General features: G+C 39.6%; 2 protein-coding genes across 2 annotated transcripts; both read left to right on the top strand.

Annotated features, from left to right (window-relative positions):
- Window positions 1–11238: 11238 nt before the first annotated feature.
- Window positions 11239–15583, top strand: LOC145764970 (uncharacterized). Its single transcript, XM_082576687.1, has 3 exons — window positions 11239–11943; window positions 13122–13415; window positions 13577–15583. Exons 1-3 carry the CDS (start codon window positions 11896–11898, stop codon window positions 15011–15013), a joined length of 1779 nt encoding a protein of 592 aa, XP_082432813.1. The 5' UTR covers window positions 11239–11895; the 3' UTR covers window positions 15014–15583.
- A 25258-nt stretch (window positions 15584–40841) lies between these two features.
- Window positions 40842–49900, top strand: LOC145765237 (ubiquinone biosynthesis protein COQ4 homolog, mitochondrial-like). The gene is made up of 5 exons (XM_082577024.1): window positions 40842–41042; window positions 45474–45673; window positions 46974–47082; window positions 47934–48036; window positions 49313–49900. The coding sequence occupies exons 1-5, from the start codon at window positions 40940–40942 to the stop codon at window positions 49479–49481; spliced, it is 684 nt and encodes a 227-aa protein (XP_082433150.1). The 5' UTR covers window positions 40842–40939; the 3' UTR covers window positions 49482–49900.
- The last annotated feature ends 8918 nt before the right edge of the window (window positions 49901–58818 follow it).

Here is a 58818-nt window from a genome sequence, read left to right as displayed (position 1 = left end):
CTTGCTGGCGAAACGTGTCCTCTTTTTGGGCTATGAAAATATGGTAGGCTTAGTGTTACCACAATCTTAAAATTGTACATCCACCAAGCCAAGAAGAGAAATAGAAAAACGTTTTTTTTTTTTTAAATAGTCCCATTAACACTTCCAAGTGCAAGGGCGATTTAAACTTTATTACAAAAAAAAAAAATGTAAGACTTTACTACTTTCTCTTTACCTCAGTATCTTCCAACCCCAACCTTCACAGTTAGGTGAGGGTTTCGGTTGGGGATAGAAACTAGTAGGTTAAAGCAAAGGGGAAGTTTTCAAGGCACAAAACAACTACTTCACCCTGTCCCTATATTCTTTGTCAAATCCAATTTATGACGTATGAACACTTGCAACAAGGGCAATTTAAACTTTAATCCTCAAAAAAAAAAATAGTGACAAATTTTTAAAACTTTTCACTGTGAAAGTTTTATAGGGACCTGTGATGAATATCCTATTGTTTTCAACCTTGTGTAAACTGTTTTTCTCCTATAATATTTGCGTCCTTGTTGTGAACAAAAAGAATTGATAAATCGTTTTTCAACCAATAATAGCGATTGATGGCTTTCAATTTTCTCCGTTTTAGCAAAACGTTACATTATGACGTCAAATCGTTGATTTCATCAACAATAACTCATCGGTGATTTCAATCGGTGATCGATCAATCGATCAAATCGGTGATTTCATCAACAAGAAATAGGTCAGTTTCAAGTTGCTGTGAATAAGTAACAACTATGCAATACTCCGCAGTTCACTTCTATGACGAAATCTTACTATGAGTTTACCCGTGTTGTTTTACAATCGCAAACATATTGTTGAAATTTACAAATTTTTAATTACGCAATTACTTGCCTTTTTTATTTTGAAAGTGCTTCTTCTTTTTCTTCTTTCGTATGAGAGCTTATTTTTTTGGACTACATTTCATTGGGGTCAAATGTCCGGGCATTCTTCGAGTAGCCACTTGATTGTAGAGTCCTCCAGCATTGACAGGCCAACTGCCCTTGGAGGAGTAAACGTTGGGAAGTGGTAGAGGATGTGATCTGCTGTCTGTTCCTCTGCACCACAGTTGCATGCCGCAGATGTTGATAGGCCCCATTTGGGCATCAAGGAAGCGAAGCGCCCAACACCCGTGCGGAGGTGATTCAACCGTACCTCCACACAAATACGTTTTGCTGGATAACACTTCATTTTATTTTCAAATTCAAAATTTTAAATCAAATAAGTAAAAAACCAAAAACCCTGCAGTTTAAACAATATTGTGATGTCCCCCCCCCCCCCAAAAAAAAAACGATTCAACAAGATGAAAAGTTCAACAAACCGGCTAGAGTGACCACAGGAAGACAGGAAAAAAACAAGTAAGTCAAATGTGAGATACAATTAAATTTATAGGCTACATACGTAGGCCTATCATTTATTTTTTGGATAAGGTTTGATTAATCAAGTTCAGTTGAAAATTGTAGGCCTAAAAGTTTGACGAAAATCAAAACCAAAAAAACATTTGGCGGTTTAAATGCATTTAGGCTATAATTTCACTAAAAGTTAGGCTTAGTGAAAAAAGTTAAAAAAAAACTGTAATTGAAAATTAAGGAGAAATAACCTATTTTTAATCCAACAGTGCTTATGATAAATAAAAGCTACAAAATATAGCAATTTTGTGATAATTAATAGGCTACGGTACTAATTTTAGTAGATAGGATAGGATGTCATATGGTCTGACAGCATTGGGGTCCATGAACCCTCAAGGGATCCGAGAAGATGCATTAAGGGGTTCATGAAACCATATATAAGTATTCTGAAAATCCACGTATATTCATCTTTCCATGAGGTTTTGCTGTTGCCGAATTTTCATGTCCACCATTTTCCTGCTGTAAAAGGTTACATTAAGCAGGCAAGGTTAGTAAGTTAAAAAAATTAGCCGATCATAGAAGGAATGTCTATAAGAAGAGAAAGACTAGTATAATGAAAACTATGTTGCCTTTAGTTTCACCTTCATTACTGGTACTCATGCCATTGGCACCGAGAGACCGCAGTGTTTTCTGTGCGGCTAAGTAGGCCTACTTGCCAGCGCAAGTTTGAAGCCATCAGGTTGAAAGAGCACCTCATATCTGTTGGTTTGGTTTAGTTTTTCAATCTTTATCCTCGGACTGACAAAACAATTTTATCAGTATTGTTTTTATACTGCCAATTGCTAGGGTTATTGTGAGATCTCATGTGGGTTCAGTCTGGACAGCCCATGAATACAACAATATTTTACAAAATTTAGGTTGAGTTGAATTTCTCACATTAGTTCAAAATAGGCAGTGTTGTACGCGTCATTGAAATAATTTGACGGCGTCAGCGCGAATTACCTAAAAACTTTACGGCGTAAAGGACTGCGTAAGCTCTTATAGAAATTGACGGCGTCAGCGTCAGCGCTAATTTCTAGCGCTATTTTTGCCAGCGTCTCATAAAACGGAAATATTTCAACCAAGTTCAGGTTAACAATAGCTATGAATAAAGAGCAGATACTGTATTATGTTTTGAGACTGTAGCCTATTGTAATTAGCTGCTCAGCCTATTAGTTATTTCCTTGCAGAAAAACAAGCATTTCAAAACGTTTGTCTGACAATCTGCTGCGTTTGGGACGCATATTCAGGGGCGCCGGAGCGATTTTTGACTGGAGGAGCAAGAGTATGAAAAAAGGGCACTTTTGTTGCTGAAAGACCATTTTTTTTTAAAGTTTTAAGATAAGATATAGCGATAATGCTCATCTATCAGCTCATTATCGAGTAATGATACAAGTGTTCGCTATAGCCTACAAAGAACAATGACACGAAAGGGCATCATGCCATTTTATAACTTAATGATATAATATAACTTACTGTGATAGAGAATTTTGTGTCGTGAATATTATTTCGAGGCAAAAATAGAATATTATAATTAGGCTAAAAGCGAATAGTATAAATTGTTATATTGCAAAGTGTGCAGTAGCTTACATGACCTTAAAAGGGCACCATTGCCCCCTCTTCCCTCCCCAGTCCCCACCCACAGAAATTTGAGGGCAGGGGGACATCCCCTCCCCCTGCTCCCTCCCCCCCGCTTCCGGCGCCCCTGCGCATATTGTTCTTTCCAAGTGAAAACACGCGTTCCACAGCAGCGCTGGTTGATATTGGTGTGTTGTATTTCAAAAACAAGTTGAAAACGTTTAGTCGGAAAGGTATCGCTGTTCCAAGCGTGTTGTGATAGTTTAGCATGCATAAATCTTTCAACGAGGTCCACTGCACCAACATCGCTCTTTTCAGGGGCATAGAGCTCTTGAAATAAAGTATATTCAACGTCCGCGATGCCATTCATGGATTTTTTCGCTTTCTGTCTCTGATCCCTCGTTCTCAATACATGGGTGATCACCAGAGGTGGGCAATAGCGCGCTACTTTTGTAGCGCCGCTACTTTTTTGGTAAAAGTAGCGGTAGCGGAGCTACTTTTTAGTTTGAGTAACGTCTGCAGTAGCGGTGCTACTTTTTTTCCAAAGTAGCGGTAGCGGGAGTGGCACTACTTTTTTCCCACCTCTGGTGATCACCATTTGGCGACCTTCTTCCGCGTGTATTCCAGGGAGCCATTCCAACCAACGCAAAAGCCGGCAATTCGGATGAGCCGCGCTGGCCAGAATACATTGTGAAACCATAGGTAAAACTCTTATTGTGAAACGAGATTTACCATGAAAACAAAAATTGACGCTTAGCGCTTGACGCTTAAAATCGGCAAAATAGTTGACGGCGCTATCACTTCCGTCAACTGAAAAATAAATTGACGGCCCTAGCCTCAGCGTCAACAAAAAGTTGACGCCGTCAACGTACAACACTGAAAATAGGCTTTAGTAATTTAAATTAATGCACCATCTCTTATGGTGACATACCATTACCAAGTACTTTTGCGCATTTTCTTCTTTCACCTTCAACAAAAAAACTGCTTTCATAACCTCTAAAGCAGGGGTTCCCAACCTTTTTGTTGTCACGGACCCCTTTAGACAAATTATTAATTCTGCGGACCCCTACCGAAATTTTGCTTGAAACTCAATTAACATCATGGGCTGTATCCAAGGGGGGGGGGTGAGGGGGGTGATCACCCCCCCACTAATTGGAGTGGGGGGTGATCAATGCAAAATCACCCCCCCACTCATTTGGCTTTGAAAAGGTTTTGTGATATTTTATTGATCAAATTTTGAAAAAAATATTTTCGCTGTTAGCACATTTTGAATTTTTTTTCAATATGAATATATGCTTCCATTTGAAAGTCACAGTTACGACACTGAAAAATAATTCAAATGTCAAGTGAAAGTGTCAGTAACTCATACCCTGAACTACGAGCCAGGCGTTTACACTGTGTTTTAACTCAGTTTGCTTGGTAGCCACTTTAACAAGAAAAAATTGGCCATTGCAAATAACACCGCCAACCAATCAGAACATGTTATAAGAGGCTACCGTCCAATTGTGACCTTTCTCGCACTCAGCCAGAGAGTTAATCCTTGTTTGGAACTTTATTTGGTAATTACAGAAGAAAAAAGAGCAATAGTAGTTTTGAGAATCGAACCCACGTCAATGAAATTACTACTTTCTAGCATTACCCCCTAAGCCAGTGGTTCTCAACCTTTTTTCTTTCGTGGCCCATTTTTGTTTGCATAAAAGTTCTGTGGCCCATTCAGTTTTCATTTAAGAAAAAAATTACAAAAAGGTTTATAAACAAAAAGCAGCAGGACATTGCCTTAAGAATGTTTCTGGAATCCCCTTGTTGAATCCAGGCGCTGACGTTTCACACTATCTTCTTTTCGTTAAAAAAAAGTTCACATCTTCATCCTTGTAATTTGGATGAACTTTTTCCAGGTGAAGTTTCAGTTTTGATGGCCTCAATGAATGAAGAACTTTACAACATAATACACATTGTTCTTTTTCTTTTCTGCCATCAAAAATTGATGTAGCCTATACATACTGAATGTAACTTTCATCAAACTTAACGCTTAAGTATTGTCAATTCCTTTCCAACATAATCCACAAAATAAAATGCTGCACGGACTAAAAGGCGGATCTGCAGAAGTTCAACAAAGCTACCGCTTATAAAGATGGCCTAATCACAAACTATAGTCTATTACATCATAAAGTGTTGTAAAAATTGAGTTGATGTAAAACTGTATGTTGCAATAGTTAGAATGATGATTGCCACTTAGTAGCTAAAAACAGCAGCATCATTCATTGTAACTGAACAAACACACAAGTGTAAAATTGACTATAATGACAAAAATGAAACAAAATGTTTCAATAAATCTTTCAATTTTTTAAATATGTCTGTGGCCCACCTCAAATGCCTCTATGGCCCACCAGTGAGCCATGGCCCACTGGTTGAGAACCGCTGCCCTAAGCCAACAATCTGATAGAAAAACCAGCACTTCATTTGCTTTGTATCATCTTCTTTTCGCCCTTTTTCACATCAAGGAAAACGTAGTTTATGATTGGTTCGAGTTTTCATTTGTGGCAGAATTAATTCTTGTTAAGTGACTACACTGTGTTTTAAAGTCATACTAAAGGAAAAACCTGACTTGGCGATTTTCCACGTTCTTTGTGTTTAACATGCTACCATAAAACGATTTTGAAAAAAATTTGGCGCCATTGCGGTCTGACCACCATTGCGTGCATGCCTTTGTCAGAGGTTTCAAAACCGGAATGGGCTTGAGCAGCAAAGCGTGTGATTATACAGTCTACGTCACCAGCGACTAGCAATCAGCTGATCGGGCAACAGTTTTTACTGCGTGAGTTTCAAATGGCAGATCTTGTTCTTCAAACAGTAAATCAGCCTCTTTTACATAGATTCAACGTATTCAGGCCTTCAATCAATGTAAAATGAAAATGTAAAAAAACAAGTTTTTGAAGGCAAACTCCAACTCCACAAAGGCATGTGAAACGATTTCAGCTAGGCAATTCAGAAGGCGTGGAGTAATCAGCATTTTTTACATGGATTCAACGTGTCCAGGCCTTGAATCAATGTGAAAATTCTTGGAACGCAACACGTCTGAACTTTCCAACCCAACGCGGGAAAACACTTTTGCTAATGCTACTGCTAGTCGCTGGTGACGTAATTCTCGAGCAGTTTTTCCACTTCTTGGTCATTTTGCAAAAAATAAAAAATAAATGAAACACTGGACTTTGCGCCTTGCCAGCGACATTGAAAACAATTTTTTTTCAGTAATTTTTTATGAAATGTATTCTTGAGTGTTCAGTTTACGCGTTTTAATGCTTAGTTCCCGTTTGAAAATTTTATTTAGTAGGCCTTTAACTTAGCTTGCTTGGTAAACGCCTGGCTTCTAGTTCAGGGTCGCCAAACCATTTTGCTTAACCAAAAATGCCCTTTCCGAAACGACTTGGAACCCCTGTGGTTCAATCAAAAAGAAGGTAATGCTGCAATGGGGGGTCTGGGGGGCTGCGCCCCCCAGAAGTTGAAATGACTATGACGATTTTAGCCCACTGTCCAAAAGTCACCCCCCCCCCCGAATTCTAAAAGTGGATAGAGCCCCTGATTAACATACAGCTTCAGTAGAGAGTTTGGTTCGGTAGAAACTCAATTAACATACTATTGACTATTGTAATAATTATGCTTCTCAACCACTGTACTGTGTCATATTGCATTGCCGCTATGACTCCTGCGGCAAATATCGGGTTAAACAGTTGCTCAAATAAGAAAATGAATGAATTGTTCAAGAAATGTCAGCAGTATTTGAATATTAAGGTGACCCAAAGTGCCATGCCGAAACTTTTTTCAACGTAAGCAAATTTAATGAGAGGGCTGTTGTTGCCTTTCCTGAACTAAACGACTGAACTGTGCTTTAGTTTTTGACAATGCAACAGGCATGTCATCTTCAAGGTCCAGGCGATTTTGATGTTTAGTTTTTATTGTAACAAGAGCTGAGAATCCTGCCTCGCAAAGGTAAGTGGTTATGTATGATAACAAAACAATAATCGCTTGCTTTGCCAAGAATGGGTAGGTTTGCAGTTGTGAGCACCAAAATTCTTCCACAGTGTTTGAATGAAATTCAATGCGTAATAACTCTTTTGATCTCAAATCAATTAGGTCATTTTTACTGAGATCGTCATCGCTAATGTTGCTCAAGTCAAAAAGAAAAGGATTTCGAATCCATGTTTCAACTTTGTGCGGCAGGTGTTCTAAATTAAAATAACGTTGAAATAAGATTTGCAGGGGTTCCAAGTGTGCGCAAAATTTTTCTCTCATAGAGATCAAAATACTACATTCTCTTTGAGTTTCATCCATCAAGATAAGATCTTCTAACATTGGAAAGTTAGCGTAATTACCTGCTTCCAATCTGCGTTTCCAAACCGGCAACTTGGCTAAAAACGCTATCAGTTTTTCAGCTGCATCAAATTATTGTCACACCTGGTCCTTGAATGCCACAATTAACATTGTTAATATGACCGAAAATGTCGGCTAAGTAGGCCATGTCGTATAGAAAACTTTTACTCTCAAACAATTTTGACAGGTGACTTCCTTTTGCTTTCAAAGGAGTTGATACCTCATTTTTTTGCTGCTGCAGTCGTTTTTAAAACTTCTCCTCTAGATAACCAACGTTACCTCAGAATGATACAAAAGTACTTCGTAATCTGACCCTACTTCTTGACAGAGCGCTTTAAAAGTACGGTGGTTTACAGCTCTGCTTTTGATAAAATTAACAACTTTCACGCAATTCGTCAGAATTTCTTAGAGACTTGCTGGGAAAGTTTTTGCTGCTAAGGCGTAGGCTACCTGTGCAAGAATCGATAGGTAGGCTAACAACCACGCGAGGAGTTTCGTTTTTTACTGAAGCAGCGAATCCGGATTTGTTCCCAAGCGTAGCTGGTGCTATATCCGTGCATATAGAACAATTTTTTTTTCCAAAATTCATCAAGGTAATCACGGACCCCCAAATGCTTTCTCACGGGCCCCCAAGGGGTCCGCGAACCCCAGGTTGGGAACCACTGCTCTAAAGTGACCTGAACTCGGGGTTTATTTACGTGAAATTCAGTGACGCATCGCATTCGTCCGTGATCAATTGGCCAATTTTTTTTTTAAAGTTTTAAGATATAGCAATAATGTTCATCTATCAGCTCATTATCGAGTAATGATGTAAGTGTCCGCCGTACGGTATATAAAGAACAATGACACGGAAGGGCAGGGCCGGATTTAGCTGATGGGGGGGTCTGGGGCACTTTTAGATCGGGGGGGCCCCCGTGCAAAAAAATTTTTTCACGCCTACGTCGTGAAAAACCATCTCTACGTCTACAGTAGCATCAGTCCAGTACTGCACACCATTTTGCAGAAACTTTAAAGGCCAAAAGGGAAAAAATAACACAAAATCGCATTTTTTCCGCATAGGGAGGCCCTTCAAAAGTCGGGGGGCCCAGGGCAACTGCCTCCTCTGCCCCCCTAAATCCGGGCCTGCGGAAGGGCATCATGCTATGTTATAATGATGTAACCTACTGACTACTGTGATAGAGAATTTTGTGTCGTGAATATTATTTTGAGGCAAAATGAAAGATTATAATTAGGCTAAAATCAAATAGCAGAAATTGTTATACCTTACATGACCTCAAAAGGGCACCATTGCCCCTCTTGCCCCCCCATCCACAGAAAAATGGAGGACAGGGGGGGCACCTGCCATTTTGCAAATTATCATTGATTGATTGATTGAATTTTTATCCTCGGACTGGGAAAGCTTCTTGCAGAGCTTAATCCTGGCAGTTTTGCATACTTGTAGAGGCTTTGAATCACTGACGCAGGCCCGGTCGCGAAATATTTTTTCCCACGAGATTTCTGTCTCATTGATTTTAGTCACTTTAATAGTAAGATTTTCCGAAAGCGTTTGAGAGATTGGTTGATTCAGATTGCGAAATAACTATTTGCCAATAAAATTCTGCAATGATAATAAAATATAAGCTTTCCCTAACCCTACTTTTTTGAAAAGCTTTTGTGCACCGCAAAAATTAATTTAAAGAAAAAAAAATGTTTGACTTTGACGGGCGTCGAAGCCTCGTTCTCACGATTACTAGGCAGAGGATGATACCACTGAACCAACCGTGCCAACGAGAGAATGTTGCATTCACACGGTTTTAATACAAACTTTTACCAAAATATGTAAATGAGACAGAAATCTCGTGGGGAAAAATATTTCGCGGCCCGGTCACCGAGATTGTCAGAGTGAAGTTTCCGATTGTTGAAGTCTTGTTGCCGGGGAACTATTCCATCCATTAGATGCCGCTGAATGGAGAGCAGTCCTTAACGTGCGTTGCTCAAGCGCACACCCCTCATCTTCAATTCAATTCAAGTTATTTTTTATTTTTTCAGCTGATTAGCTGTCCAGCAATCAGCTTTGGTTGAAAATCGAGTTTCACAAATTCATGACTTGTTTCATCACAAATTGCGCTGATACAAATGTCTTCAATCGCCAGTTCTTTTGTCTTCGCACACGTGGGCGAGCACAGTGTCACGCACGATGCCATGCACTCTTGTCTAAGAATCACGCTTTGCCCGCGTGCACTCTGAGGTTTCGCTACTATTCTGAGGGTCGAATGCAGAAAGGTAGCTCAAAATAAGCCTAGCTTAACGCCAAGCTCTTCTCAGGCAAGCGGAGTTTTAGTCAAGCTCGGTTTAAAACTTGAGCGCGATGCAGAAACTAATTTGCAAGATCGCTTGGCCAAGCCACTCTTTGAGCTGCGCTTCATAATAAAACTGGTTTTAAGCCACGTTTTTGACGCAAAGTGTGACGTCACTCGACTTGCCATGGTGATTTTTGACAAAGCATGTTGACAGCAACTAGCAAGCATGTAGTGGTAGACAACAATTTGTAGGCTACAAGTAGCAGTTGTTTTTTAACAACATTGTAACTGAAAAATAGCAGTGAACCAAAACTATCTGGAGGTTTTTCAAGGGGCTAAATAGGGAGGGGTAGGCTATTAATAAAAATTAAAAGTATTATTGAAGTCTACAAAATGGCGAGAGAGAGATGATTCTTTATGAGAGCCAAAAAATCAACTAGCAAGTATGAACAAACAGCAACTTGTACAAGTACTGTAGAGTTTTTTCTTTTATATCTACAGAACTTCGTTGATAAAAAATGGTTGTAGAAAGGCAGAGCCTCATCTTACTGAATGTATAGCCATAAAATAGCTTACCTGCATGCTGTAGGCTACTACAGCCTCTGCAGGTATACTTCGGAAATAGTTTTTACAACAAAAACATAAAATTGCCGAAGTGATAAGCATTGGTTAATCATGCATCCAATATTTTGTTTGCTAGCAAGAGGAGGATAACAAACGTTTGTTTACTTTTTACCAGAAAACGGTTTACTTTTTAGCAATAACATACGGTACTTTATGGATACATTAGACTTGCTTGAAAGATTCATTGAAGATGAAGAACCAACGGTTAACTTATCACGCAGGATGATTAGGGATGCACAAAATCCATTTGATTATTACGATGATGACCAGCTTCATGCACGCTACAGATTTAGCAAAGCTGTTGTAGTAGAACTGTGCCAGCAACTATCCGATAGTTTCACAGAGCGAAGTCAATCCCTCTCACCAATGCTACAGTTGCTTGTTACCTTAAGATTCTATGCAACTGGACATTTTAAACTGAGTGATGGTGACTTGATTCAATGTCACCAAACGACTGTATGCCGTACAGTCAGGCCCGTAGCCAGCCGGGGGCCAGGAGGGCCTTGCCCCCCTGGCAAAATCCAAACATTCTCGAGCAACAGCTACAGATATAATGACTTTGCCCATTTAAATTTTTTCGCCCCCCCCCCCCCTAAAAAAATTTGGGCCCCCCTTGCTCTGCAGTCTGGCTACGGCCCTGCGTACAGTAAAAAAAGTTTCAGCGTATATTGTTGCAAGGAAAAACACATACATAAAGTTTCCATCATCGCCAGCAGAAATTCTAAATACCAAACAGAAGTTTTAGGGAACGTTCAAATATTACGTAACGCTTTTTTTCCGAATTTTTGACCCCCCCCTCCCCCATGTAACGCCAACGTAACGCTTTTTTCAATCTCCCCCCTCCCCCATGTAACGCTTTTTCACTACGAATTCAGCACAAAAAACTACCATTCCGTACTCGAAAGCGTTACGTAACGTTTTGCTTGAACTCCCTCCCCCCCGATGTGACGCTAACGTAACGCTTTGCATAAACCCCCCTCCCCCTCGAAGGCGTTACGTAATATTTGAACGTTCCCTTATGGTATTGCCTATTTTCCTTGTGTGATAGATGCAATTGGTGAAAACGCTGAAATTTTCTGGAACAGGAAAGGCTATTTCTCAATAAATACCCAGTGCATTGTTGATGCAGAATTACGCATTACAAATATTTTCGCATCATGGCCAGGAACTTCCACCGAACACACAACTTCACCGGAATCCTTTGAAATCCAGTTTGCAAAAATGCTTAAGTCAAGATCTGCCGCTGTTAAGTCGCCATTTTTGGCGACTTAAATTGGTGGCTCAAAACCTGAAATGAAACGAGTTTTAAGCTAAGCTTAAAGTAAGAATAGTTTCTGCAGCGCAAAACTCGGCTCAAGCCACTATTTAAGCCCGGCTTGCTTAAAACTAGTTTTGAGCTACCTTTCTGCATTCGACCCTGAACATCATGGTCTGTGATTGGTTGGCGAGATCTCCACCCAAACCACAATGTTGTTGTTCATCGCTGTTTACCTCTCTGGTCTCTGCACGATCATAATCAATTGAAAATTGACTACTCTGAAGAAAGGTTGAATAAATTTTTACAGTGCAGCAAATAAGCAAGAATTTTTGTGCCTAGAAAATCCTACGTTTTAGTGTTGGATTATATTTATCGCAAAATGAGATCGTTACCAAGTTCACCAACAAATTCCAATGACGGCTTTGAGGTAAGTTTTCTCATATCTAAAATAATGTCCGATAATGTTTCTGCTTCATAACATGGAGGTCTAAAACGCTAGTGATTTTTATTCGTTGTTGTTTGAGGTTTCGGTGTTAATCTGCGATACCTTGTCTTATTCAGTTTCATGTCGATTATTTCTCGTGTTCGAGGATTGATTGTGGGAATGTTAGGAGGACTGAGAAAGCATCTATTGATGCTTAATGTTGACAGATTTACATTGCCCTATTTGTAGCTGGCTGTTGACGGAAAAAAGTCACTGGAACTGAAGGAGTGATGTTTTCCCTTGCTGAAGTGTTGTACCTGTCTATTTTTTCATCCTGTAGATGCCGTTGAATCGAAAGCTGTTCTCAGTATGTGCGTTGCTCAAGCACATACCGAGAAACGATAATGGTTGTAGCCTAACTCATAATGTGTAATCAAATAGCGACCAGTCAGAGCAAAACGTACACTTGAAGTCATGCAATGTTGTAAAAGTTAAGACCAGACCCTGGTCTAGTGACTGGAGTGTTTCACGTGAATGGATTTACAAAGGAATCGTTATTAATAGTTATGCAATTCTTCGTCGTATGAGCTTTCTTCCGGACTACAGTATATGTTTGCGATTGATCTTCCGAAATGAACGCTTATGAAGTAATACGTTGGATATTATGTTCAATTTTGTGTTTAGTGAAAGGTACCGTAATTTGAGCGAACAGCCTTATTCAACTTTTACCTACATTACCATTTACCATGTTGAAAAAAAGGTCTAAATTTGTCAACTTTTTAAGAATTTAACTTTATTCAACTTTCCACTATTATTTAACTTATTCAACTTTCTACAGAGTGTGTTGACCAATCAGATGGTAATATGAACTTGCGTAACGTGTCGCAACAAATCGAAACGACAACGCCCCCCTCCCTTCCTCTTTTTCTTTAGTTTCTTTATTATTTGAAAGAGCATTGTGGGTTCCATCTGATAGCTTTCTCAGACGTCTGTGATATTATCACGCAGCAGATGCATGGTGTGCGCGTGTTTTTAGCAACTGCTCTGAGTGGCCAGTATGTGCTCTGAGTGGCCAACCACAAAAATATGTCGTGATTACCAAAACAGTTCATGTACTGTAATAGTATTTACTGAAGTTTGTAGTTTCATAATCATGAATTCCCTTTTTTGTTTCATTTTAGACTCAATTTCGTCCATTTCCAAGTATGGAATTAATTCGTCAGTGTCATCATGGCGACAAATCTGACGAGGAATCCAGATCTCGACATAGCAGCTCTTCGTGTGGAGGTTGCAGCGATTGTGAGGCTGCGGACGCGTTGTTATCCATGCACCAACTATGCAGTGCTACGACTGGTAGACAAAGAAAACCTATTTTACCTCCTCGACTTCGCTCAAAACAACATAGAAAGAACCAGTTTGATGATGAAGCTAATGCAAAGCAAAGTGCCACTTCTGATAAAGAAAGAAAGTCCATGGTAAGTCGAAATTTAGTTAGTGTTAGTACTTATTTTATGTTTACTAACTAGAGAGTTTTATTTATGTTCAACTACACATTTTGTCAATTAGTTACAACAACATATAACAAAGTTTCTTTGACGGCAGTTGACTTACGGCAGTTCTTTTTCTGTGTGTTCAGGTGGTGACACCCCCTTACACTCCTCCACCAACTGTTGACACACAACAAGCTGTGACGCACCTCACCAACGCTCGACCAAAGACTACGATATGCAATAAACGTGCCCTGACCTTGGTTACCGACTCGCACGACCCACAGAGCGAGAACAAACGATTCAGACACGACTCTGACGCATCTTCGGTCAAACAGTCACAGAGTTTGTTGCGCACTCCGAACTTTTCTGTCAGTCAATCGCACTCTCCTATCAATTCTGACGTTGCTCGCTCTAATGCGAAAAGCCCCGTCTTGAACACGCCAATCTATCTTACTCCGGCCGCCTCCCCAACCCACGATGAAATGTCTAACAGCTCATTAGATGTACACTCACAAGATTTGCCAGAAATTTTGTCAAAACCATCCCAATTTATCGTTAAGGGAAATGAAATTTCGATTTGCCAAGAAGACATTTTTAAAAAGACAGTTTTGCCATCTTTACCTCAGTCAAAATCTATCACTAATCATTCGTTACCGACTATTTCCAAGCCTGCTGTATTGCAAGCATCGCATATTCAACCGGTGAGAATGGTTGCCAATCAAAATTCACATTTCCTTCCAATCCCTGGCAACAAAAATATCCAGACCATGCCCATAATGATTTTAGGTGATGTCCAAGCAATACAGCAAGCACAAAGTGCCATGTTAGTAATGGTTAATCCTTCTTCATTGAAAGCATCATCAAATGATGGAACAAGAAAGAACAAAGTTGAACCTCTGACGATTTCTCCGCCTCTCAGCCCGAAAATTGGTCAGGAAAATCCTCAAACCAAAATAGCTTCCCCAAGAAAATTGCCACTTCTTTTATCTTTAAATCTTCCCACTGTTGGCGCTTCTCCTGAAAAATCTTCCATTGATGCCGGTAGGAGGCGTTCGCACGTTTGCCATTATGAAAACTGCGGAAAGACTTACTTCAAAAGCAGCCACTTGAAGGCGCACCTGCGCACACACACCGGCGAGAAACCATTCGAGTGCAAGTGGGAGGGATGCGGCAAGTGTTTCGCTCGGTCAGACGAATTATCGCGTCATAGGCGCACACACACAGGAGAAAAAAGGTTTGCTTGCCCTGTGTGCGAACGCAGGTTCATGAGAAGCGATCACCTCACAAAGCACATGAAACGTCACAATGGAAATCGAAAGATCCCGAATTGGCAGAAGGAAATTAACAAATTTACGTCTACAAGTCTACGTAATATTGCTCCGTGCCTGCAAAATGACAAGCAAATCTCTGTAGCTACTTCTCCCACGGGTGGGCAAAGCTATATGATCAATGAAGTCAGAAATCAAGTAAAAATTGCTCCTAAAATCGAATCGAAACTTGCTGGTTCAACGTTTCAATATGTTGGCATCCCAAGAACAAATACATTTGCCCCTATCGTGATGGCGATTCCAAACTCAACTTAACGCAGTGTCGTTGCTTGTAGGTTGATGCCATTGTATTCAGAACTACATTCAACGAATGTCTGTGCAAAAATAATAGAAACTCTCGTTGCAACGTGGCTTAAAAAATTGCTCTTTTTGACATTTGTTCAATCTATGCAAAGCTTGAATTAATGTAAAAAGGGGTAATTTTGCCAGCTGCTTATGCTTTGTCGGCTACTCGTGGCATGCCGATGCAAGTAACCTGGTCAGCAGTTATTTTTATGTTTCCGGTAATTGAACTTCTGTAAACGTCAAAGCAATATATTACTGATTGGGCACTTTCAAAGCAGTAAAAGACAAATTTTCTTAAATGTTAATGTCTTTATTTGTTTCTAAGAAATAAAAATAATTTGTTCAAGTCTTTTTATTGTTGTCAACGGCTCTTGTGATTTATGAATGTATTGATTTTTTTTTTTAAATGTTTTGATGATGATGATAAACAAGCTGCTCTTCTTTCCAGCTGCCGCGTCATCGTAACGTTTTTTCAACGTCAAAATCGCGTATATGAAATACCTCTATCATTTTTTTAAACAAATACAATATATTGATTGAAGTTTATTGTTTCTGTGTTCTGGCGTTGTCTGAACTTACGTAACAACAGGAGCGGCATTCAAGATGCGGTCTGATTGGTTGATCCCGAGAGGTGTGGTTTCGCTAATTTCTGATACAGCAAACATTCCATGGTCGCCACCATAGACAAGGTGGGCGGTAGGCGGATTATTTTTCTACTGGATCCCTGGAGGTGTGGCCTGATTTATCACATTTTTTCTTATTTTTACCAGCGCTACTGTCTTCGCTGAAATTTTATAAGATTTTTTTTGTTATTGCCAACTCGTAATGATATAAAAGATTTTTATTGCTTTTGGGAAGCAGTAAAATATGAGAAAAAGTAAGTTAAAAAACGTTTGATCAGATTGTTATAAAGTAGTTTGATCTTCGAGATCACCGAAACCGGTGATCTTGCCCACGACCGTGTGAGCACTATCTCGGCCACCCCGAAATCCAATAGTGGGCCCCTACTGTTTAGTGATTGCACTTAAAAATAGGACTTGAAAGAGTTTAGGGCGGCAAACTCTTTCAAGGTAGGGACGAAATTTACATTCATTAGTTTAGCAAAGAGTAGGCCTGTACAAATTTTAAAATTTTATAGAAAAAATAGTTAATAGGCTATGTCGATAATGTAAAGGGGGCTCTGGAAAAAGTTGGAAAAGAACCAGAGTTTTAGCAAAGTAAAATTTATAACATAAATGAACAATGCAATGGAAAAGTTAATGTCCAAATATATGAAACGGAAAGGGGGTGTGGCGGGCTTGCTCCCCAGAAAACTTTTGACAAATAATATAATCTTGTTTTGGTCACTTTTTAGGGATTTTTAGATGCAATATTTTTTTTATCAAGATGAATACTTTGTGTGTAACCAAATTCATCAAATTAAAATTGGAATGGGGTAGAAGTTTTGTTTAAAATTTAAGTTGGCCTACCATTTCAAATTTTTTTAGTCACAAACACAGAAAGATTTCAATAATTTAGGCTATTTCTTGAGCCGTTCAGAAGGCTAGAACTTCGGAAATTTTACCTGAGGAGTTCCTATACCTTCACAGATAACGTTTTCACTTCGTAACCTGTCTCGATTTACATTGAAATTTATCAATTTAATTATTATTAATTAACTAAGCTATTTGAGTGAACAGTGTTAATTTTGAAATATTGCATCATTTTATTAGTTTTTTTCACACACCAAAAACTTTTCGCTCCTTTAATCCCCAACTATGCATGCCCCTAACTAGGGCCTCACTCATATTTAGTAGGTAATTGAATATTTATAGATTTGATCTACATTCTACAACAACAAAAATAACAAAAGTCTAATGTTCTGTTTGCAAAGAGAAATATAAAACTTCAACAATATCATTCAAATGTCTTTTCGACGCATTTTGATCTCTGCAAATTTGACAATTATTTCAGATGAGTTCAGTCACTTCAGAATGTCATTTTCAATATTCAAAAGAGTTACATGTGTTGCCGCTCTTGCCCCATCGTGTTTCGCAGATAGTTTTTAATCAACTTCAATTTTGAAAATGATCTCATTCCAGTAGGCTACAATTAGTTACCATCATACATAGATAATGCGCAACAAATTGTCAATGTTAGGAAACGTGGTGTCAATATTGTTTTCTTTAATCAAAATGAAATAGTTGAATTCTGGAGAGGAGCAATCAATAGCAATGTGCTTTACGAATTCTGAAAACTGAAGTAGTTCATCTTTCATCCGTCTTCCAAATCCTGGGAATATGCTTCTAAAAGTCTGTCAGCACTTTCTTGGATCTGCGCAGGGGTTAGGTCAAGCAGATTTCGCAAAAAAATAAACCGTGTGTTAAATTGGGTGTATGCCTTGCGACGTTGCTCCAGCACAGATTGTAGGCTGTCTAATACTGCAAGGAAAACTTCCATCCGGAATCTGTCTTTGTTTAGAATTAGATGATTGATTATTATCCATTGCATCTGGAACTTAACTGCCACTGCCTACATTCTCATCGCGCCTTCGATTTCGGACAATTCTTCTTGTGCTTGTTGGTCGGTAATCCGGCACTTGAGTCAGCTTCTGCGCCTCTGACTCAAACTTAGCGAATTGTTCTGGCTAAGTTCAGTACAAAAGATGCCAGTTCTCTCAATCACGAAATAGCTAGTTAGAATTTACTTACAATTTTCTCTCAGAAGCAATAGGCTAAATCAGTGGTTAGCGCGTTGGGCTCGCAGTCGAGAGCCTGCATGTTCGACTCCAGCCACCCGCACTTGCTGTTGTTTCTCTGGGCAAGAAACTTTACGATAATTGCCTCTACCCAGTGATCGATTTCAAGTAATGGGTAGTACCAAATTTAAGTCATAAGTAGAGTAGACAACCGGAAACAGACATTGCCGTCGGCTGCAGCGTGGGTCAGGTGTACGTCGGAAGGCGTACACCGATGCATAGCGCTCAAGTCCGCTTTCCCGCAATGCAGGATAAAGATATGAAAAACAAACAAACAGTTCAAATCAAATGTCCTCGCCTCTTCCAATACAAGAGGAACTATTTACATAAATAACTAACCTTAAAATCGTACACAAGAAACGATTAAATTCTTCCTTGTGACAACACAATGCGTGCAGTTGCCATTCTCTCGAATGTTCCCTCAAACAACTAGGACTAGCATCGTGGGCTAGTGGCATTCGAACAGGCAGTTGCCTCCAGCGGAAATTATCGTTTTTTTAAGTTTAGAATAATTAAGAAGGGACAAGACGTTGGGACTAGTAATTTAATCCTACAATTATAACGTTCTCCTTTGCCATTCCAGTTTGCAAGCCATAAATTACTTGCAATGTTCGACATTTTTTTGCAAAAAGAAATGTTTTGCTCGCCAAGCGCGGAGCCTTGTGAAACGCGGGGCCCGTAGCAGCTGCTACATCTGCTACTATAGTTAATCCGGCGCTGGAGGTAGGCCCCTAATCGATGGTTTGAAAAGCGGTAAATACGGCCTTGCATGAATAATTAGCTTTTGATTATCGAGCTGCTGTAGATTTATTTTTATTTTTAACAGTTAAAACACATTAGACAGACTAAAATGAGCGCCCCACTAATCAGCCGTGCCCCTCCCCACCAGCTGAAGGGTACGGGGTATAGGCCTAGGAGAGTAAAACATTTAGGGGGGCGAACACAGTTTGTCCACATTTTTCAAAATTTTCCGAAATTTTGTCTTTGTCTGTGGTATTTAGACCATATTCAAATAGAATGAGAATGTCCTTTGTAGGCTATATTGTGACATATAGCTAAATTGCCCTGGTTATACTTGTAAATGTTGATTGTAGGCCTACTTTTACAAATTTTTACAAATACCAGTTCAGCTGTGACGAAACAATCAGCTCAAAAACAGATGCTTCAAAATGTAACATAGTCTGTCATCTCTCAAACTTTCTCCTCTGCTGGTCATATAGGCTACATGTAGGCTAATACCTAATATAATTAACAAATGAGTTCTCAAGCCAAAAACTGAAACCTAAGCTGTTACATTTTTTGTGTCTCCAGCCCCGGCTCCATAGAATTGGAATTTTGTGTTTACGTTATCTTAAATATGTTTTTTTGGTGCGTAATATGTTGAAGCGCGGTTAGCGCGGGAACGTTTTAACGTTTTATTTTTTTCTCTTGTAGCTTATTTTAAATGACAAAGTTGTCATTTCCGTAGGGTGGTAATCAGTGACGTTCGGTGGCTTAAACCGTTGGGAAAGCAACTTGGAAATATGCTGCAGCAAAGTAGCAGGCACGAAGGGCGTAACCGTCGGGCGAATCCTGAAGTTGTGTTGCCGAAGGCAACACTTCCAGCGGGGGTTCTGGGGGGCCTCCCCCAGAAATTTTTGAAAAACACTTCCAATTTGGTGCGCTCTGAGAGCATTTCCCAAACAAATCAAAATTAAAAATCTGTCAAATTGTGCTTCGCCTATGTCGTGATCATACATCCATTTAATGTTTAGAAGTCATGAACAATCTTAATTTTAACGTTGCAGGACCAAAATCCAGTGTTAGACATGGAATCATCATCATTCATCATTTGATGGAATTCATGATTTGAAGACATGGAATATTAGTTGTCTAAATATTTAATTCGTCATTAATAGTTTTCATTGTTTTTAATTCGTCATGAATGTTCATTCTCAGATATTCAGTTAGGCCTACACTACAAAAACTAACACTTAAGCCTAAACATTACAACCGCAAGCAATTTGTACAAAAAGCTGGATAAGTTTGCCTCCTGCGTATAGAAGCCAGGGATCTCTGAAGAACGGGATGACTCACTTGTTTTGCCCAGGACACTAGTAGGGTAGATTTTCAAAACCCTGCAAACTTGTTAATGTTTTTTTTTAAATTAATATTCTAAGAGGTCAATACGTAACGCTGACCCACTCTTTTTGATGTTTTAAGGGCAACTTAACCCACTTCGTCAGACCACATTTTAGAGATTATTACAAGTAGCCTATATTTCCAATAAGCAGTAGCAAAGTGGGCTTCAAAAGGATATAATACGATTTGCAGAGGTAGTGATGTAACAGTGAATGCGTGAAAGAGAAAGTTTCTTTAAATGTCGATAGGCCCACTATACCAAAACTATACGATGTTGATTTGATAATGACGTTTAACACATCCAACTATTTTGGTGCAATAGGCCACATTGCTTTAATAAAAATAGTAAGGAGGTGTGGATACTGGATAGCCTGAACATAGCAATGCTGAGACATTTCCGAAAAGGCACAAACAGTTATTGTAACTATTCACTGTTTTGTATCTATTATAATAGAATTAGGCCTAGGCTACATAGCCTATCATGAAGATTCATGACTTGCTTGCAAAAACATACCACCACTAACCTCTAAGAATCACATTCATAGTTCTCAAAATCGTGTGTGTTTTTTACCCTACTAGTGTCCACTAAAGCACCGAAAATTCTCAAGTGAGCCATCCCGTTCTTCAGAGATCCCTGATAGAAGCTTAACGAACTAATATTGCATCCGCACCTGAACGTTCATTGGCGAAGTAACGTTATATCAACGCTGTAAAAAGGGCAAAGGCATGACTATGACAGCTAGTAGGCTAAAGTACATGGCGAGGAGACATCAAAAAACAGCAACAATCTTTTTGGCTTTATGATGCTATGCTGTGTACCGTGACGAGAGACCATTCTGTGCTTATGATGAGATAGTCTAGCGATTGTGGGCTACGCATTGACCTCGCTGGGAAAGCAACTCTAACCATAACACATCTGATTGGCTAAGCAGCTGGTGACGTTTTGCAAAACGAGTGAAGATTGGATAAAACGAAGGCGTTTTTTGACGTTTTTGAACCTGGGGAAAACAACTTTGCAAGTTAGCAATTTTGCAAGTTGCTTTCCTGGAGCCTCAGTGGTTGTTTCTGACAGGAGCGTTTGCGATAATTGGCATTTATAAGCAACACATGTGGTTTGGTGAGGACTTAGACTACTCACAAGCGTTACGAGTAATTCTAGTCACGAACACAGTAATTTTCAAGTTAAAATAGACGTGAAAAAAATAATAGGAAGTTAAACCTAGAATTCAGTCATTATATTTTGCATAGTTTTCGCTCAGGTAAGCACTGCTTTCCTTGCTTTCCCTCACCGATCGTCACTGGTGGTAATTGACTAGTATGGTCGTCTCGTTGTCTCCCTGTCATTGTGTATATTACTTGCTGGTCACAGGGGTAAACCATAATCTCTTCGTGGGAAAATTGTAACATAAGATTTCCGGATCCGTTCGTCTGTATGTAATGACCGAAAGAAACACTCTTCTGGAAACGTCTATTCGAGAATTGTATTTCTGTAAAAATAGCCACTGGCTGTCGAAATTGGATGCAACGCGATACACCACTAAACTTGTCATTACAATGCAAATTACTTGGATAAAAGACGGAAATTTTGTCCAGCTGGCAAGCACTAAGCAAAACAGTTAAATTTTATGCGACCAACTTCTTCAAGCAACAATTTTAAAATGACGAAAATAAATTACGATATTTCAAACGCACGTAAGCAGTTACTGTGACGTAATAATGATAAGCAATGATAAGTTATTCAAGCACCTGTTCAAGTTTGGCTTCCAACTGTTCAAGTTTGGCTTACACCTGTTCAAGTTTGGCTGACACCTGTTCAAGTAATTAAAGATTTAACGATGATGTAATGTTATGCTGCAGCTGCAATGTTTTAGAGGTCTTGCAACGATTCTGCAATCTGCTCATTTTTTAGAAATATCCCATTACGTAATACGCTAAGATTCAGTAGACCTGAACGGTTTTATATGACGTTTGATATGAAAATTGTCCGTAACATAGCAGCCCCTAGTTATGACAGTCTAACATTGCATAACTAAAAAAGAATTTAAGGACAACTGTGAGCCAATGAATAAAAACACACGATACACAAATTGTTTGAATCACTCACGTTTAAGTTAATACGCAAATACAAAGGGCATGCAAAGAATGAACAGCAATAAGAACAATACGCGACGATACATGAAATTGGTACCATAGGTACACGCTAAAATGACGCTATATACAATTGTTGCGATAATAACCGATTGTTCTGGGCTCAGACAAGGGTCGGCCACCGCAGACAGAACCAGGCTCAAACCCTGACACTTAAGTGTTCTTTACCGGGGCGAGGCACGAAATATCCCTCAACACGTAGTCTACTTTCACTTTCCCGGTACTCTCATCATAGTTGCAGACGGCAACTTTAGCTCTACGAACCACAGGCTTCCCTTTCCTAATTTGTGGAACTACCTCATGCACCCTTCCAAGTTGATACTTCCACGTTTACCAATGTCTTGGAGAGAACCCGCCACTGCAAGTTGACCAGGCTCCAAATTCTCGGTCGTTTTTAACCATTTTTTCCGGCCCTGAAGCACTGGCAAATAAAAATCGATCCATTTACTTCAAAACTGCTGAGAAAGTAACAAATTGAACCGATAATCCCTTCTTAGTTGGTCACGATCATGTGGTTTCCCAACAGCACAGTATGGGTCTAAGTATGGGGTCAAAAGTGAGGCAGGGGTGATGACAGTAAAATCCCTAGGGTCGTCACTCAAAGGTACCAAAGGGCGTTCGTTTACGATCCGAACGGCACTGCCTGTGTACGTAAGCAGTTCAATAAAATTGGGCTTGCGTATGAAGTGTCCAAAATGTGAAAAAAGTACTTAGTCATATCGGCCACGAAACCAAATCTACTCAGCCGAAATTTAGCGAAGAAATCTGCCAGAGGGTTTAACAAATCAGGACACGAAAACATTACATCATTAACACAAGTTCCTCGAAATTCCGACTTGCCATCGTAAACAATAAGCTTTTTTAATGGTGACGTCACAAAGTATGGTAAATACCACTCAAATCCCTTTACATTTTCTGCTTCACCAGCACGCTCAATATAGCCATTAGATTTAAAATCCTTCATGGTGTCAGTAAGGAAATCACGAAGTTCAGGTTGTTTTAAAGCCTTCTTCCTTAAAGCAGCAGCTCTATCTGACGCCAACACAAAATTGTTAGGTAGATCAATATCTTCCTTCAACGGTACAGGTATCTCAAATCGACCATCTTTCAACTCAATATTCGGTTCAACAAGTTCTTTAGCCAAAATGTCATTGCGAGACAATTCACAGGTTTCCTTTTGCAACGTCAAATCCTGAATAACTTTGTTCAGGTCTGCTATTTCCCTATTACGAGACTCAATTTTACGCTGAAAGCCAGATATGACATCCGACTCTGAAAACGTCTGTACTCTGCACACGTTAGCAACGCTTTCATCTAAGGGTGACTTACCACCACAAGCCAACCAACCGAGAGGAGTGAGTAAAGCATGCGGTTCACTACGATTTTCACCAACACGCTCTTTTTTAGCCCACATTAAATAAGCGTTGTCGTTGCCAATCAGTACATCTACAGTACTACAATCATTCAAATGAAACATATTCACGTCATGAAAATGACGAAAACCACTTAAATCCTGCTTATGCGGTAAAGTTTTAACATCGTCAGCCCAAGCTGGGTTAACCACCGAAGTAATATCACAAAACAGTTCATCCGTCACTAACGACTGGATGTTGAGTTTAACAAGGTTAGCACAAGTAGGTTTCTGACCAGCCAGAGTATCCATTTTAAATGACGCTTTATCATACGGTTTAACGCCAAGTGCGCACACCAAATCACTCAAAACAAAAGTCAACTGCGAACCAGGATCATGCTGACAATACACCAACTTCAATTTGCCAGTCATTGGATTCAAAATACGAGCAGCAGTAATGCGGTTAAAAGCTGCTTTAACATTTCCAATCTTAACATTACGCACAGGAACTGTGGCACCAGCATCATCTTTGCCGATCGAATCCAGAGAATCACGTGACGTCACATAAAAATCATGCAGAAAAAAAAGTGTTTCCTATCGTTGTTAGGCCCACATTGATGAAAGTTGTTTGCATGATTACACTCCCTAACCATATGCTGGCGCAAACAATTCAAACATTTTCCAGCTTTCACAATAACATCTCTCCGATCTTTAGGTGTCAAGCGCAAAAAATCTTTACAATTAGACAAAAAATGATATTCAACTTGACCACGTGACGAACAATAAAAACATGCCGGTATGTCACTACGTCTGGTCACACCACCGCGCGGTGCGCCAACAGCAGTCGAGTACTGCAAACTCCCTGAAATCACATTATCATGGGGTTTTACCGACGTCTGCCTAACCGGACATGAAGGCAATTTTCCTTTGCCAAACTTTTTAAAATGCTGCGACTCACCAGAATCGCCCATTAGCACAATAGCAAAATCAGTCTACCTTACTTGCAAGCTGCTTCGCCTGCTTCCTGACCGACATATGGTTCATATGATTATGGAACTTGTCAGGAATCGAAGCTTTACCCTCACCACCGGTAGCTCACGGCGAAGCAGACTGAGACGCCTGAAAAACGGCGTCCCACAGAGATCGGCCCTGGCTCCACATTATTTCAACATTTACACCCACGACCTGCCAACTACGGTCTCCGCAAAATATGCTTATGCGGACGACCTGGCAATTCTCCACTCCGCCAAGTCGTGGAAAAATTTAGAAGACACCTTGAGCCAGGACATGAAAACTCTCTCAGCCTATCTCCAGAACTGGCGACTGAAACTCAGCGAAACCAAAACTGTGGCAGCAGCTTTCCACCTCCATAATCGGGAAGCTGATCGTGAGCTACACGTCCAGAACAACGGAAAATCTCTGTCCTTCTGCCCAGAACCAAGATATCATGGGGTGACACTGGACAGATCGCTCACATTCCGCCACATTTGGTGTCACTGCGCAAGAAACTCACATCCCGCGCTGCGCTACTCAAGCGCCTGGCAGGCTCTAGCTGGGGGGCGAGGGCTGACACTTTGCGTATAGCAGCCTTAGCCCTTGTCTACTCTTCATCAGAGTACTGGGCACCTGTTTGGTGCAGCAGTGCTCACTGTCATAACATTGACACTGCCATAAACAGCGCCCTGAGCACAGTGACCGGATGCCTGCGTCCCACACCATTGGACAACCTCCCCATTCTCGCTGGCATCCAACCCGCTGAGCTTCGTCGCGAAGAAGCCACTCTGTCCCTCGGTCGACGGGCACTGGAGCCTAACCACCTTCTCCACCACAAGATCTCTGCTCTCCCAAACGAGCACCATCGTCGACTGAAATCAAGACACCCATTCGTGCCAGCCGCTCAACTTCTTATCAATGAAGCTGATGTACAAGACATCTCTGCGGCTGCTTGGGCGGACCATAAATGGAGTTCTGAATGGAAGTCAACCGCCACCAGACTCTATTCGTTCATCCCCGACGCCGACACACGCCCCATCGGTCTAACACTACCAAGACAGGCATGGGTGCACCTTAACCGTCTCCGTACGGGCGTCGGGCTTTTCCGCTCAATCATGCACCAATGGGGAATGGCCTCTTCTTCCTCCTGTGAATGTGGTGCCAAGGAACAGACCACAGACCACATCATCAATGACTGCTCCATCTTCAAGCCACCTAACGGAGTGGAAGGTCTGCGTGTCATCGATGATGAAACCAAAGACTGGCTGCTCTCTAGTAGCCTTCCAGTGTAGTCCGGGAACATCTTGAATCTGGGGTGGTAAAAGGATAGACCCTCGGCTCCAGACGCTCACACGACGACGAGTCGACTTGCGCGTTTCCTCCCGTACTACAAATTCGAACAAACTCTGAAAAGTAGGCTCATCAGTGCCACCATACTGATCACCTAAAAAGTCAAGATAACGCTGCTTAGCGTCAAACGGGAGTCGCTTAGCCAAATCCAAAACAAAACGTCCTTCCAATTTATCGCGCTGACCATAAGCTTGCGCGTAAAGCAGACACTGCGACAATTCATCTTTAAACTTTTTCAAATCACTGGAAGAGATCGAAGTCAATTTGCTACCATAGCGATACTTTCTAATTTCTGGTTCGAAAAAAGACCTCCACGAACCCCAAAACGCTGGGACAAGCGAGCTAACGACATTTCTATCCTGTCTTCTTCTGACAAGCCAGGAGTGTCGGAAACCAAATTAGCAATCGTTTGAGCAGCTGTTCTAACATAAGCTGCTTGTAACAAAGTCAAACAAGTCCCTTTAAAGGGAGAAGCTGCCATCAAGGCCGTAATGCGATTTTTAAAGAAGATAAATGGCATATTATTACCATCGTAACCAATCAAGGCCGCCTTATCAAAAAACGTCCTACTATTTTGGTATTCAAAAAAGCAATCCTGCTGTTGAGAACTCGATTTAGCGGGAGAAGACAAGCTATATCCCTTAAGGGGCTGAGGGGGCTCAGTCACATGCACAACACGATCACGATCTTCACACACGTTAAAATCCACTTAAATTACGTGTAGCTGGGCGATCAAACACTAGCGACGCAGAAAACTGTGAACAGGGCAAAACATTACTTTTGATAGCCGCCCCGTGACCTGTACGCTCTGGGGGAGGAGTTCGTCTAAAATTCGCTGGCCTTGGCTTTAAATCCTTCAAAAGATCCTTAGTTGCGGCCCCGAGACCTTCTGAAACAGCTTGAAAACATGCGGATTGTACTGGTCCACTTACGGATTGAACAGGCGTCTGGAAAAATTTATGTAAATTTAACCGTGATTAATGTTCACTTCTGGAATGGCTAGATGATCCCTTCATAGAGCTACGCCGGGAGCCCGCCTCTGATCGATATTCAGCTAAAGCTACCTCCTTACGTTGTTCAGCTCTCAACTGGGCGTCTTTGAGTGCGAACTTAGCACCTTCACTTCGGCTCTTGCGGTAGCCTCAACTCGTATGCCTTCAGCTCTCGCTTCGGCCTAAGCTTGTATCTGGAGCTCCTCTTGTCTTAGCTGCAGGTTAATTTGTGCAACTATCCGTGACGAGCTCTCATACATCCTAATGCTTACATTTGAGGCGCTATCCTCAGGATGTATGTCAGCATCCAACCTATCTGAGAACTCACTTTCTTTTTGTTCGAAGTTATTTGTTAACGAGTTAAATTCGGGATCTACCCTATTACGAAGTTCTGCCAAAATTGCAGAGTTGAAAATTTTACTCAAAAGTGCATGGAAATGCCGTAATTCCTCTTCTAAAGTAGATAAGTTAGATTGAAAAATTAACAGTTCCTGCTTATCACTCAAAGAACCTAGGGCTACCGAAAGTTCCCCAATTTGAGTCAAAATATCCCTTCTAAGATGCCGGGCATCTCGAACTGACTTAGCCTCATCGTTACTGGGTCCCTCCCCAGAATGGCCTGCCCGACCGCAAAGAACATCATCAGGCTTAAACTCAGTCGAGTCGACGGCGGCCGAGTCCCTGTCGCCACCGAGTGTAGACATATTAAATGTTGGGGTTAATTTAACAATTAAAAAATTAAGTTACACAAACACACAAAATATTACAGTAGTTATAAAAAACTTAACTGCAAAGACCGTAAAAATACAAAAAGAATTTAAATGCACAATATCGTAGTTGTAGGGGTATATATATGAAGTCCTAAACTTCCACAAAACTTGCTTGGATCCGTCCACTTGAATCTTCAAGCACAGATCGATTGTCTTTAATTTTCTTTTTTCTTGCCAATAAATGTCAATGTTGTTTTTCTTGATAACCAACAAAGAAACGTCGTTAATTTTTAGCTTGAAATTTTTCAGTAGCAACTGAGAAGAAACGTTTTTATTATTTATGCTTCTGTAGACTACCAACCAGAAACAAATCGTCTTTTATTATTTATGGTCACAGCCGGGACTACAGAGAAGGGAACTTCCGACTGAAAAAATTTTGCTTCTGTCTTTGGGCTTTAAGAGGGTCGTTGTGCGCATGCGCGAACCTCTTAGTGGCATGTTCGCTTGTTCAGTATTGGTTTGTCAGTTGAAGACTGGAGGTTAACTTATGAAGTGATGTAGTAGTCTAAGCTTGCTTTGCTTTAAAGTTAAGACAAGTGTGCAGAGTAATGGTGAGAAAGACTTGAACAAAAAGCAATACAGCAAGCAACGTTATAAAATGGTGATTCAGGCTAGGCTAAGCTTTTTGATTTTTTTTAGACAGTTCAACTGCAATTGCTGTGAGGCTATTGACAGAGCATGTTTTTAACAATTTTGGCTGATGTATTCTATAAATTACCTGCAAACATATATGTTTTTCAGTGTTTATTGTATATTTGTACATTTTTTGTCACAATTATCAGCAATTTAGTTGGTTACCGTAAAACATTTTGTGTAGCCTACGGTACCTCAATGCCAGTCAGGTCACAAATCTAACCGACAGATGCCAAAATTTCAATGTTTGTCTTTCCAAAGAATGAAGAGTTGAAAAGAAAATGGTTTATAGCAATTCTGCGTAAAGATTGGACATTAACTAACTCGCACAGAGTGTGCATAGAGCATTTTCGGGAAGAATACATAAAGAGAGTCGGCATGAAGGGGTGCAACCTAATTCGTACCATGACCAATTCGTAAAGAGAAAAAATAGCACAAAGCCTTGATCGCTACAAAGCCGAAGTCGCTAATTGGAGTTTCCGCAAACATTTTAAAGTTAGGGTTAAGCGGAAACTCTGATCCGTGTGTTATTTTGGCTTTTTTAATTTTTTTTAATCCTAACCTACCCTAATTTTTTTTAACACTAACTCTAACCCTTACTTTAAAATGTTTGTGGAAACTCCGATTAGCGACTTCGGCTTTGTGCTATTTTTTCTCTTGATCTTTTCATGGTATGAATTAGGTTGCATCCGGCGTGAAGCACTTGGGCGCCAAGGGTATCAACGTTGCGACTAAAGGAAAATGCTGTTCCAGATCTATTTTTCCTCACCTGCCAAGGCATTTGTCAAAAAACACTCTCTATGTCTCGACCAACAACATCTGGTACCGGTACTGCTTCTTGATGTGACAAAGAAAACGAACGAATAGAAAAGCAAAAACTTGCATTGTTTCAACTTGATGCTCTGTGTGATTTTAATTCTTTTTTGCTTTAGCTGCAAGACGCAATCTTGCCTGAAGGATACTTAAAAGTTGTTGAAGATGAAAGTGTTCACTTTCATTACATTCAAAATAGGCTACTGCATGTGAATTTGACAACCATGTATGCAACAGGTAGGCTTTCTTACTCATCCAACTAAGAACCATTACAGTGAAATGACTTTATAAATAGGCTGGGGCTATATTTACACTATATAGTGTAATAATAGCCTCAATAGTGTTGCCAGATAAGGAACTCTGCCCTAATTTGAGAAAAGTTTAAAGCTGTTGAAAACAAAAAGTTGCATTTTGGAAAGCAATGGATATATTTATGAAGTGGAAAAAGTCCAGCAATAATGGACTTCCCACTGAAACGTTTACGGCTTGTATTCAGAGCATGTGTGCAGTTCCGAAACTTGCTGAATACCTCCAGGAGAAGCATGATTATGTCCTGATGAGTGGAAAATTTATGTCTGATCCTATTGAATCGCGCTTTGGTTGGTATTGTCAAACCAATGGAGGTAACTTCTTCATGTCAGTAAAGCAGCTGCTCGAGTCAGAAAAAAAGTTCGTTGTTTAAGTTTGTTACAACAACAAGCTTTGGTATCAGCATCTTGCCTGGTATCCTCTGACCAATCTCCCCCGGAAATTTCAGACGCTTCCTCTTTCAAATGGCTTGATGATTTCTTTGTTGTAGTTAGCATAGATGATTTATCTGATGTTGAATTGTTGATGCTAATGTTACGTGCTTTGTTAGTGGATACATTGTCCTTAGAGTATCTCACCGAAGAAAGTGCTCTGCTTGCAAAGAATTGCTTGTGCAAGATTATAAATGTACATAAAATCCAAGACTGTGTACCAGAAGAATATTCCCAGTTGTTTGAGTTAGCTGATCGTGGAGGTTTGTTTGCTCCTACAGATGCTCGACTGCACTACATTATTTTCTATATGTTTGTGTAGAGATCCTACCCCAATCAAGGTACTTCAAACATCCTCCGAAACCAGGCAACAATGAGCGACTTGGCAGTCGTGACACCCCCCTTTCAAGGGTTAATATGCTTGCCGTGGCAGCAGGGGACCTGGAGCCTCCGGAAACACATAGGCCTAACAATGTTGGCGTTGCGGCAGTATTATAATCATCTTTGTTTAATTTTTCAAAAAAATGAATATAGGTTATACGGTCTCATAGTATTGGCGATTCCATGTAGCCTTATGATTTTAAATGTTATAGTGAAATATATAATACTAAAGTTACGTTTTATCAGTGTTTGCATATTTTTTCTCACTATATACTCAATTGGAAGTGGCTATTTTTCCACACTTAATGCCGTGGTTACAATCAGGTGTTGCCAGAGTTGGGATTAAAGTTAGGAAGGGTTAAGGTAAGGGTTAGAGTTAGGAATAAGATTAGCGTTTTCATCTTTGCCCAGGACTAAAAAAACTTACAAAATTCAAGTTTTTGTTTTCAACAGCTTTAAACTTTTCTCAAACTAGGGCAGAATTCCTTATCTGGCAACACTATTGAGGTAATTATTACACTATATAGTGTAAATATAGCCACAGCTTACTCAATTTTGTGCTGAGTACCCTTAAAAGTTGTTACATGAAACAGAAAGACGTTTAGATGTTATCTTTTGTCGATTTTCGTTTGAGCGGTAGTAACCCTCTTAAGGCCCATGCCGTTTTTGAGTCGGAAGTCCCCTTCTCTGTAGTCCCGGGGTCACAGCAGTAAACCATAATCTCTTCGTTGGAAAATTGTAACATAAGATTCTCGCATCCATTCGTCTGTATGTAATGACCGAAAGAAACACTCTTCTGGAAACGTCTATTCGAGAATTGTATTTCTGTAAAAATAGCCACTGGCTGTCGAAATTGGATGCAACGTGATACACCACTAAACTTGTCACTACAATGCAAATTACTTAGATAAAAGACGGAAATTTTGTCCAGCTGGCAAGCACTAAGCAAAACAGTTAAATTTTATGCGACCAACAATTTTAAAATGACGAGAATAAATTACGATATTTCAAACGCACGTAAGCAGTTACTGTGACGTAATAATGATAAGCAATGATAAGTTATTCAAGCACCTGTTCAAGTTTGGCTTACACCTGTTCAAGTTTGGCTTACACCTGTTCAAGTAATTAAAGATGTAACGATGATGTAATGTTATGCTGCAGCTGCAATGTTTTACAGGTCTTGCAACGATTCTGCAATCTGCTCATTTTTTAGAAATATCCCATTACGTAATACGCTAAGATTCAGTAGACCTGAACGGTTTTATATGACGTTTGATATGAAAATTGTCCGTAACACTTGCATATTTCAAACATGTAGGCTACTATGTTCCATTGTTCCTGCTACTGACAAATAAACCAGGGTTACTCAACTAATGTTAACAAAGGTCCAGTTTGACAGGTTGAATACTTTTAGCAGTCCGGTGAATAGATTATTTCACACGCAACCACGAAAGTTAAATTATCTGTACCAAACCACATTTTTAGGTAAAATGTAACTGGACTTGGATTTCTGAGAAAGTGTTGGGGAGTCTGGAGAGCAAAGCCCCCAGCAACCAAGATAATTTCAGTAAAAATTTCTTCCTCCCAGTAGAAATCTGGAAACCCTGAAACGTGGCAATGAGGTTATTCTTTCAAAAGGTCCACCATCAACACTCAGAAGGTCCGGATTCGAACCGCGGTCCGCCAGTTGAGTACTAGCCTTGAAATAAACCATTGATTGATAGAAAATGGAGAACTGGAGATAAAGCTCCGGCTCCACAGCAAGCGGACTTAAAGGCTCTGGCTCTATTAAAAACGCTTGGCTCCGTAGCGTTTGTAAGCTAATGTAGATCTTTCTCTTGCATCATGCGTCAATCCGACAAGGTTTGCTAATGCTCTCCTTTATCTTGCAGTTTAATATGAAGATGATTATAATCTTATAGGCTATTGATGATGGGCACTGGAGATGCAGCGAACCCAAAATTTTTATCCGCACACCGCAATTGATCAGGAACTTTGGCACTGTACCGCACACCGCAAATTACAAAATTTTCAAAAGATATTTTAACGCGTTATTTTTTAGAAAGTCAGTTGTGGCAAAAAAAACACTCATGGCATATAACTGGTAACCTACCCTACCAATACAGTTGTGCACTATCTGACTAGGCTAACCAGATCACATTGTCTTATCTGCAATGCATCTAAGTTCTAAGACATCATGCTTTTTCAAATAGAATGTTCCTGGATCCAGTATCAGGACTTTTGAACACTTTTTGTAAGCAATTATGCAAGTTTAATGTCAATGGTTGTATGAACTACACACTACACAGACAGACAAGACGTCAAGAGTAAAACTTATAGCCTGAACTCACTTGGCCAACTGTTATATAGTAACTATAATGCGGTAGTTGCGCTAGGCCTATAGCCTGGTAACTGGGAGCTGAGCTTATCAGCTAGGCTATTAACCAAAACCACTCGTATAGCTTCCCTCACAAGCCAGCCTCAAAAACCCTGTCAACTGCAAGCCATTCGCATAGCTTTCCAGCTTAGGGTTTCCGTTAAAGGAAAAAAAAAGTGATCCGTGTTTCCAATTTAAATTTTCATAACTGATATTTCTTGACAGTTTACGCGGTAAGCGGCGGGGCTTTGTCATGTCAGCCTTCCACGCGGCGCGGCGCGAAAAAGTCAAAAGCACGGCTCGGTTATCGAAATTATAATGACGTTGTGCACTTGGTAAAGTATGGTTGTCTGAGAACTGCTACATCCACTAGGTGCCGTTGAATGGAGACTTGTCTATAACATGCGTTTCTCAAGCGAAGGCTACACCCCGAAATCAGCAACAGGGATGCTTGATCTTGCGTTTCTTTGTTGCCTACATAAAGTCGGGTGTTTTATTAACTAAGCTATCCGATGATGTCGACTAGCCTATAGCTTAGGCTACAAACTAGGTCTACTGTAGGCTACATAGCAGGGTTGATCTCTAAATAGTCAAAACTGGTTTTGACCACTAAGCGGTTTAAACCTGGTTTGAACCGGTGAAAACTAGGTTTAAACCGGTCAAAACCCAGAAAAATATTTTTATGTAGTGAATGGTCGGCTACCTGGGCTATGGGCTATTTAGGAAATAGAAAAGCAGTTGTGAGTTGTGACCATTTTGATATGCAGGCCTCGAAATAGCTGGCGACCATGGCCGCCTGAACTTTCATTAATGGCCGCCAATAACGACCTGTCAGGCAAAATTTGATGGCAAATGTTTTTCATAAAAAAAAATTTGTTGGAATAAATTCTTGTACTTCAGTTGGCTGTGCAAATTGTTTATCGTTCTACCAATCATTTTTTGGTTCATCAGAAACTTATTTTTAGAATTTTAATTTTCTCAATAATTAAAATAACCAACTGATTGAAACATCAAAAATAAACAGAGAAATTGAATATTTTTTGTTCCAAATCCGGCATTTACGTTATTGTTGATCAAAACAAAATATATTTGAACATCATAACTAAACATGGAGGGTAATATTTTTAATTCCATTGAAAAGCAACTTGATTTATACACTAAAGGGGTTTTGACCAGTAATAGGTGGTCAAAACTGCCCGGTTTAAACCAGGTTTTAACCGGGTGGTTTAAACCGCCCCGGTTTAAACCGACCAACCCTGCTATATAGGCTAGGCTATCTGCCAAATACCTTCTTTGTGCAGTGGCAAAAACACAGAAAAGTAGTAACTCTTTTTTGCAAGGTCGGATTTATGTAAGTTATAGCTAGCTATTTAGGCCTAGACATACCATTATGTTTTGTTGAAAGCGTCCCCCCCTACAACTACTTGCTGTATCAGCCTCTGTCTTAGTGCGGTACGCCTTGCTGATCGTTCGCTGCGAGGGTAGCCTAAAATAAACTACGGTACGTCACGGCCAGATACTAGGCTTATTAGTTAGCTAGATTATTAGTTAGCTTCAAGTAACTCTGCACAAAACAATTTACAAAAAACATTGACAATAGGCCTACCACATTCCTATTTTCAGGGTCGTTGGGAGAATAAGTTTGACCGAGTGCCAATGGAAGGTCCGGGCCCACCAAGTAAGACACTTTCAAAGAAACAACTGGACTCCATAAAATGTGTAGAATTTTCTATGCTTTTGTCACTCCTGGAAAGATTCCGGGCCGCTAAAATTATTTCAGACTCAAAAGTACCCCGTGGACCTTCCTGTCAAAGCCACTGCCAATTTCTGCCCATCGAAAACGAAAGCCGAGAGCAAAAAAGCATGCAAAATAGGGTTGTCAAATGCAATAACGACACACTGGGTGGCGGTAAACGTACAAAGTGAGGTACCGGTAGCCACTTTAACAAGTCGAAATTCTGCCACTGCAAATGACTACAATGCAAGCGCCAACCAATCAGAATATGTTATAAGAAGCTACCGTCCAATTGTGACCGTTCTAGCACTCAGCCAGAGAGTTAATCCTTGTTTTGAACTTATTTAATAATTACAGAAGAAAAAGAGCAATAGCAGTAGTGAGAATCGAACCCGGGTCAATGAAATAACTGCTTTTTAGCCTTAACCCTAACCCCTAAGCCAACCAGTTGACAAAAAAACCGATCACTTAATTTGCTTTGTATCATCTTCTTTTGGCGATTTTTACGTTACTTAAACCGTAGCTTATGATTGGTTGGCGGTTTCATTCTAGTCATTTTTAGTGGCAGAATTTCGACTTGTTGAAGTGGTTACCACAAAGTGATGCACATTTGCATAAAAGTTGCCGGATGTAGCTAAAACCATCTATGCTAAAAAAACTAGTCCTTGCAGCTAATTTCTAATGCGCTCGACTAGAATAAAAAAAAAAGTTTTATCGACTTGATTGTTTGCTAATTTACAAGGAGTTAGAGTGTTAAGAGTTGGAACTGTGGAAGTTTTCAACGCTTTTATGATGTACTAGGCGTGGGAATGAATGCCTGAAGTTTAGTTCGCTGATTGATTCCTTTTCCACATCAAGTGTTAAAAAGAAGGCTCTAATGCTGTTTTTTATTTGTTAGATGAAATTTTGTTGCTGTTGTGAATTGAGAAATTTTTAATGCAGTATATATTTGATTGTCATAATGGATAAGTCGAAGCCAGAAGAATGTGACATTGTATGAGTTTTTAATTGTGTCAGTTGTTTTAATTGAAGTGTGTTTCAATTGTTTCGTATGACTTTTGATTTTTATTAGGGTCGAATTAGGGACTGGCTAATTTTGTTGTGTCTTGCGGCTAAAAACGCTTTCAGCAACCTGGCAACCCTGATTTGCACTTGCATTTAATTGTTGTTTTGTTTACAACTTTACAACCAATGGTGCAGTTGTAACGTACAACTGCAACGTTTGTTTCCAAATGGCTTGCAGTTGACAGGGGTTTTGGCTTGTGAGGGAAGCTGTACGAATGTTTTTGGTTATTAGCCTAGCTGATAAGCTCAGCTCCCATTACCAGGCTATAAGCCTAGCGCAACTACCGCATTAGTTACTATAACAGTTAGTCCAGTGAGTTCAGGCTATAAGTTTTACTCTTGTGTGTGCAGTTCATACAGCCACTGACATTAAAATTGCATTATTGCTTACAAAAAGTGTTCAAAAGTCCTGATACTGGATCCAGGAACATTCTGTTTGAAAAAGCATGATGTCTTAGAACAGGGATGTGCAACCTTTATTACGGGAGGGCCATACATAAATAACTGGGTGAAACCGCGAGCCGCACGTTTATTTAACATATGGTTTCTAGTAGTTGCAGGAACAAAAATTAATTTTTTGGTTGTTCATGTTATTCTTATGGCAGTATTAGGGGTTATCTCTTTGCAGATATAACAAGTCAAGACGCATAATTTTCTGAACAAAACTGCTATTCAAATTTATTGTCACACCGACTTTATTTTCAGTTCAGTGAGAAATTTGCAGCTGTTTTTTTTCCAACTGCTTTTTCCCAATCAATCAGTTCAAGTTGGATATCAGCTGGTGCTTTGTCACTGTCCGTGTTGAATGGCGAAGAGAATATATCAAACAAATGTTCATGAGATTTGAAATCCTTGAAACAAGCCAAAAATTCATACAACAATTTTTCAAGTTGGTCTGCAAATTCAGTTTTCTTCTCAGGATGCATTCCATAGTCTCTCAAAGTTGGAAAGTAGAAAAATTTTCAGTCTGCATGTGAGCTTTCCAAAGTCGTAATTTGCTCATAAAGCCTTTTATGTGACCATACATTTTTACGTTCCAAATGATTAAATACAATGGATTTGCGGTTACCGGTGGGAGATTTCTAGGTGCTCTTCCACAAGACGCCCTGTTAATCAACCGGACAAAATGATGACGTCACACACATTGGAATGGACTATTATGAAGGAGGATGTGCTGGGTGGAAATGCAATGAAACATACCAGAAGGAAATTGTCTCCCATTTATTCATTTGTTGTTTAATTTAAACAAATTTGCAATCGTTAAAAAGCACAAGCATAGATCTAACCAACTAAGTTAACACCAAGTCCCAAAATACTACTAGCTCCATCTGGTGGCCACCTAAACTTGACCAAATTCAAACCATTATCAAAAGTTTATTTGCAATGATAAAATCATTAAACGACAGCCAATTAAAAGAACATGTTACTGTTTATTGAAGGGCTAACTTTCATTTTTATACTTTATTTAATATACGAGCAATCGTTGTTCGAAGACAGCCTCCCAGCGAAGCTTTTGCACAAGACATTTCAATGCAATTCAAATGACTTTTATGTCCCGCACCCTGAGTAACTGCGAACAGAAGTATCCGGCTATCGAAAAAGAAGCTACAGCAATCATTGAAGCCGTTCGAAAATGGGCCCATTTTTTAAAGGGTTGCACCTTTTCAATTGTCACCGATCAGCAATCGATCTCATATATGTTTGATAGACGCAACCGTGGGAAGATCAAAAATAACAAAATTTTGTTGTGGCGTCTAGAGCTAAGTCAGTTTCATTACGAAATCCGTCACAAGCCCGGAAAAGAAAACATAGCCCCTGATTTGGGATTGTAGATCATAGGGATGCGAAACTTCATCCGCTTTTGGCTTATCCGCAACACTAGAAAGGTTACGTTTTTTTGTAATTTACAAGATATTTTACTTTTTATGGGTTATATAAGAAGAGTGAAGTTGGTTTTAAAGTAATTTAAGGTTTTTAGTTGAAAGCAAGCCAGCAGTAAAGCGTAAAAAAAAATGTCAAATTGGCAATTGACCCTTCTAATGTTGAAGGAACAACGGAGTTGCGCGTCCCGTAATGGACCGTCCCTACCCCTGATGCACTATCAAGAGTGTCTGCAACTCTGAGCCCTGGCAAAGACTTGCTTTCCTTACATGAATCACTTGGACGTCCAGGATATGTTAGATTGTAGCACTTTATTCGATCCCACAACTTGCCGTACACCAGCGAAGAGACTAAAGCAATTTGCAACCAATGCCAAACTTGTGCTGAACTCAAACCACGTTTTTACAAACCACCAAAAGGAACTCTTATCAAAGCTACGCACCCATGGGAACGACTATCTGTTGATTTCAAGGGTCCTGTTAAAGGTTTGAAGCCCTATTTGTTAATGATTGTAGATGAATATAGTCGCTACCCATTTGTGTTTCCATGCAAAAGAATGCCTTCCGAGTCCGTCATTGATTGTTTAACTAACTTATTTTGCCTGTTTGGTTTCCCTGCTTACATCCACAGCGATCGAGGAGCTGCTTTCACTAGCCGAGAGATCAAAGATTTTCTTTCTACGCGTGGAATAGCTACTACAGTAGAACTCGGTTAATCCGGATTCGGTTAATCCGGATCTTCGCCTAATCCGGATGAAATTGGAAGTACAAATGATTTGTAATCTTTTTCTTAAGAAACAGCTTCGGATTATCCGGATTATTTAATCCGGATCTTCGCCTATTCCGGACAAAAGTTGCGCTTTCTCTATCGCTTTATCCGGATTTTCCAGACAGTTTTGCCATTTTATGCTAAAACGTAACGTGGCTTATTGCGAGAAATTTCTTATCTATTGTTCCGTTAATGTGACGCAATAAATTATTGCGGATTTCTTCTTTTCATGAACAGTAATCCCTCCTAACGCAAAATTCGTGCGCAAATGCCCAAACTCGTACTGTAACTTGAAAAGATGTCGGTGGAATTTTCGGCGGTATGTCGGTGATGTTTTTCCAATAGAAGACTTTGTTTGATTTTTTGTAAGTTTTCCAAAGAAACTCGTCTTCCGTAACTGTTTTCAAAAGTTTTGAGTGACTAGGCTACAGATTATTCCGACACGCATGTCTGAAGATATAACTTTTGCCAGTGTGTTCTTGCGTTAGACGCAGAGTCTACAAATACAATCGTTTTACATGCATAGGCTACTGCATTTCAAAAGAATTCTATCGCTAATATGGTGATCGCGCGTCTCGGAATTGACAGATGACCACACTAATGCGCTCAATTTCGGTGATTTTTACCGATACCCTTCTATCTAGGTAACGTCAGGCTTGATAAAAACCGTCATCGGTTAACCGGATCTTCGCCTAATCCGGATGGAATCGCCGGTCAAATCGAATCCGGATTAACCGAGTTCTACTGTAGTTGCTCATCACCTTACCATCCTCAAGGAAATGGACAGGACAGGCGAAAGGACAAACCAAACGGTATGGAAAACAATAAAACTTCTTTTGAGAACGCACCATGTTCTGGAGGACGATTTGGAGAAAGTCCTTCCACAGGCTTTGCATTCTATTAGGTCATTGCTATGTGTCGCGACTAATCAAACACCCCGCGAGAGGTTATTCTCATTTGCACGACGAGCCATGTATGGCATGGCAATGCCTTCGTGGCTTTTGGACTCCGGTAAAACAGTTTTATTGCGACGCTTTGTGCGTAATAAAGGTGAACCTGTCTGTGATCCAGTAATATTACTCAATGCGAATCCTACTTATGCTCGTGTACGATATCAAAGTGGAAGAGAGGCGACTGTTTCGACTTCGGATTTGGCACCCTCTCCTCAAACTGAGGTTGATGCAGAAAAATGCCTTTCTACTGTACAACGACAGATCTTACCTTAAATGTGTTGGATGAACCTGAAATCCATAACATACTAACAAACGATTATAACACGCCGTCAACAGACGTTCCTTCGAATTTAACTACTGACGTTCACGAAGACAGTAGGCCTACTTGTGATATTACAAACCTGATCACATCAACTAATAAAGGGTTTACTGACAACAGTACACCTATCTTGAGACGTTCTACTAGAATTCGAAAGTCACCAGAAAGATATGGCTTCTGAGTCAACATCTTGTCTGGTCCTTTTCGAAATTTATTTGGCGGGGGAGAATGTGGTGTAGCGCGTGTCGTCACGCACCACATCTCTCTTGCCGACAGCGCAGTGTGGGTTTGCCGATTGCCTGGCTTGGCTTCTTTTGGTTTCTATCGTGTTGGTTCATTCTCTAGTTTTCAGTTAACAGTGTAGCAGTGCAATCGGCAGTTTAAGTAGAGTCTTGTTTTAGTTTGTCATTTAATACTTTCTGTTAACATTTTTTAAAGCTAGTTTTCAATTGCAGGATATTCACGTTTTAAGTTTATTAAAGCCTACTTTACTGAAATGAGTTTGTTGGTTTCAATGTAGGTCATGTCATGTCCGCAAATATTTTTCCGCAGTTTCCGCTAACCCTCGAGTTGTTTCTGGAAACTTCGGCTTTGTGCTGTTAAACTGCAATCAGCGACTTCGGCTTTTTTATTTTTTTTTCTCGATATTTTTAGGGTACAAACTGAGGGTACGAACTTGGTTGCACCCCTACTTTAGAACCCCCCAAAAAATTGGGCTACTTTTGAGCTACTTTTTGCATAAGCTTGGGCTCTTTTTTATATTAACCTCTGGCAACCCTATTTGTTTGATTGTGGAAATCTTTATCCTTGGACTGATGAAGATTTTTGAGAGCTTTATAACATTGTATATACTTGTGTTATTAACTATGTTGTCATTAGTGAACCAAGCCAATGAGCAAATTTTCAGTTTTTAGCCAATAGCTATATAGCTCTGTAAGTAGAGTAAAGTCTATTGATGAGTAACCTACATTTGTTTTATGTGTGATTCATTACAGGTTTTCTGACCTTAATTTCTAAATAGGTTTTCTAAATAGGTTTTCTAAATCAATATTGCTGCAACATTAGACCTGTCTATGTTTTGTTTTAGCAGATTTAAAAAAATTTTGGTGCAATTCAAGGAAATTTATGTTTGCATAAATTTGTGAAATTCTGACTAAACGATTTATTGTGGGCTGAAAGCTGTAAAAGACTGCATAAATATTGAGTTAGCTATTTCCATTACATCATTTCATGTGTCTTGTTTTTCCACCCAGGGACAGAAAAGCATTTCCTCATGTTTAATTGTTCTCTGGTCATAATGATCAATATGGTGCAGTGCTGCTAAAACTCTTGAATAACTCTATGTATCCCACTGCAGGCTTGACAACACTACAAGGATGTGTTTTCTTTTTGAAATTTTTTTTGCATGCATTTCTTTTGTTTGCCAATTTAATTGTTTTCATATATGGCATAGGGTGATCATTTTTTTGGGTGCTCACTTTTTTTCAACAAGCTTTAAACACACACTTGATTTGCAGTTTGCTCAATAGCTGTTCGTATCAAAATAAACTGATGTGGTATTATGTCAAGAGTTACTGTGTATATCAAACATGTGTTAAAAACTTTGTAAAACATGTAAACATCCAAAAAATTGGTTACCATTAGTTAATCGTTGAATTTATATTTTTAGAGTGACTTTTTGAGCTGTCAGATATTATAACACTTTTGCTTATGCTTGAAAGTATGAGCTTTTGTTTTCACTATATTGGCTTTCTACTATAGTCATCTCCATGGCCTCTCTTTATCCTCACCATTTGCAAATCACTTCTATACAGAGATTCTTGCTTGGAATTTGTTCAACATCGATTTCATTTGTGGACCCTTACAGAGATGGTATGCACATAATGACCTATTTTTAAAAGATTTACCTCTAAGCATTTGAAATATATATATACAACTTAGTTATTACCATCTTTTTATGAAAAAAAAATGTAAAACCTATATAATACAAGATCTGAGTTTTGAATTTGGCAATTGAATATGATGAATGCTTTAGGTTGTAACCATATGCATAGGCGTCGAAATAGGGTGGGCCGGGTGGGCGGCGCCCACCCTGCCGTGAAACGAGGTCGGGAAAATATGTTTCGCCCACCCTGTTTTCATGACACTTATGAAGTATTTGTTACAATTATTTCCGTTTTTGTTAAACGCTGAATTATCCAACCAACTGCAGCGCAACTTCTTGTTTTACGCTTAGCTTCGCTTGGTATCCGACAGAACTAAGCAATTCCGCAACAATGCTGACTTGAAAAAAAGGCGGTGCTCACTGCATTGTTGTGGTTACGACAACTGCCACACGCTGGCCATTCCTAGTGAGAGAAAGCCACGTTTGATCTTTTCTCGGAATGGCCTCACTTTCGTTACATTACAATCAAACTTCAGTTCCGGGTCAGCGTAAGGGATTATAAATATGACATCATAATGAACATGACAATAAAATAACCGATACAAACTAAAGACGTACTGAAACAATCGCTTTTTACAAATCTTTCCTCACAAACTTGTTGCTGGGTATAAACTGGGGCACCGCGCGATGTTGTCATTTCATTATTGAAAAGTTAAACTTGAAGCAAAGTCAAACATCTATTCGCGCATTCTTAAAACCAGCTTCCAAAAGGCGTCGAGATGATAACGCTAGAGAAGCCACGTCCACCATGAATGAACGTAGAGATGACAGTGATGATGAAGAAAGCAGTGCTTCAAGGATGGACAGTGGTGAAGTCAATGTCTCAGGCAATGCACCGGTAGTTGTAGATCACAGCATGACCCATGGATCTCTACCTGCTCCATTTGACGTTAGCATGTTGCCGGATCAGCTTCCGGCTCGGGAAGGTCAGGTGTTGCAAAGGAAGCTTTTTTTTCCGAATTCCAGGGGATGCGTCTTAACCCTGGTGGTATTTGTTACTGTAGATGCTGTTTGTGGGCCTCGGAAAACAATCGGTTATCTGCCGCAGACCAATGAAAGTTATACAACAGCAATATCCGCACAGTCAGCAGTCACCTGTCCGAACATTTTGCGGCAAATCCGAAGGCGCCATTTTAAGGATAACAGGTCACCAGTCACGCACTTTTTGGGTCGCAAAGGAAAACATAAAAGAAGTTTGTAAAAAAAAAAAAAGAAAAGTTTGTTTTGTTTAGCAGTGCTCATAAGATCGCAAGGCGCAAAAAAGCAAACATCAAACCTATTAAAGCTTAATTGCTGCGGCGGCGCTAAACGCAGTTTGTGAGAAAGACTAACCATTGCGAATTTACGAACATACACATTCAATGAAATCTGTTTGAAAACTCTCGCCCACCCAGAATTCCTCTCTTCTAAGAAAAAATCGACGTCTATGACAATTATCATATTGGGGTATTTTGTATTTGGGTGATAGTAAAACGTATTTGTGATTCAGTACTTTGTAGTTGTATTGGCTTTGTTGTTGCTAATTTGCTCAACTGGCCACATTTTGGTCAGCCCAATTTTTATATACTTTTCATTTCTTTCGAATCACTCAATAGCCTACGTAACCTTTGTATCTTCAGAAAATCTTATGTTTAATTGATTTGTTTGTAGATTTGATTTATATATTTAACTATTGTTTCACAAGTGTTAACTTTAAATTAAGAATTTAAGCTGGAACTTCACTTTCTGTGTATGATTTTAGGATTATTGAAGCATAAATTTTTTTCGAAAATTTTTGAGATATTGTATATATAGCTCCAGTACTTTGTAGGTTAATAGAACACACTTTGCAAGGGTGTTGTATTTACTTAAATTTCATTACTTGAAAATCGTTTAAAAAAAGTATCAAATATTCAAAGGCTCAGATGTGAGCATCTGAGCTTCATCTGCTACTTCAAAAGAAACTTGCTATTACTACTCAGGCTAAAGTACTGAGTGCTACCACTGCTTCCCCCACTACTTTTGTCTGAAACTGACCTCAGCAAGCACTTCATTGTGACAACAAAATGACCTTGAAAACAAATGATATCATTCAGTTACACTGCCGTTTCAACGTCGTAATAGAAAAAAAACTTTATTATAATACTTACAAAAAATTTAACAACACGCAAAATTAATATAAGCACTCAAAATCGAATTATGAAATGCTATATGTGGATTGTGGACGTTACTTTACAGTGCAGAAACATGGTCATTGTAATCACAAATGCTTAAAACACTTGCGGCATTTGAAATGTGGATTTACAGAAGAATACTTAAAGTTATATGGAAGGATAAAATCACATGTACTGGTATATACTATTTAAAATACCGTACTACTATTTTGCATTCATGAAATGCTGCCATTTGCACAGCAATCTATTCTCTTACGGTACTGTAATTATGCAAGCTAAGATGGAAATTCTACAAACAAATAAAACAAGAAAATTGAAGTATTTTAGCCACATAATTTGCAATAATTCTATTCAGAAACTAGAACCAAATGAATGGAAAACAAAATAGGGGCAAACCACCAAGGATTTGAACTAATGATATCAAAGACTGGTCAGGAATTGTCTCCTATCCTTGTCGAGAGGAAGGAACTTGATGATGATGATAGAAACACGTTCTAGGTGAAAATTATTGTTGTAACGCATCTTCAAATACACAAGCAGTCAAGCATTTCAAAATGCAAGTTGGTAAATAATTTTGTTGTATCTCAAAAACTAGAGCCAATTCGAAAAAAAAACAAGTGCATTTTCTAAATCATCATCATCATTTCATCATTTTCAGCCTGTGAGAGCCCACTGCAGAGCGTAAGCCTTCCCCTTTTCATGCCAATTTACATGATCATGTGCTAGTTGGTACCAATTGGTTGTATTGCATTGTCTGTCAATGTCGTCCCTCCATCTTACTTTTGGTTTTCCTTTCTTTCTTTTGGTTTCTCGTGGTGTCCATGTTGTTAATTTTTTAGTCCATCTATTGTCCTGATATCTTGCTATATGACCTGCCCAGGACCATTTTAGTTTCTTGATTGTGCTCAATATATCTCGTAATTTTGTTTGATTTCTGATCCATTTGGCAGTCTTTTTGTCTCGCCATGTTAAACCCATCATGATTCGTTCATGTGCTCTCTGCATAGTTCTTAGTTTAAGTGTTAACTTCTTTGTAAGATTCCAAGTTTCTGCACCATATGTAGCGGTTGGAACGATGCATTTTCTAAATTAGGGGTCTCAAAATACCCGAAAAATGACTCTCACATTGTGACTTTTAAAATTTTTTTTGTTGGCCTGTGTTAGTGTGTTATGAGTGAAATTTAACACATCGAATATCCTGACGCCACAGTTTTCCTGCCCTCATCGATTTTGATAAGAAATGTTTGGAAACACTATGTTAATAGTGCTGGAGTATGCCTGAATGGATGACAAGTATTAAGCCTGAATGGATGATAAGTAAGGTGGTATGCAAGTTTCACATACTTGCAAAGGTTTTGAACGATCTGATAGACTAGTAGGCATTGCTAGACATCAATTGTGCATCTCAAAGAAAATTTTGGGGTCTCCAAAGTTTCAACTAAGAAAATTGTTTACACAAATTGGATAATGTAAAAATTAAGGATTGAAAGAGCAATTAGTTTGTTGGGAGCTTGCTCCCCAGAATATTCTAACAAATTTTACCTTAAGTTGTTTTGGTCACTTTTTATGTCCCAATAATTAATTTTTGTACTAGAAACTTTTTTGTTTGACTGAATTCATCAAAATTAAACTAGATTTCAGTAGAAGTTAGGCTGTTAGAGTAACAAGGTTTGGTTTGAAATTAAAGTTAGTTTTACATTTTTTTTACAACCACTTATTTAGGTTTTATACTTCATTTATTAACAAACTTTTTTTTACCTTTTTTGTTTTAGTGAAATTTTCAAAATGTTTTTGAGTTGTGCCTACCTTTCTGTAATGTATTATATAGTATATATACAAGGAACATTTCACCTCTATTAACAGTGGAATAGATTAACTGAATTGTTAACTAATTTGAGTGAGCAATGTGTTTACTTCGGAATATTGCAATATTTTCTTTGTTGTTGAGGGGAACATAAGCTCTTTCCATTTTCTGACAAGCCCTGTGCCTCCAATCAGGTTAATGAAATGTTTCAAGTGAGCAAAGGTAAATGAAGAAATTTTGCAAGAGAACATTTATATACATGTTGTAGCATTTTGAGGAGGGCACATGACCAAGTGCCTCTCCTGGATCCGTATGGATCCTGGAAAGTGGAACCTCTCTCTGAAACTGCTAGATACACATTTGTTGATTGTAATTTCATCAAAGGTGGTTTTGTATTGCAGACATGGTTGCAGTTTCGGGAGAGACAACTGCATGCTCTGCTCTCAAGCACATGAAGAATAAGATGGAGTCCAATGCAACCGGGCGACGGATCCTGAGTGAAAAACCTCATATATCCAGCTCTACTGTTGACTTGCGGTTATTAGCAGGGTTGCCACGAAGTACCTTTGGAAGACAGTATGTGGACATGCTTAAGAAACATGTAAGAAATACAAACTTTGCATCATGTATCTACTTTTGGTAACCTTTGACTATTTATAAGACCGGATAAAGTTTTTGGCAAGGTCTATCAGGTGCTGACTGTTGATTCAAAGTTATCCAGAACTGACTCTATGTCCCCTCGCTGCTTTCTGTTGTGTCACATATGTGATTACAACAGGAAGCAGTGCACTGTATGTTACCGCAATAGGCGCGAAAAAACATTAGAGGTATTTCACAGTGTAGATTTTAACGATCTGTTTTAGCCTGATGCTGCGAGTTCGCTGTGGCTGTTAACTGTGTTCCGAAAGCTAGTGCAATTCGCCATTGCCACAACGAACTCGCAGCATCAGGCTAAAACAAATCGTTAAAATCTACACTGTGAAGTAAGCAACGGTCATGCTGCTAAAAGCGAAACTCAATCAATTGCAATCGAGGTATATTCTACGCCAAGGTACAAGCCAACGCAATACAAAAGTCATATGAATCGGCCAGCCCCACTAGTAGGGACAAAGCTGAGTTTGGATGATGATTGATGATAATATGGCATAGCTTCACTAGGCCTAGTAATGTTATACATTTTTGTGTAGTCCTAACGCTTGGCACTAATAGGTGCTAAGATTTCTGTATTGTTCTGTATTTTAATTAACTTCAGCAGTGGTTGGCCAATTCCATCTTATTGTATGGTGCGGGTCTGCTACTATTCGGTGAGTCCGATTCGGTGAGTCCGATTCGGTGAGAGCCTTTTTCGGTGAGAGCCCTATTCGGTGATTTTTTTGAATTTTTTTTTGAAAATTATCGGGTACCCTAGCCTAATTAAAACCCCTAACCCCCTAACCCCCCAAAAACCCAAACCCCCCCAAAACCCAAACCCCCCGAAACCCAAACCCCAAACACCCCCAAAAACCCCAAAACCCCCCAGACCCCAAAAACCCCCAACCCCCTATCCCTATCCCCTAACCCTATAACGGCAATGATAATTAGGCTACGGCGCGCAATAATTTAAAAAAAAAAACTCACCGAATAGGGCTCTCACCGAAAAAGGCTCTCACCGAATAGGGAACTCACCGAATCGGACTCACCGAATCGGGTCATTCCGGTATGGTGCATGTTAAATTGTTAATGCTTCACGAGCGCATATATATTATCTTTATTAAGTCTGTCAACCAGAGCTACCTTTGCATGCGATTTTTTCGGCTGATACAACCAGATGGATTTTACTAAATATATTCTTAGAAAAATGTAGTAAGCAGTAAGCACTGATATGTTTGTGCACTATCATGAAAACCAAATCTTTTGAACAGAAAATCACACCAGATAGCAGAAAGCCAGTAAAGTTCATTGATGACCCCGAAGAGGCGTACGTTATGCAAAGGTATAGAGAAGTGCATGACTTCAATCATTTACTGCTGGGTGAGTTCGATGGTTTTTTTCTACTTATCCTTACAAAATTTCTACAAGTAAAACAACTCCAGTTCACGAGGTTAATCCTGTCATAATGGCCGATCTGCTACTATTCAGAGAATGCGATTCGGAGATATCCCAATTCGTAGACGGCCTTTTTCGGAGATTTCTAAAATCCCACAGCGGCATCTATTTATTTAAATGAATTGGCTTATAAGAGGTTAATCAAATAAAGTCTCAGCAAGAAAGAAAAACAAGCTGTCAAACAGCGTTTTATGATCATGATTCCTCTCCTCAACGTTACTAGCATTAGCATAGTCCACCACTGTGGCCTACACCCGCAAGATATCAGCTAATTTACATGGGTATGGAAAGGTAAACACAAAAAACGCCTTCCCAAATAATCCCTACAAATTCTTTAAGCAGAAACCGTCGCTGGATTTTCAAGAAATTACCGATTCGGTCGTCTCCGAAATAAGTTGTCTCAGAATTGGGATTTCTCCGAAACGGGAAATTGCGTGTAACGGGGTATGCTTTTCAGCGTGTTGAATGCCGACTACATGCATAAAATTAATACGTTCGGGCAGCTCAATTTTCAGCACTGAACTAGGGTATACGTAAAAATATCAGTATAGGCTTAAGGTATAGGTGGAAGGAACTATTACCAACTTATATCTTGCAAGCGTCGAACGTGAACCCCACAGGGAAAGAAGAAAGGAATTTTAATATAATAATACCAATCACCAGTTACAAATTGGCATGTGATGAGCGATGGCACAATATCGGATAAATATCTCCTCAGTCATGGCCCTCATTGTTTTCTTCAGAAAGCATTCACCACCCTGATTTGTCGATTTTAGATCAACCTACCAACTATCGTGGTGAGGTGGCGGTCAAGTGGTACGAAGCGATACAAACAAACCTTCCCATGTGCTGGCTGGCTGCTATCGGTGGGACTGCAAGGTGGGTAGACAGTGACGCTACTGAGTGGACAAACAACGACTTTGTAACATGGAATTGAACACGCCTTGTCAGCGTTAAGGGTTTTTTTTTATGAACGCCCAACGCGTTTCACTCAATTGAAATAAGTGTAGTCGTTGTGAGGTAGGTTTTTGTTTAACTTTATGTAATGGAGCCGCTTTCAAACTGCTTGCGCTGTTTATATGCCATGCAGGTGTGCTTATGTACTGATTGTGTGCGTTTCAATCTAAGCCATGGTTACAGTGCCAGGAGTTATGAAGCCACCAACATTAAAGATTTTCATCATGACATTAACTCATAGCCTGTCATGCTGTCTCAAGAAGCTGTCACTCCAATCGCTGATTTATACCCTAACGGTTACGTTAGGCTTAGGGAGTAAATTTACACCCTGACTGTTACGGACGATCCAACAAAAGGGCGAAGTGTTGTCGCACCTGAAACATGACGTCGATCTACTCGTGGACAACGTCTCGTTGATCGTTTAATGTATTATTAATTAGGCTAATTATTGTAAAGTCTATGTTGGATTTCTTGTTTTTATTTTAAAGTTTGGGAAAATGTTATAAAATGTATCATACTCTCTTCTGATTAGTTGTGTTTAATTGATCATGCGTTGCTCTGTGTACACGACGTGTTGGCTTCTGGCGTGATTCGTGAAGCTCTTGTTCACGTTTCGCAATGTCTACTTTTCCGTTCAGTTGTGTTTTGAGAGTTGTAAAGTTTAAGTGCTTAATTTATGTTTGTGTTTGGCTATGTTTTCTTATAAAGCCTTGTTATGGCAACTTTATTAAGTAAATAAAATGTCAGCATCCACCAAGTTGAAGAGGCTGTACGCCGAAGACTTTGTCGGTATGGCCACGTACAACGAATGGAAGAGGACTCCTAGCTTGGTTCAGTCGATGGAAGTAGAGGGGAGTAATCCACGTGCACGACCAAAGAAGAGGTGGTGCGATAACGTGCGGAGCAACCTCTGAAAGGACAACCTTGTGGCGGTCAATGTTCAAATAGGAGTACGTACGTGGAAAGCCGCCATCAAGCCGGGTCGAATTTTGCTGACACTCAACTCTCGCAATACGGGGAACAAAGGACATAAAACCGAGCAAAAACTAACTAGATGAAGGGCACATGCTGAGAATGATCATAAAACTTCATTGTAAACGACAAGTTATATGTCGTTTATACACTTGATCTGTTATTCGTTAAATCTCGCAAAAAGTTTTTTTTTTCAATCATCACGTTATCGTCATTTTTTTTGCAGATTGGAATCCAAGTTGCGTCGAAGATTGCTTGAACACGACCTTTTGTGGCTACTCACATGCGCAAAGCGTTCCGAGTTCTTTATGAACTTGTATTTTGAAGAACATTTTCTTGAGGACATTGATGACCTGAGAGACGAAATGAACATCCGCCTCTCACCTTACAAGTAGTTTGGCTTGCATTAGGAATGTTGTATCAGTTACACTTACACCCCTTTACAATGCTTTTCATATTAAGTGTGAACATGGAAAGAGTTGTTGCGGTGATAAATTGGCACTTTCTAGAAAGAATTTTATTGCTTTCCTTAATCAGAGATGGGCAAGATCACCAGTTTTGGTCAAGATAACTTTTTGTGTACTTGAAACAATGAAGTTTTTGATCAATGATGTTGCAAAAAAAAATTTACAATAAGCAATGTGATTAAAGTTAGTTGGTATTGCTAACTGTTGCTTTTGATTACTCGATCGCTGACCTAAAAATGTGATAAATTAGTAACTGTTGCTAGTAGGCCTTATCAATCGTTGTCGTAGTTTGCGTAAAATCACAACGTCACACCCAAGGTCGAGAGTATTACAGTTCTGGCAGCAGATGTTTTCACTTAATATATATTTGTTTATATGGTAGAGATGAGCTAGAGATGAGAGAGACCATAGACCAACTGGCAAGGGCAAATGGAGTAAGATGGTATGGACATGTGATAAGGAGGGAGGAAGGAAGTTTTCTTAGAAAGGCACTAGATCTAAAGGTGGATGGGAAGAGGAAACGCGGTCGTCCAAGAAGAACGTGGAAACAACAAGTGAAGGATGAATTTAAAAAAGTCGGACTGAAGGAGGAAGATGCAAGGGACAGGGTGAAATGGAGAGAAGGGATTAGAACAATTGCTGCGCGAAAACAATCGGCCACCCCCACTAGTGGGGAACAAACCGACGATGGATTATGATGATGATGATGATATATTTGTTTATACTCAGACTCTAAATAATTATATACTGGTCTGGATGATTTGATGCAATAAACCACTTGTCTTTACATAATCAAAGTCTGCTGTCGAGTCCAGTTTTTGAGCACCGCAATTTCAAACCTTTTGAACATCTAAATTTGTGATCTAAGTTGAACGATTTCTTATCATGATACATCAACATAAAGTATACACTGTATACTAGGGTGTCCCACTTTTAGGCGACTTTTCAGGAAAATTAGGTTCGGGTCAAATTCTGAATGGATTTTCGTCACTGATTTCAAAAATGACGTTATTTTTTCATTATGACGTCATCTTGATGTGCCAGCTAACAAAAATTTACTATTTTAGCTGTTGAAGTTCGTTGACTATAATGTTGTATAAGCAAAAATACCACAAAAACTACATTTTTGCTGTTTAGTCAAATTCTAGTAGCAATAGAAGAAAAAGTTCTCTTAGAACAGATAGAAATATGGGTTTTCTGAATCTTTTAAGCCATGCAACAGATTTCTAGCATCAGTAGAAGTGGAGATAGAACAATTTTGACCTAGCGTGACCTTTGACCTCAGGTAGGAGGGTCAATTTAGGGGTAGGCGAACCAAAATTATGTTTGGGGTTGTTTTTTAGGCCCAAAGACAACATTACAACACCTTAAATCAAAATCCAAAACATTAAGTGAAATTCACTCCACCCTATTGTTTAGTAGGCACCAGATCAAAATACTTTCTTTCTTTGAAATGACGAAAAACGTTCAAGGAGAAAATCAGACCAGATAAAATATAAAAGTTGAATGATTACACAACGGTTTGAAGTTAAAGGAGAAATGAATTATTACGTATTATTATTTATTAGTGCCGCTTGCAGTATGCGAGGCGCTAAAAGCAAGAAGAGAAAAAGCAAGGGAGTATAAACTGCAAAGAAAATGTGAGGAACTGTCTGAAAGATTCAAAACGCTTTTGAATTAGAGTTCTTTTCATTACTAGAGGTAACCGCAGAAGATTTGCCTCTTTAATTATAACCATGGTTTGCAATTTGCCGTAAAATATCGAAAGTTTGATAATATCGTTTTATTTTTGGTAATATCGTATCAAAATTATTTTACCAATATCGCATAGCTCTAGTCGGCATTCGGCAAAATTAGGGAGTTTTCTTTGATCTGTAGAATATACCTCAATCCAGACTTTTTAGCGCAGCAAGAAGAGAAATGACACCGTGTACAGTTAGAAGTTGTCATTGTTTTTAAACATCGTGAACGATTTCAGAACCAAATTTTTTTTTTATTAATATTTCAAAAAGTTTCTCGGCAGCCGATTTGTAGCAAGAATTGACAGCGACAGACACGTGTTTCGTTTTGTTGGCTCTTTCTTTGTTTCCACAAAGATAAGAGTTAAACTGACTGGTAAACCGGTGGTCGAATAAATTTGTGGCAGAATACGGTGCGATACTGATGAGCCCAGCCTCATGGGCGAAACACGTGTCTGTCGCTGTCAATTCTTGCTACAAATCGGCTGCCGAGAAACATATTGTTGATTGGATGGTCTGAATGGCTAGCGTGGAAGCTACACCGTTATGGTTGGCGAATCGCAGCTGCTCGCTGTACTAGTGAGTGCTCAGCCTTGTGCTGATAGCCGGGAAGAACGCCCCTTTCTTCACAATGTCCTCTGCCCTGGCGCCTGCTGGTTTTGTTGGCTCTTTCTTTGTTTCCACAAAGATAAGAGTTAAACTGACTGGTAAAGCGGTGGTCGAATAAATTTGTGGCAGAATACGGTGCGATACTGATGAGCCCAGCCTCATGGGCGAAACACGTGTCTGTCGCTGTCAATTCTTGCTACAAATCGGCTGCCGAGAAACATATTGTTGATTGGATGGTCTGAATGGCTAGCGTGGAAGCTACACCGTTATGGTTGGCGAATCGCAGCTGCTCGCTGTACTAGTGAGTGCTCAGCCTTGTGCTGATAGCCGGGAAGAACGCCCCTTTCTTCACAATTTCAAAAAGTTATTACATAATCGGCTAAGCAACAAAAAGCTAATCAACAAGATTGGCTGCAACTCTGCGTTCGAAAACAATACTAATTTTTTCACAAGATGTTTTTCTTTTTTCGCCTATTGATGCACTTTGAATGCAAGGCTGGTGTGTTACTTTTTTAAAGGTTTTTGTAGATTCAATACCGCTGCGTTCATTTTCTTTTACACTCTAGTCTTTTTCTCTTGTTTCTGGCACCTTCTTGAATTCTGCGAGAAAAATACTGCAAACCGCACAAGATAATATTTTGCACACTGCATTAAGCTACGTTTATTTTGCACTCTGTGAGCGATGGAGATTTTTCTCTTTTAACTGATTTCGCGACAAATAAAACGCGTGTCTATCACCTCACCACTTTGTAGCGCGCAAGAAGTGAAGAACTGCCGTAAAAAAATCACGCTGTCTAAAACAGGCGACAAAGTGAACGCTTTTAGACATTTCAAAGGCAGCAACTTGTAACAAAATCGCCACCACTTGTAGAGCGCCAACTAAAAGCATTCATTTAACCAAAGAATCGGAATCGGCAAATATTTAAGAATCGGCATCGGCAAAATTTTTGTAATCGGCACATCCCTAGTAAATTTGACTTTGCACTGTAACTGTATACTAACGATAATAATTCAGTCTGGAGTGTAGGCTAATGAATTTAATAAATTAGTAAATTGGTCCAGGAAATTATTGTGCATGTGGGGCAGCACATATTTTTGCGAGCAGTCTCATTGACTTTGTATTGTGGAAATAAATTTTTGTTTCTTTTTATGTGTGTGTTATTTGTTCCTATTTTCAAAGATGAAATTAATGGTTTTTAATTGACTCTGTATATATACCCATTTTTCTTGAAATTTAATTGGTTCTGCGGCCCATTGAATTATTTTAAGTGACAATACGACCCACTATAATAAAAGGTTGGACATCCCTGACATAGACAATTGTTCCAAATAGTTAGACCACTCATTAAAAATATGCTTGTTTTCAATCCATTTTTTATGGAGGGAGGAGGTCGATAAATTACACAAATTAATACTGGAAATGGAATATTACCATGTTTTGAAATACATTCCATATGTTCAAACTGATAACTAGCTAAAATCTTATTCTTGTCAAGTTTGGCAGAGACATTGTACACAGTAGCGTAGCCAGGAGTTTTGAAAGGGGGGGGGGGGGTTTTGACGGCCGGCGGGCGAAGCCCGACGCCGTCTTCGGCGACACTCAGCGGCTGGGGGGCCTCCCCCCAGAAAATTTTGAAAAATTACTTTGAATTTGGTGCATTCTGAGAGCATTTTCAACAAAACTGTGGGTATAAATATTCCTGTAAAATGGTGCTGTCTGGTGGCATAGCAAAAGAATAAGATCATGTTTTCTTGGGCATTTTTCGGTAATAAAGCTAAGTCTCTACGTTTTCTTGTTGCTAATTCCTGGCTGAGATATTTGAATGTTTGGTATTCGCAAAACTCGCTCTTTAATGCAGTTTCGTTTAAAATTAGGCAAACTTTGTTTTAGAATCATAGAGACTGAAAGGATCATTCTCAATATCGTGACGTCACACGCGTGCCAAGGGGGGGGGGGTTGTAACCCCCAAACCCCCCCCCCCCCCTTGGCTACGCCACTGCTCTGGAGTGCAGCTGCTTTCAAGGATTTCATTTTAATCTCCAAAGAACAATGTTTTAAATGGGGTTAGCCTACCTAAAATTAATTTTTAGGTAGAAACCAAATTGTTTACGAATCTGTTTTATTGGAAACTAAGCCAAATGTTTTTGCATCGAAAAGAACTACCTACTTGGAAACTTCGAAACATTTTTGTACTGACCACGCATAGTCTAAATCTCTAAATCAATGCTAAACCCTTTTCAGTTTGCGGCCCACTTTTATAACCATTTTTTATTGCGACCCACTTTTATTGGCCTATTTTATGCGACCCACTGTGAGATGTTATGTCCAAACAAATGAAAAACAAATTAATACATAAGAAAAAACAACGTATCTTCATGCAATTCACTGTTAATGCAAAACTTGAGCTTGCATATTGGATATAGGCCTATCAGTAGCGTAGCCAGGAATTTTGAAAGGGGGGGTTTTGACCACCCAGCGGCGGGGGGTCTGGGGGGCCTCCCCCAGAAATTTTTGAAAAATTACTTTGAAATTGGTGCATTCTGAGAGCATTTTCAACAAAAATGTGGGTACGAATATTCCTGTAAAATGGTGCTGTCCGGTAGCATAGCAAAAGGATAAGATTATGTTTTCTTCGGCATTTTTCTGAAATAAAGCTAAGTCTCTGTGTTTTCTTGTTGCTAATTCCTGGCTGAGATGTTTGAATGTTTGGTATTGGCAAAACTCGCTCTTTTAATGCAATTTTGTTTAAAATTAGGCAATTTTTTTTTAGCCTGAAAGTATCATTCTCAATATCGTGACGTCACACGCGTGCCAAAGGGGGGGTTGTAACCCCCAAACCCCCCCCCCCTTGGCTACGCCACTGATTGTACAAAAAACCCATGTGAAAAAATCTGTACCGAAATGAAGAAAAATGGACTAACTGAAAATCTTGGATAAGAATATCAATAGAAAGTCCGTCAATGCTTTGTGGAAGACAAGAAAGCGTTGCCCTAGGGCGTAGAGCAAAGCTATATAATCTTTTGCAAGTTGTTTCCCAGGACCGCAAAAAGTATCCTCAGACACTCAAGCATATTGAATCTCAAGGAAAATTCAACCTTAGGAAGTTTCTAGAAGTTTCAAAATTCTAGAAGTTTTATTAGGGATTATTTTTTGAATATAACTCTTGCAAAAATAACACGTATTTTCCACGTATATTACACGTGTTCAAAATCCTATGATTATTTGACTAATTTTTAAGGTATATAAGGTAAAATCACACCCAGAAGAGGGCATACAAAAGAGAAAAAATGTTTACCCGAGCAGAAGGATGTTTTACAGGAATTTTTTGTATTTTGATTATATGTTGTTTCTACGTGTATTGCACGTTTCCATCTGTTGAAAAGTAACACGTGTTTTCCACGTATATTAAACGTGTTGAAGTTCTTTCGTTCATTTGGGCAATTTTTAATCTGTGTTAGGTAAAACTACCTCCAAAGGACGGTATAAACAGAAAGAATTCTCCACTCAAGTGGATTGGTGTTAACCACGCTCCTCCGCATTTTTTAGGATATAAGTTAGATTATGTGTTTTTGTAGGTGTCTTCACACGTTTTTATTACGTTATGTAAAAAGGAAACTTCATGACATTTTTTAGTCGCAAATTAATGTGATCTTTTAACGATAGTTCTTAGTGTAAATTTAAGTGGTCTCGCTTACTGATATTAAACAATTACTTACTAAGGTTTGGTACGGTAGCCACTTTAACAAGTCGAAATTCTGCCACTAAAAATGACTAGAATGAAACCGCCAACCAATCATAAGCTCCGGTTTAAGTGACGTAAAAATGGCGAAAAGAAGATGATAGAAAGCAAATTAAGTGATGGATTTTTTGTCAGCTGGTTGGTTTAGGGGTTTTGTCAGCTGGTTGGCTTTCATTGACGCGGGTTCGATTCCCACCACTGCTATTGCTCTTTTTCTTCTCTAATTCCAAATAAAGTTCAAAACAAGCGTTAACTCTCCGAATGAGTGCTAGAAGGGTCACAATTGGACAGTAGCCTCTTATAACAATATGTGTTATACAAATGTGTTGAATTGTTGATTTCAGATACGGTACGCGGAAATTAGGTAGAATGTGGGTGTAAAAACACGTAAAATCCACCACCAAATATACGTGTAATGCACGTGAAATAGTGTCTACACATATGCGTGCATTATACGTGAAAATTAACGTATAATACACGACCCAAGGTACATAGAATCTACGTGTCAGATACGAGGAAATTAGGTGTAATGCGGGTGTACAACACGTAAAATCCACCACCAAATATACGCGGAAAACACGTGTATTAGTGTTGTCAGATACGAGGAAATTAGGTGTAATGCGGGCGTAAAACACGTAAAATCCACCACCAAATATACGTGTAATGCACGTGAATAAGTGTCTACACATATGCGTGTATTATACGTGAAAATTAACGTATAATACACGACCCAAGGTACGTAGAATCTACGTGTCAGATACGAGGAAATTAGGTGTAATGCGGGTGTAAAACACGTAAAATCCACCACCAAATATAGGTGGAAAACACGTGTATTAGTGTTGTCAGATACGAGGAAATTAGGTGTAATGCGAGCGTAAAACACGTAAAATCCACCACCAAATATACGTGTAAAGCACGTGAAATAGTGTCTACACATATGCGTGTATTATACGTGAAAATTAACGTATAATACACGACCCAAGGTACGTAGAATCTATGTGTAATACACGTGAAATTTCTAGCTGGGAAGTGGTCATTTTAATTTGTGTGAATGCTACGCACAATCGCACATGCACAAAAGAATGCCGAAAATACACATATTCTGTATTCAGGAAACAGAGAGTAGGTTACCACAAATTGATCCAAGGGAATTTCACAGCTCTTGCCACAACAAATTTGCCATCTCCTCATGAATGTTTAGTAACTTTAAATAACCAGGATGTAATAAGTTAAGTGTGCTGAGTTGCTGAAGGAAGCTGATTACCGCTTAGTACTGTATAATGAGAACATTATCTTGTGGTTGAGGGTCAGTAACTGAGTAAATTGTCATTGGACAATTTGGACCTTTACAGTACCGATACTCTGACGAAATTGAATGGTAAACCACACCTTGATATGAATGATGAGGATGGCTTCAGACTTGGAAGGCCATTTGGCGGCACGGCAATCTTATGGCATAAGAGTCTTAATGCTACTAAACTCCAAAGCCATGATGGAAGTATCATTGGTATTAAACTGAAGTTTGATGAATCGTCATTGATAATATTGAATGTGTACATGCCATACTGTTGTAATGAGAATCTGGATGCTTACATTGACTATCTCAGCAAACTGGAAATTATGTGTGAAGACCTGGGTGACTGTGACTTCCCGCACAACAACGTGTCGTTGGTCCAACGTTAGACCATCGGAAACGTCCCGTGGGCCCTCCGTTGGTTTCCGACGTTGGCGCGTAACAAATTTGGCCAGCGGGCCACCTTGGGCGAATCGTCAGTCACAAAAATCGGTTGGTTAAACGTCGATCCCCCGGTGGCACACTGTTGGCCAACCCTTTCCCGACCATTTGCCACCTGCGACCAACCTGCGACCAAACACTTTCGTTGGTTCGACGTGGGATCCACGACGCAATTTACAACTATCCTCACTGTGGCGAAAAAAGGCTTGGCTAATCGTAGACTCAACGTTGATGCACTGTTGGCCAACCCTTTCCCGACCATTTGCCACCTACGACCAACCTGACGACCAAACGCTTTCGTCGGTTCGACGTGGAATCCACGACGCAATTTACAACTATCCTCACTGTGGCGAAAAAAGGCTTGGCTAATCGTAGACCCAACATTGATGCACTGTTGGCCAACCCTTTCCCGACCATTTGCCACCTACGATCAAACGCTTTCGTCGGTTCGACGTGGAATCCACGACGCAATTTACAACTATCCTCACTGTGGAAAAAAAAATGCTTGGCTAATCGTAGACCCAACTTTGGTGCACTGTTGGCCAACCTGACGACCAAACGCTTTCGTTGGTTCGACGTGGGATCCACGACGCGATTTAGCCTACAACTATCCTCACTGTGGCAAAAAAGAGTTGTTTAATCGTAGAACCAACGTTAGTGCACTGTTGGCCAACCTACGACCAAACGCTTTCGTTGGGTCGACGTGGAAGACACAAGTTACTATCATCCCCTCTGGCGAAAACGATTTGGTTACTCGTGGGCCTAGCGTTGGCCATCATTTGCTAATCTACGACCAAACGCTCACGTTTTGCTCTGACAAGGGTTAGACATTACGACCTCACCAAACCGAAAACGTTTCTTAACTTTGACCACATGGTGGCGTGTTGTTAACTCACTTTTTTCGAGTTAATCTGTGCTGAAAATGATGACCACGAAGACGTGGGATCGAGGCCTCAATTCGCAGTAAACCTTATCACTTACCATACTAGCATTCCACTCGGTACAACATTGCTAGAAAAGGCACTCATACAAGCAAAGAGTAGGACAGATAGCAGTTAAGTTTGTTTTTATTTCTAACCATCACAGCAAAAACAAAGAACATGCTAAATATAACAGCGGTCTAGAAAAGGGCATGAGGCAAATTAAATCAAATTTCCTGTCTTCCTCTTCTCAAACTTCTCAGTCCTCATCTCTTGCGTATTTCAGCCAGTCTGAAATAGCGGCATGGATATTTGAATTTGTTGCTGTGGACAAGTTATGGGTTCTTCGTACTCCATCTAAAAATAATAATGTCATTGGGATAAATTGCCAATAGCTGGTCCAAACCAATATGTCTAGTGGAAAAGGTTGGTTGCTGAAGCCACGTAACTAACTCTAACAAGCAACTTTTTCCCATAAAGCAATGAACTAATCACACTGAAAAAGTTCTGAAAGTATCTCCC

This window comes from Aplidium turbinatum, chromosome 2 (genome assembly GCF_918807975.1).
Source record: "Aplidium turbinatum chromosome 2, kaAplTurb1.1, whole genome shotgun sequence".
In the NCBI taxonomy this organism is placed as follows: domain Eukaryota; kingdom Metazoa; phylum Chordata; class Ascidiacea; order Aplousobranchia; family Polyclinidae; genus Aplidium; species Aplidium turbinatum.
The sequence above is the reverse complement of the archived record's forward strand: the minus strand, read 5'-3'. Positions and strand labels throughout refer to the sequence as shown.

What these genes read in the sequence shown, in the direction of transcription:
- LOC145764970 (XM_082576687.1), top strand. Translation starts at nt 11,896, where the DNA reads ATGAGATCGTTACCAAGTTCACCAACAAATTCCAATGACGGCTTTGAG. An exon ending in ATTCCAATGACGGCTTTGAG is followed by an intron (nt 11,944 to 13,121) that starts GTAAGTTTTCTC and finishes GTTTCATTTTAG; the next exon opens with ACTCAATTTCGTCCATTTCC. An exon ending in ATAAAGAAAGAAAGTCCATG is followed by an intron (nt 13,416 to 13,576) that starts GTAAGTCGAAAT and finishes CTGTGTGTTCAG; the next exon opens with GTGGTGACACCCCCTTACAC.
- LOC145765237 (XM_082577024.1), top strand. Translation starts at nt 40,940, where the DNA reads ATGGCCTCTCTTTATCCTCACCATTTGCAAATCACTTCTATACAGAGA. An exon ending in TGTGGACCCTTACAGAGATG is followed by an intron (nt 41,043 to 45,473) that starts GTATGCACATAA and finishes TTTGTATTGCAG; the next exon opens with ACATGGTTGCAGTTTCGGGA. An exon ending in TGGACATGCTTAAGAAACAT is followed by an intron (nt 45,674 to 46,973) that starts GTAAGAAATACA and finishes TCTTTTGAACAG; the next exon opens with AAAATCACACCAGATAGCAG.